The following is a 71,021-nucleotide window of genomic DNA, read 5'->3' on the forward strand; positions in this document are numbered from 1 at the left end:
TAAAAAGATTGACACCTCAAATAATGGGTCAAAGAGGAAATTTGTTCAACGTGTTCCTTCTATAAGGACGGGGTGCGAAGCACGTATGTGTGTAAATTTAATGCCTTCGAATCTATACGAGGTATATTCTTTCAATGAGGCACATAATCACTTTTTTGTTGCTGAGGAAGATAGGCATTTACTCCCCGCTAACCGAGGTATGAACTAGATGCAAGAGCAAGCCGTTAACGCGTTGAGCGCCTTAAACATTGGACCTGTCAAAGCGTTTAATATCATGAGGACATTGTATGGTGGGTTTGACAAGGTTGGGGCAACCAAAAACGATTTTAAAAATTTCAAGCGAGACCTGAACAGGTATATATCTGAGTTTGACGCTAATATGATGATTAAACGGCTTATGAGGAAGAAAGAGTACATGCCAAACTTTTCAATGGAGTATATAACAGACGAACATGGTATTTTAAGGGGTTTGTTTTGGGCAGATGAAGATGCCAAAAGGAATTTTTTGGTGTTTGGTGACGTTGTTTCATTTGATGCCACATATCGTCGTAACAAGTAAGTTTGGTAATTATTATATTTATTTTGAGTTTTACAACTTATTTTCTTAAGTATATGTCATTCAGTTTTATGGTGTTTTTATTCCGTATTTTTTTCAGGTACAACATGATGTTTGTTCCATTTACCGGTATCGACAATCACAATCGCAACGTTACTCTTGGTGCCGCTATAATAGGAAACGAAACTGCTGAAACTTACAGTTGGTTGCTAAATGTGTTTCGTGAAGCATTTGGCCGTGCCCCTCCGGTGATTGTCATCGACCAAGACCCAGCCATGAAGAAGGCTATTGAAAATACATGGCCCGAGAGTAGACATAGGCTATGCATGTGGCACATCATGGACAAGCTTTCTGCTAAGGTGTTTAGTTGTTCATCCTTTTAACCTTTCTTTCTACATTTTACATACTTTTGGGTGATTATGGTGTTATATGCTATTCAATGGTGTTTTAGGTTGGTGCTACAATCTGCAATAATACAGATTTCAAAAAGAGTTGTGTGCCATTGTGTGGACCGATTCAATTCTACCTGTTAAGTTTGAAAGTGAGTGGGCTACCATAATGAACGATTTTAACTTGGTTGATCATGTGTGGCTGCAGTCACTTTATCAAATCAGGGATACTTGGATACCTGCTTATTATCGTGAGGAGGTCATGTCGGGGCTAGTGCGTACCTCTTCTCGTTCAGAGAGTGAGAACCATTTCTTTGGACAGTTCTGTAACCCGGGTTGCACACTTGTCTAATTTCTCGGGCATTTTGATTCTGCTATTGAAGCTCAGAGACATGAGCACAGGAAGAATGACCATGACACCAGAAATACCAACGCTGAAATATGGGCTGAAGACTTTGTTTTGGAGGATCAAGCGTCCATGATATACACACGCACTATATTTTTTGACCAGCAGTTGGAGATACAAAACAGTATACACAGATTTGCTTTCGGAAAGTGGGAAAACATGGCTGACTTCGTTAACTTTTTCGTGAAGGACTGGGAACAACCATGCACTACTTTCTTCGAGGTATACATGTAACGCCCCGCGTTTTCATAACTTTCCATATTTAGAAACCATTGTTCATATTCCTATCTTTGGAAACCTTGTGTCCTTGTATTAGTCGTTTTGTTATAATCGTCGAAAATATTTCTTCAATCTAATTCGTTATAAGAATGGTTATCTATTTATGGTTTAATTAATTAAATTAAATGATTTTACTATTTAAAAGTTTATTTTTATAATAATCTAATTAGGCTCGTTGAACTTTAAAGTTAGAAAATGATACAAATTAACCCAGTTAATTTAACTGTAAAGATTAGTTCTTTTAGAATATACGTATAACCTAGTTAGTTTGGTCAACTATGCTATATAACTTGCAATAAGTTAATTCAGCTAATTTATTTAAAATCTTCAAAGTTTAGGGGTTAGAATGGTGTTTCCTAAAACTAAAATGCAAGAAACCCTAATCCTCTTTTATAACAGTCGTTACTATGTCTTGTCTCTCTCATACATCTAAAAACTCAGAACCAAACAAGCACCGCTCCTTCATCTTCAACATTTCTAAACCCTAATCCACACAATAGAACCCCATCTTCTCCATTCCCCCTCTACCTCTCGATCTATAACCTGCAAGCCCACACAAACTCTTAACCATCCCCTTTAACCTAGTCGACACCCCACCCCCTTGTCTGTTTGTCGCCGGCGAGACCACCATCAGTTGTGGCGACTGCGAGAGCACCGAGAGAGAGAGAGAGGGAGAGAGAGAGGAAGAGATGAGAGAGAGGGAGAGAGATCGGAGGTCAGGGCGACGGCGTCGGACCAGCGGCGTTGGAGGGGTCGGCGGCAGTTCGCTTCGGTTTGGGTATAACCCGTTTCCGTTTTGGGTCACGTTCTTCCCCGGTTCGAGTCCTGGTCGAGTTCCAATTTAATTCAGTCGCGAGTTCGGATCAACACCAGTCAACATCGGGCCTGGTTGTCTCGGTACAGGTACGGGTTTGAGTTATTCGGTTCAGTTCGGTCAGTTTGTTTCAGCTCCGATTGGTTTTCGTTTCAGGTCAGTCGGTTCAGTCCCGGTTCCGTTCAGACTTTGTTTTGACTTTATTCGATTCAAGTTGCGTGCAGATGGTTTCGTTTTGGATTATGACCAGTCTCGGTTCAGCTTTGGGTCTCGATTCGGTTCCCATCTGGTTATCAGTCGACTCGGTTCTTTGTGGTTCGAGTTCCGTTTCCAGATTTGGTCGGGCTTCCGTCGGGTCAACAGAAGTCCACGGCTGGTCAACAGTCATACTTGTCCGGTTCAGTTTCGTGTTCATTCTGGTTCCGTAAACGGACTAGCTCGGTTCAGTTTTGACTCGGGCAAACCGAGTCAATTTGGTCAAGCTGGTCAACTGTCGATCCGATACTCGGTATGATCTTAAACGACGTCAATATTTTTATTATTACTGTTCATGTATGTTTAGTCTCTTGAAACTTGTATAAAACTCGTATAGAACTCGTTTAGTTACGCGAAACTTGTATAAAACTCATGTAAACCCATATATGTTTTCGTTATAAAACTTGTAGTTGATTGTTGAATTTTGACAAATAAATCGACAACATGTGTTGTTGGGATCGTCCAAAAATAGAGGAAACCCTGCCCGTTTTTCGTAAAATTCCGTAAAACAAAACGTGTAAATTTTGTAAAACGAAACCTATCAATTCGGCTAAATTTTATGAAATAGATATAATAGCATAATTATTTTTATTTTTGGACAACCTTTCAATAATACTTTTGAAAGAATTAATTTAGAAATATTACTAAAACTATATAAAATATATACATATATAAATTTAGGGTTGGGCTATATAGAAAACCCTAAATATTTAGGAAACCCGGGAAACTCAAAGCTCCCGACTTTTTTTTTTTTGAAAAAAATAACACATGTAATATACATGTTTTTTTAAGAGTTTTGGGCCAAAAAAATCAAAAAAGCGTCGAAGGGTTTTTTTTAAAAAAAAAAATTTCAGCAACTTTCAGCATTTTTTGTCTAACACATGTTAGTCAACGAAGTTTTTGAAACTTGTTTATTTTTTTTAAAAAAAGTACTCGGCGCTTTTTTGTTTTTTGGCCCAAAACTCTTAAAAACATGTATATTACATGTGTTATTTTTTTCAAAAAAAAAAGTCGGGAGCTTTGAGTTTCCAGAGTTTCCTAAAATTTTTAGGGTTTTTTGTCTAGCATTACCCTATAAATTTATATATATATATATATATATATATATATATATATATATATATATATATATATATATATATATACACACACACACATTTATATCAACTAGATACTTTAATTTCCAATTCAAATCATCTGTCATAATTCCGTTACTCATGCACCATCGTTTACCCATATAGGGTGACCTTGGTGTTCCATCCTCCTGAACTTATACACTCGTCAACACTTGGATAATCGGAAGACTTAGCAATTTGTGACTATACTCGTATTTCGCTTTTTTACTTTTACCACTTTTGGGGTGTAACATGTTTACCTATCAACAAACTTACACTTGAACATTTTGCTTAAACACATGAACATTCCTATAACATGCTTGTATACGTGATTGCTTGATACTTTAAACTTGGGTGAAACTTATGTGTTGAACTTATCATTAACTTCGTACGAGCCAAACCGTGACATATGTAGCGCTATAGGATTAACGACCCGCCCGTAAACTTGTGGTTATGTCATGAGCATGTTGCGTTTCCTTGGTTTGATATGTTAGACATATGCCATATTTATTGTTTATCTTGAATCACATGCTTGCTATGAGGAATTGTTTAAAACTTATCTTTTGCTATGTACGTACCAAACTTGTATACTCGCCTTTGCTTTTGCATTGAATTGTATTTTTAAACATGTTACAGGTTGATGATGACGATGCTATGAAAAGAAGTAGCGTTGATGCCTAGATACACATATAGACGTTTAGGTTTAATATGTTGTATCAATTTTGCTTATGTTGTTATGTATTACTTTTGGAACGTGTTGTTATTTGAGTTTATGAAATGTTGACTATTTGAAGTTATGAAATGAAATTGGGATTATCTAAATATTGTCACAAATAGCGTTATGATGTCTCTAGCAATCTTCACACTTCGTCTCATCCCGATGTTTCCGCCATTGGTTGGGGTGTGACAATACACATGATTTTTGTAGTGTTATTTTTGAAAATTGTATAGCTCTTGCCGATTTCCAGTTGCATATGGTGTTTTGTAGTGTTATTTATGAAAACTTCTAAATTTCTAATGGTGTTTTATAGGTTATGATGCGGGAGGACGACATGACTGTGTATTGTACATGCAAAAGATTCGAACAGTTTGGGTTGTTGTGCTCACACATCTTTTGTGTGCTAAGGATGCTTGACATTAGGGAGTTTCCACAACGCTATATATTACGACGTTGGACTCGGGAGGCTGTTCCAAATAGTGCCCCTGGTGCTATTCTAGGTATCCATCAGACTGAGGATCGTTATAATGAAGTTAACCGTGTTGTATGTGAGATCACATATTCTATGGAGTCGGTTATTAACAAGTTTGTCACCAACTTTGATGCGCTATGCTCGTTCAGGGATCATGTTGTTAATTATTTCAAAACTTCGGATGAGTCGGTCGTCAATGCTCCACCTAAGAGCCGTCGTGAAAGGTTTGCCGAAATTACTGGTAACACAAAACCATCGGATGCAACCGTTCGTGTTCCCATTGGAACAAGATTCAAAGGTATGGGTAAGCCTAAACGGATGAAGTCCAAACGTGAAATTGCATTAAGTCAGTTGGGTAAAAAGAGCCGTCAGTGTCAAAACTGTTTTAGATACGGGCATAACAGACGTACTTGCAAAAACCCTACCCATACTAAAGAACAAGCTATGGCCGAGGATGACGGTGAAGAAGCTGATGAAGTTGACGAGAAGGAAGATGAATGGGAGGAAGTTGAAGAAGATATGGATGAACAAGATGAGGATGCATTAGACGGGGAGGATGGGGAAGAGGAGTAGTAAGTTAGTTAGAGATGTCTAAAAATTTCGTTATTTTTAACGTACTTTCTTCTTGTTTCGTACATTGTTAGGTTTTTTATCGTTTTTCGGATTCGCATACACTCATGGTTTTATTTTGTTTGCTTTTTTTCGAATTTAATATTACCGGTGACAATGTTTTATATATTCTTTCTGTTAAATATGTTTGTTTTTGTTAACCAATGGTGTTATTTGTTGTTTAGGGTGTTTTATTATCTATGTTGCAAGTTGAACAGTGTTATTTGTCCTCCCTCAGAAATTTATTGTTAACCAGTGGTGTTATTTGTAGTTCAGGGTGTTATTTGTTGTTAATGGTGTTATTTGTCTGTACAGAAATTATTATTTTTTATTTTGTTAACCTGTGGTGTTATTTTTTGTTCTGGGTGTTATTAATGGTGTTCATATGTTCATGTTGTTTATTTATGTATGTGTAGCTTTATTGTGTTATTTACTTGCCTATTGTGTCTTAATTGTGCAAAATAGTTGGTATGTTTTTTATACATCATTAACATGAACATCATTTACTTTGTAAAAAACCATCTGCTCAATACGCGTTCTTTTTGTGACGGAAATCGCAATATAAATTCATTAAAACACCAGAATAAAAAGGTGTAAAACAGAAACAACTTAAGATTGTAATCAGGCTTTACATAGTCAAATTACACCATAATCACAACTTTGCCAAAACGCAAACACATCATATAATCTATATTTCCCAAAATGTTTGTCTATTAACAAAAAGTTTAACTTGTTCTGTTGTCCACCTACACGGCAGAGCTCCCAACCTTCCAGCAATCCGATCGATTGCATTGTCTTCCATTCTCACCCTATCATCCTCGTCCAAAAGTGCGTATTCTTGTACTTCTAGTTCCACTTGGCCCCGTTCCACTTGGCCCAGTTCCGTGTTCACGTCGCTTAGGAGCATTTTTGAGAGGTACTTCTTACGCAGATCCTCGATTTCGCGTGCTTGATCAGGCAACACCTCGCCAGTAACGTCCCTCTCATTCGATAAACCACACATCCAATGTCCAACGTGTGTTCCTATTCAATACCAAACCATCAGAATTGTTCATATTTCGTGTACATGTATTTTAATTATTTTTTTAATAAACAGAAATTTAAACGCGATTACCAGTGTAAGTTTCCATATGCCGTATAAGGAAAATACCACAGTCGATGCCATTGTAAAGTGTTTGCCATGGCAACTCCAGTCGAACTGGTTGTGTATTCCTTAGCTGTGAGGCGATTTTTGGATGCATCGGTTTTAGATCCGACAAAATGTACTTATCTGCAGTTATACATTATTGATGTTAAGAAATAATTTTTTTTGTTACGGCAGTCGCATAAATATAAACATTCATAAACTTACCATCTTCTCCACATTTCTGTGGTATCTTTCTAAGCCCGCAGCACCTTCTACGTTGTCAATAATAAAGACATCTCTTGTTTTCAAGTTGAAAAACAACATATAGTAATGTTGCTCGGTCAACATAGGTATAAACACCATCTCGAAGTTGCCTTTAAATATTGTTAGTTCTGTTGAAGCCAGCACAGCATTCATGTTTGTCGTAAATTCTGCTAATCGGTCATCATCAGACAGCGCGAAATCTTTTTCCAGCTGTGGTGTTTTTCAGGTAAACAAAAAAACAAATTATGGTGTTAAGTTAAGAATTCACAAGCATATCATGGTGTTATTTAAGTAATACATAAATAAACAATGGTGTTATTATTTCCAGCCATATGGTGTTATTTAAGCAGTCATAAATAATACATGGTGTTATTAACTATGCTCACACGATACGGTCTACTTTTCGAGCTGTGGTGTTTTTTCAGGTAAACAAAAACCAAGTTGTGAAGGTTTTCAGTAATCAAAAATTCGTAAACTTTTAACAAACTATGGTGTTATTTAAGCAGACACAATTAAACAATGGTCTTATAGTTTCCAGACCTAGCTATGGTGTTATTTATGCAGACACAAATAATACATGGTGTTATTCACTATGCTCACATGATACGGTATGTTTTCACTTAATAATCTCCAGAAATTAAACTTACCAACATTCCTGCGTTGCAGACTAATCTTGGGGCTGTCCCCATCCTCCTCTTTTTTTCTTCATAGTTCAACAATGCGGCCCAGGACTAATGACATTCACGTGCACAGTTACACCAGGCATCATCGACTCAAAAGGCCCCCTCATCACCGACACGTCACCTTTGTCGCTGAACAAAATATCCCTACAAACCGAAACACCATCGACACGAATGTAAAATTCAATATATGTTCAAAACTTATAACGTATAATACACTACATAAACACATTTTTAAGGTCCAATTCAGATTCTTACCATACGTTTCCTACTGCAGAAAATATACATCGAGCCAGTGTGTCTTCAGCCTTATCACGAACGGTTCTCAACATGACAGCCCGCTCGACGTACGGTGACCGCAGTGCTTCCGGAAGCTTGATTGTTCGTTTCGGCCTTGGCGATCCCTGACGCTGAACAGGCTGCGTTACTTCCTTACGTTTTTATCCGTTGATGCGTCTGCCAGTCTTGTTGACAAGTTCACCGCTTCAATTCCTGAAACGTTGAATTTTGTCTCTGGTGTCTTTTCACTTTGAACCCTTTCAACAACTTTGTCCAGTTCTGCGACAAACGAAGACGTCATTGGTGAAAAGGGAGAAGTGTGTTGTGTTATATGATCTTTATTTCGCTCGTTCGTAAGAGTGTTCTATCCGTCTAATGATACACTACCTTTTTGCGGATCAACTGGTTCAACTGCCTCAGCCACATCATCCTTTTCTGCATCAACGTTTTGATCTCCCTTTTCCACTTCATCTCCATCCTTTTTTTTCTCATCATCAACAACAAGGTGCATTTTCATTATCTCCTTCCACTCAAATGCTTTCTGTTTCAGCAGATCACTCTCCGAGAACATCAGACACGATTCTGTTATGGTGTTATTGATCTTGTTAACGCATATCTCAAATTCATTAAACAAGTTATCCAACAAATTCGACCGAACCTGTACGAAACCCCGGTTTAATAACATATCATGAGAAATAACATATACTTTCAAGTCTAGTACGAATCATAAGATGTTTACCAGCTCAAAATCGTCCTGAACTGATGTTCCTGATGCTAATGGAGTGTCACCATACTGTGAGACCATCGGAATGCGGACTTCGCCATCCGGACCTACAAATAATGCACATGTTTGGGTGTTAGTTTGTGACATGAGGTAATCCGCACAGTGTCTGTATATACCCAAGTGCGCATCATCATCTTCGATCTCGATCTCTTCATTTCCTTCATCAATCAGATTCTCCTTTTCCATTCCCTTTTTCTGTCTTTGTTTTTTGCTTCTTGATTTGTTTTCCACCACACTCAACCCCTTCGGCTCGTTTGGGTTTTTTATCTTTCCTCGTCTTTTTCTTCTTATTTTGTTCAGCATGCATCCTTTCCATATCACATTCGAGATTGTTCAGAAGATCATCATCTACAAGTTCAATAATATTTGAACTGTGTGATGAAGGTATCTTCTTTAACACAATTCCGTAAGCAATCTGCGACAATATTTTGCAATAAGTTTCATTCCCAGCATAATTGTCAAAATAATTGTAAACAAGATAAAAATAGTGATGTTATTCGGTTATATAGTGTTATTAAGTAAAATAGGGTGTTATGCAGGTATATAGTGTTATTAAACACTATGTGGTGTCATTTAGATATATAAAGTGTTATTACGTAAAATAGGGTGTTATGCAATTATATAGTGTTATTAAGTTAAACAAGGTGTTATGCAGTTATATAGTGTTATTAAAACATATGTGGTGTCATTTAGATATACAAATATTCATTCTGTTACTTATGGTGTTACTCAGCTAGCCATGGTGTTATTTAAGTTACACATGGTCTAATTACTAATACGTAGCTGCATATCAGTTATTTAACTAACGATGTTACACAATAATTTTTTAATACTAAAAGTTAAATACTTACCGCAAGTAACAACATAGGCCCTCGAAAAGCATCATCGACACCATGCCACGTTCTTTTCGTTCTTTTGAGACACGAGACCATGTACGCACACCAATTGAAGCTTTTGATATCCACGCCCGGCTGAATATTTGAAATGAATCGCACGTTGATGGAATTGTTCATCGCGGTTTCTCCTAGGAGTGAGAAGTAAAGAATCAAGAAGTTCGGTATAAACAGTCTTCCGTCATCATACTGCCAATCCAATATGTAAGTCATCAGCTGAACCGGGGACAAGCAGGTGATATCCATATGCTTAATGATATGCGCAAAATGCAACATATAAATTATATCAAATGTGGCATAAAACTAACCCTTTTTTAGTACTAATGTTGGAAAAAGTGTGTTTTTGTCTTCCTTTTGTATTTTCAGGATTAAATGAGCTCAAATTAACAAAAGAAGCAAAAAGACAGCAAAATCTAACATAAATACAAGAAAAGGAACAAAAGTGGAATGCCCGACCCCTCAACAGCATCTTCCCAAGCAAAACCAAGAAAACAGAAGACTGAACACGCCCCGTGCTCAGCGAGCACGGGGCCGTGCCCAAGAAGCAGCAGAAAAGACAAACCTTTAGAAGCTTCTATTGCCCAACACGGGGCCGTGCCCAGTGGACACGGGGGTGTGGTCAGACTCCTGCAAGCGCATTTATTGTAATTGTGAATTACAATTAATGAGGAGAGAGACAAGGATGGACACGGGGCCGTGCCCAGCGGCACGGGGCCGTGCCCGAGCTTCTGTTCAGCCTATAAATAGGAGTGCTTGGAGACATTTCAACTCATCCCTTGGCACACCACCTCTCTCACACTTCACCCACCACCCACCTCCACCATAACACCATCATCCACCACCATCATCCATTGTCTATCATAGAGTGTGTGAGTCGGCTCGGGATCCAAGATTGATCGTAAGAGTTTTTGACAATCAAAGGCCATGTTTGCTTAAGTCTCTTACATCACTTGGTGAAGACAAGTGTTTAGTGTAATACTTTTTATTTTTAATCTTTTGCACTTTTTAATTGGTTTTGTATTAATGACTTTAATTACTAGGTTCTTATGTTGAAGGTGATTCTTCCTTATCGTTTGTCCGTGGTGTCTTGGCATTATTTTACTGTCTATATAAAATAAAAGATTTTCACCATTCATATCTCCACGGTCTATATGGAGGTATGTTGGCTACCTGGTCGGGGGTTAAGGGAACGGTTTTTTAAGAGTCTTGCCATTGTTCAGCGTTTAGAGATCCTTCAAGGGACCTGGGTCAAATTTAGTAGGACCTCTTTCAATACCCAAAGGTATTGGATGGCGGGGGTCCAAACTCTTTGATCCCCTCATAAGTTAAACTACTATTAAAACTTTAACCCAGCTACTTAGGACTGTATCCCTGCTGACTCAGACTACTTAGCTGAGGGTAACGTCGCCTTCAAAAGAGGGGCCTACCACATTATGCATTAATAACTTAATTAATTATCTTTCAATAATCCGACCCTTTAGGATTGTATCCTTGCTGACTCAAACTACTGGGTTGAGGGTTACGTCGCCTTCAAAAGAGGGGCCTACTACAATAACTAAGATAATCTCTTAAACAAGTGCAAAAGTGAGAAAATAATCAAAGGTTACACTAACACACGAGTCGGATCCAAGTGATTCATCTTGTCTATCTGTTTTTATTTTCAGCATTTTAGTTAGTGTTATTTTCTTAGTTTAAAATCTTTTTCTAACTTTTTGATTTGATTAGACGTTGAGGATAAACCGGTACTAAAAGCTCTTGTGTCCTTGGACGACCTCGGTATCTTACCAACACTATACTACGTCCACGATGGGTGTACTTGCCCATATGTGTGTTTAGTGTTAGTAAATATCGTGTTTTATAAATTTAAAAGTTGGCTAAAAAGTGTAAAAGGGCTTAAAATACATACCTAAAACATATACACACTAACACGCATCAAGTTTTTGGCACCGTTGCCGGGGACACAAGGATTTTAAGAAAAATTAAAATCAACGGCCTAATCTATTTTTCAAAACCTTTTTAAAACGCGCACACATTTTTCTGCATTTTAGTTTAGTTTGCATTTACAGTAGCCTGAACACGGGACCGTGTTCACTGAACACGGGGCCGTGTTCACTGAACACGGGGCCGTGTTGCATATTTTTAGCTAGATACCCAGATACATAGTCTGAACACGGGGCCGTGCTCACTGAACATGCCCCCGTGCTCAACGAGACCAGTAACTTTAATTAAAACGCCCAGATACAGACCCTGAACACGGGGTCGTGTTCACCAAACACGGGGCCGTGTCCAGCTTCTGTTTCCGTCTTTATTTCTGTTTTCTGGTCCCGAGACTCAGTTGTGGTCTGTTGAGTGATTCCTATGGATCAATACTCAGGAGGCTACAACTACACCTATGAGGAGGATGATTATATGAGAGAATATTGCACTAATTGTGGTAACCCGCACTCGGTACAATGTTGTGACTTATTTCAACCATCCAATTCATACAACTATTATGAGGAGCCCAGGTACGAGCCATCAACTTCATACACATCCTATGAAGACCAAAGGTATGAACCTTCTCACTCATACTCATATTTTGATGAACCAAGGTATGAACCTTCATACTCATACTTTGAGGAGTCAAGATATGAGCCACCACCTTCATATACTTATTATGAGGAACCATGGCGTGAACAACCCACCTCATATGAGTACTATGAAGAACAAAATTACGACCCTTATCCATCATATGCTTACAATGAAGAACAATGGTATGAACCATCTACTTCATATGGGTACTATGAGGAACCAAGGATCGAACAACCGGATTCAAGCTTTGAGGATCCCGATCCTTACTCTATCACCGACATAGCCGATAGGATAGTAGAAAAACTTAAAACTATCGAACGTTACATAAAAGAATCTCACGCAAGGGAAGAGGAGTCCCGCACAAGAGGAGAATTAAATAAAGAAACGATAGTTGAAGAGTTAAAAATGGAAGAACAAACAAGTGAAAAACCGACACATGAGTTAAACAACGAAAGAGGTGAGGCCGATAACGTTAAAATCCAAGAAGAGTCTAATTTTAAAAAAATTAATCTCTTGTCACCTTCTTTTGAAAACCTTTGTTTAGTGTCAACTCATGCTAAGTTTTTAAAGGAGCTAAACACTAACGCTAAAATTGGAGAAATGGTAAGTGTTAAGTTAACTAATGATCAAACTTTGCTAATAAAAGAAGATCCTTTTGAAATAAATATTACACCGGTTCCATGTTTTTTTTTCAAAGTTCATTTATTAGTAATGTCACCATTGATAAAAATCTTTGTGTTAACATAATGCCCAATTACATTTTCGAAAAATTAAGTATTAGTGATTTTGCTCCACTTCAAATACCCATTTTTCTATCCAATCGGAAAGTAATAAAGTCAATCGGTGTAGTTGAGGATATCTTGGTTCAAACATATCAATTGGTTATTCCAACCGACTTTGTCATCCTCGATGACGCTCCTCTAGTGTTGGGAAGACCTTTTGTAAAAACTCATGAAGCTTTGAAAAACCGGAAGTTTAATAATCTACCTCTTCAATTAGGGGCATTCAAAAGGAGCATAGATATTGAGCGTTCAATGAAATATCCTTTTGGCAATAATGACCCCCTAATTGAAGATGAAGATGAGCCACTCGATACAAGTGGAAAAGTTGACCACTTTGTTGAAGAAGAGGTCGCCATAGAACAAACCTTTAAAGTTCTTGATTTAGATGAGCCCCAAAATAAGGAGTCTCCTAAAGACCCACCTCTTGAGCTCAAAGAACTTCCAAAAGATGGTGCTTCTCCTGTAATTGTTTCATCTAAATTAAATAGTATAGAAAAAGAAAAATTAATTAAACTCTTGAAAAAACATAAAAATGCAATCGCTTGGAAGCTTGTAGATATAAAAGGAATAAGCCCTTCCATGTGCACGCACAAAATTCTGATGAACGATGACTACAAATCCGTAATACAACCACAAAGGAGAGTAAATCCAAATGTCCAAGAAGTGGTTAAAAACGAGGTCATCAAACTGCTTGACGCCAGACTTATTTATCCTATCTCCGATAGTCCATGGGTAAGTCCAGTCCAAGTAGTCCCAAAGAAGGGAGGTATGACGGTAATAACTAATGAAAATAATGAATTAATACCAACGAGAACCGTCACAGGATAGAGAGTATGTATAGATTACAGACGATTAAATGAAGCATCGGGGAAAGACCACTTTCCTTTGCCCTTCATTGATCAAATGTTAGAACGACTATCCGGTCATAAATTTTACTGTTTCTTGGATGGATTTTCAGGTTACTTTCAAATTCCAATAGCACCTGAAGACCAAGAAAAGACGACTTTCACATGTCCCTACGGAACTTTCGCTTATCGACGCATGCCATTTGGTCTATGTAATGCCCCCGCAACTTTCCAACGTTGCATGGTGGCCATTTTCCATGACATGATAGAAAAGACAATGGAAGTCTTCATGGACGACTTTTCTATCTTTGGAGATTCATACGACCAATGCCTCGATAACCTCGAACGAATGCTATCCCGATGTGAGGAAACTAACCTTACCCTTAACTGGGAAAAATGCCATTTCATGGTAACAGAGGGAATAGTACTCGGTCACAAGATTTCGAGTGAAGGAATGGAAGTTGATCGAGCAAAGATTGACACAATTTCTCGATTACCTCCACCATCCTCCGTTAGAGCAATCAAAAGTTTCTTAGGGCATGCCGGATTTTACAGAAGGTTTATCAAAGACTTTTCAAAAATTTCAAGACCTCTAACAAAATTACTTGAAAAAGATGCGCCTTTCATCTTTGACAAAGATTGCAATCAAGCGTTTCTAACCCTCAAGGAAATGCTAGTCAATGCACCTATCATGATAGCGCCCGATTGGAAATTACCTTTCGAAATCATGTGTGATGCAAGTGACTTTGCTGTTGGAGCAGTCTTGGGACAAAGAAAAGAAAAGCATTTCCACCCAATTTATTATGCTAGTAAAACACTTAATGATGCACAAGAGAATTACACAACTACTGAAAAAGAATTACTAGCCGTGGTATTTGCTTTTGATAAATTCCGTTCTTACCTTGTTCTTTCTAAAACCGTAGTCTATACAGATCATGCAGCTATCCGATACCTCTTCAAGAAACAAGATGCCAAACTCCGTTTGATCAGGTGGATTCTACTCCTCCAAGAATTTGATATCGAAATCAAAGACAAAAGAGGAGCAGAAAACACAGCAGCAGATCATCTTTCGTGCCTAGAAGACCCAGCTTTGGAGGCAACCAAGGACGAACAAATCAACGAAAAATTTCCAATAGAGTCCCTAGAGATGGTGGAATACAGACAAGAACCATGGTATGCCGACTATGCTAATTACTTAGCTAGCGGTATAGTCACCAAGGGATGGCCACATCACCAAAGAAAGAAGTTCTTTGCTGATGTAAAGCATTACTTTTGGGAAGACCCTTATCTTTTCAAAATGTGTGCCAACCAACTCATCCGAAGGTGCGTACATTGGAACGAAGCAAGAAGGATTCTCCGCCATTGTCATGAAGGTCCATACGGAGGACATCATGGTGCCGCCAGTACAGCACGAAAGGTATTTGATTCAGGATTTTATTGGCCGACCATTTACAAAGATGCGAAAAATCTTGTCAAGACATGTGATCCTTGCCAAAGAACAGGTAATATTTCTTCCAAAAATGAAATGCCACAAAATGGCATTCTCGTTTGTGAAATTTTTGATGTGTGGGGACTCGATTTCATAGGACCTTTCCCACCGTCAAAGGGAAACAAATATATACTTGTGGCAGTTGATTACTTGTCTAAATGGGCCGAGGCCGAAGCACTTCCAACAAATGATGGAAGAGTTGTGGTAAATTTTCTGAAAAAATTATTCTCTCGTTTTGGAACGCCTAAAGCATTAATAAGTGATAGAGGTACCCATTTTTGTAACCATCAACTCGAAAAAATCTTAACAAGATATGGGGTCTATCATCGGGTCTCAACAGCATATCACCCTCAAACAAACGGACAAGCTGAAGTGACTAATAGAGGTTTAAAACGAATACTTGAAAAAACCGTAGGATTAAATAAAAAGGAATGGGCCGACAAATTAGATGATGCTTTATGGGCATTTCGTACCGCTTATAAAACCACTATAGGCACAACCCCATATAAGCTTGTCTATGGAAAAAGTTGTCATTTGCCGGTAGAAATAGCTCACAAAGCCTACTGGGCAATAAAAAATGTAAACTTAGATGTGGATATTGCAGGTAAAAATCGATTTTGTCAAATAAATGAATTAGACGAACTAAGGAATTATGCATACTCTAACTCGGAAATTTATAAGGAAAGAATGAAAAACTTACATGACAAGTACATTAAACCTAATGAATTTCGAGTAGGAGATCAGGTTCTATTGTTTAATTCACGACTGCGATTATTTCCGGGTAAACTAAAATCTAGGTGGTCAGGACCTTTTTCCATCACCCATATTTTTCCTCACGATGCAGTAGAAACTAAATCTCGAAATGGAATCCCATTCAAAGTAAATGGCCAACGGCTGAAACTCTATCAAGGATCCATTGAGGTTGAAGAGAAAGAAATCTCGCTCCAAAAGGTTGACAACTAAAGGCATCAACATCATACCTGGTAAGTTACGAACAAGCGGGTAAACATCGAAAACAGTAAGTCTTCGAACCAAGTTTCTGGGAAAACAGGGCACTCACACGTGCACTTAAAAAAAATTAAACTGTGCTCGGCACAGGGCCGTGTCCGCGCAACTGTCGGGATAAAAACCCCCTTTTTCACAAACAGTTTCATTCCACACGCCCCGTTTCCCCGAAAAACGCTCTGATCCAGGCGATTTTCCGCAGATATTCGACGTCTCCTCTCATTCTAACAATATCAAGGTATGATTCTATCATCATTAGTAGTTAGATTAGTTACTTGCATGTAGTTGAAACATCAAAAATTTGGGGAAAAATCTAGGGTTCTTGAAGTTCATCCGGATCAAACCTCAAATTTTTGATATAATCTGTTAGCATTAGTTTAGATTAGTATAATAGGAAGTAAATACACTTATATTGCTGATAGATTTGCCCGATTTCTCATAAAAACCCCAAACCCTTGTTTTTGAACCGAAAAAGATAAAATCAAAGGGGTAACAGAAGCCTGGACACGGGGTCGCTCCTACTTGGCAAAAAATTTTCAGATTTTCGGGACCGGAACAAAAAATGCAAATTTTGAGTAACAGAAGCCTGGACACGGGGTCGTGCCCGCCGAGCATGGGGCCGTGTCCAGCTCACTGTTTGCAGTTTTCTCCGAAAATTCCACTGTTTCGTGCTAACTTTTGGTGTATTCTTTCAGATGTAGAAGAAGTTCACGAGATTCAACGCTAATGAGCTCGATGCTAGGGCCGGATATGATACGCTTCAAACAAGACCCGAGGAATACCCAAGGCAAGCATGCACGGACCTGTTACTCATGGTGAACCAACTTGACCGCTTCAATAACCTCGTTACCGGCCCGCTCAGGGTTGCTTTGACCACTCGACTCCGGTCGGTACACGAATGCACCATGGAGTTCTACAGCACCTTCACTTTTAATTCAAGAACCGACCCTTTTGATGACGATGCGGTTGAATTTCGTTGTGGGGGAACAAGATACTCTATATCAATGGTACAATTCGGGGCAGTAGTGGGGTTGTATACGGAAGAGGATGCAGGAAATGAGGAAAATACCGGGGGAATGCGTGAGATTGATGAGAATGAACGCCAGGCTGCATGGGCTCAGATTGGTGATGGGTTTTACAATCCGAGCAGTACTAAGAGCAATAAGCTAAGGGATCCGCTCTATCGCTACATTCACAGGCTCCTTACTTACTCTCTTAGTCAGAGACATGACAGCAGCGGCGTTGTTGGGTTGAGAGATTTGGTAGTCCTCCACTGCATTCACACCCGAAGATCCCTCGATGTTTCATTTCTCCTACTCCGGAACATGCATCTGAACCGGCTTGCTCATGCCCCAACCCCTATCTTCTACGGGGGATGGGTGTACCGCCTCTTCAAGCACTTCACGAACATCCCTAGGTCCTTCCAGAGAAGCCCATGGTCAGGACGGGTCGATGTGCACATTTGCCATGCTATGAACCTAATCTATGAGGCGGAACATGGGTCGGTAAGCTTTCAGAGGATGCAAGGCTATGCATGGAACCCACAAGAGGCGCTAATCCTTCATGCTCCACCCCAGTACCAGTACCAACCCCATGGTGATCCGGGACAATCCTCCTCACAAGGGGGTGGTTTTCCTAACTTTCAAAGTTTACATGATCTTTTGCAGGAAAACCTTATGTGCACCAGGAACACCTACAACCTTGCCAACAACACATACCACCGGGTCGGGGCCATTGAAAGAAACATCACCGATATCCAAGACGACATCGGGAACATCCGGGAGTATATGGCGGGTCATGGGGGAGGAGGTAATGACAGTGATGAAGACATAGACTAGGAGGGTGAAGAAGGAGTAGGAGTGGACGGTTGGTGAGCCCACAGGTTAATTTCCCTTTCTATCAGACAATTTCCAGCCTGCGTGCCGAAGTGTTGAACAATTTACTTTCTGTCACGGCCCCCGACCCGGTTTGACCCGTTTCAGGAGCCCCGGGACAGAAATCCCGTGATATTTATTTATGTGATTTTAGCAGCGGAATTTTCCCGATTATTTTATTTCACAATTCGGGATAAAACCCCGATAATTTACAATAATAAGGTTTTACTGAGAAATCTTTTATTTTTATAAAACATATTTCTTTATTTTATAATGAGCCACTACTTTAAGCCTGCACTGCTTCCCAGTACTTTTCCTGAATTACAATAGATCACCTGAAACATGTTTGAAAAAGGTTTTGTCAGCGGGGAAATACTGAGTGAATCATTCAGTTTACTAAAATGACTCATTTATTATAATTTACAGTATTAAGAGTTTTTACATATGTTTCTGATATCTACCAACTACCCACAGTATTTGTCACTCGACCGGATCTGTGACTGTGGTCATATCACCATTGGCTGCCCCAATGAATGACGTATATCACTTAATTTTAGGTTCGCTCACCTAATGTGATTAAAACAGTAGTAATGTGCACAATACCCCACATACTGGCTGTAATTTGGTGATTACATAAACTTAATCACTGTAATTATAATTCTGAAAATAATTTGGAGTATTGTAAAACAGTTGATAAAAAGAGAATGACTCACATTGTAGATTTAACACGGACAGAATATGGTTTAGCCTTGTGAACCTAATTTAAATAATAATGCACACAAAACCGGGTTAGTGATCAATACAGCAGTTACGATAACTCACGAGATCAAATTCTCACAACGAACGACAAAGTGCAATACTTAAACATCCATCTATTTAACGACGAACGACAAAGTATAACCCTATGTGGGCGGCACGTAAACATCCATTGGATATATTGATCAGTCGGAAAATGAATCGTAATAGCGATCGAGTGATTACCCTGTTTTGCGGCAGCAATTCAAGACTCGTGTGTGTTTAATTGTAATTCTATTGTGATATTTTGACGTACAGAAGGCTTTTGGCCGTCGTTTTATCTCCAGAAAGCTAGTGCCAATGTCTGCTATTTATAGTGATTTTTGAGACATGCTTACGGATCGTATGACATTTACCCTTACGGTCCGTAAGGGTGCAGTCTAATTACATAGCTAGCTGGGTTCGGGACTAGCTTGCATGACTCAACTCTTTTCTTAATTTCAATTGTGACAACGTATTAAATAGATAAATATCAACTAGGGTTTACCCCCCCCCCTGAGTTTTAGGGGCCCTGATCCTAATTCCGATTATTCTGAAAATTTTAGGGTTAGTGCAAAATTACTTGGGTGTCTCAATTAGGGTTTTCTTATTAACTAATTATCTTTCTAATTATGGATTTTAATGAGAGTTATTACATCCTCCTCACCTTAAGAAAAATCTCGTCCTCGAGATTCACTGAAATAGATGAGGGTATTTCCGCTTCATTTCTGACTCTAGCTCCCAAATATATTCTGGTCCTCTCTTGGATTCCCATTTGACTTTGACTAGCACTAGTCGCTTGTGTTTGAGAAACTTGACCTTCCGGTCTTCTATTTGTAAAGGTTTCTCTATGAATTTCAGCTTTTCATTTACCTCCACATCTTGAAGAGGTACTACCAAGGATTCGTCTGATAGACATTTGTTGAGATTGGATACATGAAATACATCATGTACTCCAGCTAATTCTTCTGGTAGTTGTAAGCGATAGGCTACTGGTCCTATTCGTTGGATTACTGGGAATGGTCCAACATATCTTGGACTCAGTTTTCCTTTCTTACCGAATCGTACTACTCCTTTCCAAGGAGAAAGTTTTAATAGTACTTTGTCTCCTATCTGGAATTCTAGTAGCTTGCGGCGATTATCTGCATAGCTTTTCTGACGATCTCTGGCTGTCTTTAATCTTTCCTTGATTTGAGTTATCTTGTCTATGGTTTCTTGCACGATTTCTGGACCTGATAATTGACTTTCTCCTATTTCTGCCCAACATACTGGAGTTCTGCACTTGCGTCCATACAGTGCTTCGAATGGAGCGGCTTCGATGCTTGAGTGATAACTATTGTTATAGGAGAATTCAATTAATGGTAAATGGTTATCCCAATTACCACCAAAGTCAATTACACATGCTCGGAGCATGTCTTCTAGAGTTTGCCCGTCTGTTTGTGGATGATATGCAGTACTTAGATTGAGTCGGGTTCCCATTGCTTCTTGGAAGCTTGTCCAGAAACGGGAAGTGAAACGACTATCTCTATCCGATACAATGGAGAGTGGGACTCCATGTAAGGATACTACTTCATCTACGTACAACTTGGCTAACCTTTCCATGCTAAAGGTTTCTTTCATAGGTAGAAAATGAGCAGATTTGGTTAATCGATCCACAATTACCCAAATAGCATCATTACCTTTTCTGGTTTTGGGTAACTTAGTAACAAAGTCCATTGTTATGAGTTCCCATTTCCATACAGGCATTTCTAACTGTTGTAGTAGTCCTGAAGGTTTCTGGTGTTCGGCTTTAACTTGTGAACAAGTTAGACATTTAGATACGTATTCGGCTATATCCTTTTTCATTCTTATCCACCAGAAATGCTTTCTTAAATCTTGGTACATCTTATTGTTTCCTGGATGTACAGTATACCTAGATTTATGAGCTTCCTCTAAAATCTTTGATCTTAAATTTCCCTGTTTAGGTACCCAAATTCTGTTTTTGTGGAATTTCCAAATTCCATCATTTCCTTGTTCTAATTCTTTTAGGTAACCTTTCATTCCTTCGGCATCGTCCTTGATTGCCGTTTCCTGAATTTCCTTCAATTGTTCCATTAAATCTATTTGTAGATTTATTCTAAGAGCACGGACTCGCCTTTGCTTCTCATGATCCTTACGACTTAAGGCATCTGCAACTACGTTTGCCTTTCCTTCGTGATATTGAATATCACAGTCGTAATCACTTAGGATTTCCATCCATCTTCTTTCTCTCATATTTAACTCTTTTTGCCCAAATATATACTTTAAACTTTTATGATCTGTATAAACAGTAAACTTACTTCCATACAGATAATGTCTCCATATCTTAAGGGCAAAAACTATAGCTCCTAATTCTAAATCATGAGTCGTATAGTTTTCCTCGTGCTTCTTCAATTGTCTGGAAGCATACGCAATTACCTTCTTGCGTTGCATTAACACACATCCGAATCCTAATTTTGAAGCATCACAATATACTTCAAAGTCTTCTGTTCCTTCTGGTAAGGCTAAGATTGGTGCATTGGTTAATTTCTGCTTTAAAATTCTAAAGGCTTCTTCTTGTTTAGGTCCCCATTCAAACTTAATGGCTTTACAGGTTAGCTTAGTTAATGGTACAGCTATCTTGGAAAAATCCTTAATAAACCGTCTATAATATCCGGCTAAACCTATAAAACTTCTAATTTCCATTGCGGTTTGTGGAACCTTCCAATTGGTAATTGCTTCTATCTTAGCAGGATCTACGTGAATACCTTCATGATTCACCATGTGTCCTAAGAATTGCACTTCTTGTAGCCAAAATTCACACTTCGAAAATTTGGCATACAATTTTTCTCTTCTTAACAAAGTTAAGAGTGCATGCAAGTGCTGACAATGTTCGTCCTGACTTTTTGAATAAATAAGTATATCGTCTATGAAAACAATTACAAATTTATCCAAATATGGTTTACCGATTCTGTTCATCATGTCCATGAATGCTGCAGGTGCATTAGTTAACCCAAAGGGCATGACTGTAAACTCATAGTGTCCATACCTAGTTCTAAAAGCAGTTTTAGGTATGTCTTCTTCTTGAACTTTTAATTGATGATATCCGGAGCGCAAGTCTATCTTAGAAAAGTACCTAGCGCCTTGTAATTGATCGAAAAGATCATCAATTCTAGGTAATGGGTATCGATTCTTAATTGTAACCTTATTTAGCTCTCTATAATCGATACACATTCTCATTGATCCATCTTTCTTTTTCACAAACAACACTGGTGCACCCCAAGGGGATGAACTAGGTTGTATAAATCCTTTGCTTAGTAATTCATCTAATTGCTTCTTCAATTCTAGCATTTCGGTAGGAGCCAATCGATAGGGTGCCTTGGCTATCGGTGTAGTTCCTGGAATTAGATGAATCCTAAATTCTACCTCCCTATCTGGTGGTAACCCAGGTAAATCTTCCGGGAATATATCTGGGTATTCTGAGACTACAGGAATTTCCTTAAGTTCCTTACCTTTAGTACTAATGATTACTGAAATCATATATACTATTCCTTGTTTTCGTTCATAATTAGCAACTTTCATTACTGATATGAACTTTAGTGGCTTTCGAGGTTTATCTCCTGTAATCATGATTACTTCTCCAGTAGGTGATTGAATTTCTATAGAGTTTTTATCACAAATGATTTGAGCATGGTTGGCTATTAACCAATCCATTCCTAACACAACATCAAATTCAGCTAATTTCATGGGTAATAGGTTTGCAGCAAATTTATGACCTGAAAGTTCTATTTCTACTTTTTGCAAAACCTGATTGATTTTTACTGAATTCCCATCTGCGGTTTCGACTGTAAAAATCTTCCTAATGGTAGTTAAGTGTAACTTAAGAGCTTGGCAGAATGAAGTATTTATAAAACTTTGGTTTGCACCAGAGTCAAATAATACTTTTGCATAAACGTCGTGAACTAAAAATGTACCGGCTATCACATCCGGGATGAGCTCTGCTTCTTGAGTGGTTAACTGGAATGCTCTGGCATTCTTCTTAGTAGCTCCTTCGGTCGCTTTGGTTTTGTTGTCCACTGGTTTGACTAACTTAGGACATTCTGTTTTGAAATGTCCGGCTTCTCCACAATTGTAACAAATTATGGATTTCTTTCTGCACTTTTCTTCACGATGTCCTATCGTTTTGCAAAAATTGCAAAGTTTGTTACATTTTCCAAAATGTTTCTTTTTGCAAATTTTGCAGAATGGCAAAGTTGAAGATTGCCCTGCTCCTCTTTTCTTGAAACTACTATTACCCACCCTATATCCTTGGGTAATTTTCTGAGCTAGTTCCTTCTTTCTGTCTTCATCTCTTGTGCGTATCAATTCATCAGTCAGAGTGTTAGCTAATTCTACTGCATCGTCAATAGTGCGAAGTCTCGCAGCCTTAACGATATTTCGAATTTCGCTAATTAATCCCCAAATATAACGAGAAATGAGTACCGGTTCTGGCGAAGCCAGGTTAGGTACCACTCTCGCATATTCGAAGAATGTCGAAGTACAACCACGACAATCCACACCTAACATCCGATGAGTTAGGAACTTATTTGCCATTTGTTCCTTTTCATACTCAGGACAGAATTTTCTTTCTACAAGATTCTTAAATTCTTCCCAAGTCATAGCATAAGCCCTATTTCTTCCTTTAGCTTGTAGCACTGTGTTCCACCAGTCGAGTGCTCCTTCTTTAAACAGATTTGATGCGTACATGACCTGATCATCTTTGGCACACTTACTTATTGCAATTACTGCTTCGGTTTTCTCTAACCAACGCAGTGATGCAGTTGCCCCTTCATTGCCTGCAAATTCGGTGGGTTTACAAGCAAGGAATTCTTTGAAAGTGCAACCAGGTGTTGCAGCTTTCTGTTTCTTAGGGAGCGGCGTGTGCTGGGATTCATTGTTATGATTATTGCCCCCATTTATACTGTTACTGAAGTTATCTTCAGAAGTACGTTTACTAGGAACGATATGTTGCGGTTCGATTGGACTTTTTACAGCAGCAACGAATGCTGGAATAGCATTGGCTATCCCTTGAGCAACAATATTTTCAATATCTTGTCTAGTCATATATTGATCTCCTAGATGTTGCTCCGACTGATTAACCTCATTTACCGGTTCATTACCACTATTTGCCATCTGATAATATATATATAATTTTTTTATTAGTATTTGATAAATAGCAATTATATACAAACAATCAGACAATTTACAATACATGTATAGTCAAAACTATCGATTTCTCGATTTCATTTTATATTGGTTATAGTATGCATCACTACACACAAATATTTTACAGGGTTTTATTCATAGTTATGTTACAGACTGATTTTACTATTTACACAACTATAGTTTTACCACCTTCCTATCTCTCGCCACTTGTCGTTCTTAAAAACGCATTTCCCTTTCATCATATTTCCAGGCAATTTGTCCCCCTATCTCCCTGATTCTATTTCCTGCATCCATCAATTCTTCACCAAAATGACGAAGTTCCGCCATATTTTCGTTACTCATTGGTGGATTAGGTAGGGGTTCTGGATCGAATTGTGGAAAAAAGGAATAAGGGTCGTTGACAATATTTTGAAATTGCCAATCATTTGTCCACCATTCGTCCATTTCTACAGGTTGGGAGTGGACTATTGGTTCTGGGATTGCTGGTTCAAAGTTCATAGGGAGTGGATTTTCACTAGGATAGGTAAAAACATTCGTATTGACAGGCTGAATAGTCTCACAGTTTGCCAATAGAAAATCTATTTCATCCTGAAAAGTTATTCCCTGGTTTTGGTTTTGGTTGGAGCTTTCTCCAATTTCTATCTGAGTTGGTCTAGAACCTTGTCCTACTTCTATTTCTATATCTTTAGAATATTCCTTAAACTGTTTTTCCATTTGCCTAGAATCTTTCTTGACTTCAGGTTCCATCTCTTGCTGTTTAGAACTCTCCTTGATTACAATTTCTTTTCCTTTTCCTAAAGGGTTGTTTATTTTAGGAAGTTTCGGAGCTGGCTTTTTCCTACGGATACGACTACTCCATACATAATTCTTTCTTTTCTTTCGTTTTGGCTTTGTCAAAGGTGGAGCATTGAATTCTACAGGTTGTTCCACATCAGCAAAGTATCCAGTGAAATCTTGGGAAACTTCTACATTCACCGGGTAAAGATCGAGGTTCTGAAAGGCTTCAGATATCTCATTCATGCTGTGTAGCATATATGCAAAATGCACAAAAATACTAAGTTAAAACTTTGGAACAAAGTTTAACAAATAAACATTGAAGTTTTATTGCACACTATTTGTACAAAATAACAGGAAAGAACACACTCGGATTTATTTATTTATTTACTGGGAAGTGCTATTACTAGACTTAGGGTTTTTAAAGATCTGCATGTTCTGCTACTGTGGCTAGCATATATAAATTTGCCCATTTCTCGTCTAGCTTGTCTTCCCAAGGTGATTTATTGATTAATTTCTGGGTTTCCCTTTTAATCCTCTTTTTCTCGGATTTGCTCTTTACTTTTCTTAATAATCATACTCCTTTTTCTAGGAGAAAGCGGTTTTTTCATATTGTGCTTTTCGCACAAATATTCCTTCTTCAGGAATTGTAGGGAGTTTTGAAGATGAACTTCCCTCTTCATAGATTGACCTATCTAATTTAAGATAGATATCTTGCAGCTTTTGCTTACCCATACTGTAACTAACAAATAATCAGTTTAATATAACACATAATCACATAATAGTAATCAGGAAAAATTAAGTATCTCTAAATACTTAATTAGCTTAACTCAGTGGCTCTGATACCACCTCATTTCTGTCACGACCCCCGACCCAGTTTGACCCGTTTCAGGAGCCGCGGGACAGAAATCCCGTGATATTTATTTATGTGATTTTAGCAGCGGAATTTTATCATCAAGATCATTTTAAAGATAAAAACTTTTCCCGGTTATTTTATTTCACAATTCGGGATAAAACCCCGATAATTTACAATAATAAGGTTTTACTGAGAAATCTTTTATTTTTACAAAACATATTTCTTTATTTTATAATGAGCCACTACTTTAAGCCTGCACTGCTTCCCAGTACTTTTCCTGAATTACAATAGATCACCTGAAACATGTTTGAAAAAGGTTTTGTCAGCGGGGAAATACTGAGTGAATCATTCAGTTTACTAAAATGACTCATTTATTATAATTTACAGTATTAAGAGTTTTTACATATGTTTCTGATATCTACCAACTACCCACAGTATTTGTCACTCGACCGGATCTGTGACTGTGGTCATATCACCATTGGCTGCCCCAATGAATGACGTATATCACTTAATTTTAGGTTCGCTCACCTAATGTGATTAAAACAGTAGTAATGTGCACAATACCCCACATACTGGCTGTAATTTGGTGATTACATAAACTTAATCATTGTAATTATAATTCTGAAAATAATTTGGAATATTGTAAAACAGTTGATAAAAAGAGAATGACTCACATTGTAGATCTAACATGGACAGAATATGGTTTAGCCTTGTGAACCTAATTTAAATAATAATGCACACAAAACCGGGTTAGTGATCAATACAGCAGTTACGATAACTCACGAGATCAAATTCTCACAACGAACGACAAAGTGCAATACTTAAACATCCATCGATTTAACGACGAACGACAAAGTATAACCCTATGTGGGCGGCACTTAAACATCCATTGGATATATTGATCAGTCGGAAAATGAATCGTAATAGCGATCGAGTGATTACCCTGTTTTGCGGCAGCAATTCAAGACTCGTGTGTGTTTAATTGTAATTCTATTGTGATATTTCGACGTACAGAAGGCTTTTGGCCGTCGTTTTATCTCCAGAAAGCTAGTGCCAATGTCTGCTATTTATAGTGATTTTTGAGACATGCTTACGGACCGTATGGCATTTACCCTTACGGTCCGTAAGGGTGCAGTCTAATTACTTAGCTAGCTGGGTTCGGGACTAGCTTGCATGACTCAACTCTTTTCTTAATTTCAATTGTGACAACGTATTAAATAGATAAATATCAACTAGGGTTTATCCCCCCCTGAGTTTTAGGGGCCCTGATCCTAATTCCGATTATTCTGAAAATTTTAGGGTTAGTGCAGAATTACTTGGGTGTCTCAATTAGGGTTTTCTTATTGACTAATTATCTTTCTAATTGTGGATTTTAATGAGAGTTATTACACTTTCCCTAACTTATTTTTATTTTTTGCTTTTGTTTTTACTTTTAACTTGATGGTTTGATGTTTAACTTGGTAATTTAGGACGTTTGGTATTGTTTGGTGTGGTGTTTATAGCTAGAACAGGTACAAACAAGGCTTAGAGTACTAAACATTAGTACTACTAAAGCCAGGACAGGAAAACCGGAGAAAGAAACCTGTTTTTCAGCCTTGCAGACTGTCCACACGGGGTCGTGTCCAGCCGACACGCCCCCGTGCCCACCTCCCAGACCTGCTGTTTGTTTAGTTTTCTGCAGGTTTTTACCAAACACGGGGTCGTGCCCAGCCAACACGCCCCCGTGTCCAACTTCTGTAAGTTTTCGTTACTGGCACCTGAACACGGGGCCGTGTCCACCCAACACGGGGTCGTGTCCAGACTGCCAGTAACATAAAATTTTGCTTTAAACACCATTTTACACATTCAATCAACCTAAAAACTTATTTTTGGGACACATTGAGGACAATGTGTAATTTAAGTATGGGGGGATGCTAAAACCTTGAATTTTGCAAATCCTAATAACAAGCCTTATACAAAACTCTATTGGAACCGCTAATCACCCCAAATTTTTTCCAAAAATTTTCATTTTTTTTACTTGTCTAAGTTTAAGTTGGGAATTCAAGTCTTAACAAGGTTATATTTTTACAAATTTACAACCGATAGCGTCGTGATAAAAAGAACCAACATAAGAAAATTATGAAAAGGCATGACAAACTTAGTTAAAATTCGATTATATATACTTGATCACATAAAAACCCTTTTCCCACAAAAGTGAGTTTTGAGCCTTTAACGAGCATACGAATATATATATCTTTACACTAAATGCTCATTTTTCGTTTCTTGTGTGAATAGCCGCTTGGTTCATACGACTCTAGAACTTGCCACAACAATACATTCCCGGTCCTTAACAACTTAAACCCAAGTAAGTAAATGATGGAGGCATTAGGACTAACCCTTTTTCATTCTATACCATTATTTTTCTTTTTTTTTACCACCTACCCAAAATCCCCCTAGTTAACCCCTTTGAGCCTAAACCTTTTCATTTCTTAACCCAAAACAACCTTTTTTACCCACCTAAACCTTTTTATTTAGTTTTTTTAGTAACAACGTTTGGTTCTCTTATGACTTTGAAAAAAAAAATTCGATGAAGCCAAACAAACAAACAAAGTTTATTAAGTATCTTTGTTTGAACAATCCATCGAAATAAAATAACAATATGAAAAATAAAAAGTCTTTCAAACCGACGTTTGTTACACCTTTCGCCCTTTTTACTAACCACTAACCCAACTACCCACCTTTAGCCCAAGCCAAAAAACCCATAAAGTCCTCTTGATATTTACAAAGGTATATAGTTAAAAAGGAGGATGATTGATTGCTTAGCAAGCTTATGGTAGAAGTAAGTTCCATGCCGCTCTCGAGTGATTCACTAAAAAAATACACCTTCGGCCGAGTGTTGAGTGATCTCCCGTGAGGTATGTGAACTTGTATATAAATGAAATTTTAAAAAGGTACGTTATGCCCAAATACATAATTTATCTTAAGGAATGTTCTTAATAAATCATGCCGAATAGGATTGTAAATAAATAAAAATAAAACCTCAATAAAGAATCTTGGAAATCCCGACACTCTATGACAAGCCCAAAAATCTTCTCTTCTACCCATTCCATTTGGGAGTGAATAAAGCCACATTATAAAGAGTTTTGCTTGAGGACAAGCAAAGATTCAACTGTGGGGGTATTTGATATGCGCAAAATGCAACATATAAATTATATCAAATGTGGCGTAAAACTAACCCTTTTTTAGTACTAATGTTGGAAAAAGTGTGTTTTTGTCTTCCTTTTGTATTTTTAGGATTAAATGAGCTCAAATTAACAAAAGAAGCAAAAAGACAGCAAAATCTAACATAAATACAAGAAAAGGAACAAAAGTGGAATGCCCGACCTCTCAACAACATCTTCCCAAGCAAAACCAAGAAAACAGAAGACTGAACACGCCCCGTGCTCAGTGAGCATGGGGCCGTGCCCAAGAAGCAGCAGAAAAGACAAACCTTTAGAAGCTTCTATTGCCCACCACGGGGTCGTGCCCAGTGGACACGGGGGCGTGGTCAGACTCCTGCAGGCGCATTTATTGTAATTGCGAATTACAATTAATGAGGAGAGAGACAAGGATGGACAGGGGCCGTGCCCAGCGGGCACGGGGCCGTGCCCGAGCTTCTGTTCAGCCTATAAATAGGAGTGCTTGGAGACATTTCAACTCATCCCTTGGCACACCACCTCTCTCACACTTCACCCACCACCCACCACCACCATAACACCATCATCCACCACCATCATCCATTGTCCATCATAGAGTGTGTGAGTCGTCTCGGGATCCAAGATTGATCGTACGAGTTTTTGACAATCAAAGGCCATGTTTGCCTAAATCTCTTACATCACTTGGTGAAGACAAGTGTTTAGTGTAATACTTTTTATTTTTAATCTTTTGCACTTTTTAATTGGTTTTGTATTAATGACTTTAAGTACTTATGTTGAAGGTGATTCTTCCTTATCGTTTGTCCGTGGTGTCTTAGCATTATTTTACTGTCTATATAAAATAAAAGATTTTCACCATTCATATCTCCACAGTCTATATGGAGGTATGTTGGCTACCTGGTCGGGGTTAAGGGAACGGTTTGGTAAGAGTCTTGCCATTGTTCAGCGTTTAGAGATCCTGCAAGGGACCTGGGTCAAATTTAGTAGGACCTCCTTCAATACCCAAAGGTATTGGATGGCGGGGGTCCAAACTCTTTGATCCCCTCATAAGTTAAACTACTATTAAAACTTTAACCCAGCTACTTAGGACTGTATCCCTGCTGACTCAGACTACTTAGCTGAGGGTAACGTCGCCTTCAAAAGAGGGGTCTACCACATTATGCATTAATAACTTAATTAATTATCTTTCAATAATCCGACCCTTTAGGATTGTATCCTTGCTGACTCAAACTACTGGTTTGAGGGTGACGTCGCCTTCAAAAGAGGGGCCTACTACAATAACTAAGATAATCTCTTAAACAAGTGCAAAAGTGCGAAAATAATCAAAGGTTACACTAACACACGAGTCGGATCCAAGTGATTCATCTTGTCTATCTGTTTTTATTTTTATTTTTATTTTCAGCATTTTAGTTAGTTTTATTTTCTTAGTTTAAAATCTTTTTCTAACATTTTGATTTGATTAGACGTTGAGGATAAACCGGTACTAAAGCTCTTGTGTCCTTGGACGACCTCGGTATCTTACCAACACTATACTACGTCCACGATGGGTGCACTTGCCCATATGTGTGTTTAGTGTTAGTAAATATCGTGTTTTATAAATTTAAAACTTGGCTAAAAAGTGTAAAAGGGCTTAAAATACGTACCTAAAACATATACACACTAACACGCATCACTTAAACTGATCTCTGAACGCTTGGACAACAACATCCTTCCTTTTACTCGCTATCTTCTTCTCAGCAAGATCTGTTGGACCCATAGGCAGCCCGAAAACACTATTAACAAGCTCCGACGTTATGTTTACAGTGCGCCCGCCGCCCACGTTTAAAACATCATTGTCTGGGTCGTAATTTGTAACCAACCAGTTTGCCAAAGCAGTAGGCACACCTGTTACCTTATAACCAAATATCGACCCAAACCCAATTTCATCCACTTTCTGACGTTGTTCATCATTTAGGCCGGATGCTAGTGTTATCAGATTGCCGATACCTACTTTTGGCCTGATCCGTGCATCCGTGAATTGCTTATATGGCTGTGTCACTCGTTGATGCATTCCACGAGACGGTCCTCTTTTGGCAGCCGATTTCCGTCGCTTACACGGTGGTGGGGCGTCGACGAAATCGTCATCCGGGTCTCGTAGCCGATCTACAACAATTTTTAATATTTGTTTTAGTAAACAAGTACTTCAAAATATAAACACTTCAACATAATACCTTTTGTTGATGTTATATGGATGGATGGGTGTACGACAAGTTGACTATCATTAACATCTTGGTCTGCAAACAAAAATCAATTTTTATCATTTCTTATATGTAAACAAACTATAATCACAACATCATTTTTTTTTCAAAACGTACCTTGTGTGTTTTTTATCGACGGCGGAACATCTTCTCTTGTTTTTGCATTACCCGCATCATTCATTTGGATATCACCATCTGTTTAATTCAAAGCGAACATCGTCAAAAACAACACTCATCAACAAACATAAACACATATGGCTACTAATCATACTTTATTATTTTTTGTTTCATTATTGTAACACCTCGTAAAATCATACCCAATAAAATAAAGACACGTGTCATGTAATACAAACGTGTTATGAACCTGGATCTAGATAAAGATGTACGGTAGGATTTAAAAGCGTCGACATGTTAATTTATACCTCTGAACGACCTATTAATAAATCCCTAACCATGATATACTTAATCAACATCTAAATTGTGTAAATAAATCTGGTTATCCTAAATAATAAAGTGGTTATAACCAAAGACATGGATCTAATGTGAATCTTCGATAATTTTGACATCTAAAACCTCCCATAATAATCCAAAATTATGTAAGTACATGCAAGGCATGCAAAGGCTGAAAACTTGGTCCCCTCTACTGAAAAGAAGCACAAGATTCGGACTAGAAAAGTTGCATGGTCAAAACCTTAAAGTTTGCAAGTTTTTGTTTTCTAGTCATTGGATACAGACCGTATGGCCTTAGGCTTATAGTCCGCAAGCTCTACAACTGGGCGATATAAGCCAGGGTCGGTTACGGACCGTATCCGTTTAAGCATACGGTCCGCAAGAGGTGCATACGGACCGCAAGAACTTTTGCTTACGGTCCGTAAGCCAGTCGCTGGCAGCAGAAATTGGACAGCTGCCTGTTCAGCAGGTTGCACCGCCTTATATGGGTGGTTTTCGAAAACAGGGACCTTGCAAATGGTATTTGGCAACATAGGGACATCTGGGAACATCCCATAACATCAGTAGAGTGGCTCGGCATGATCTTGTGCATTTGGGGTTCCTATATAAAGAAGTGAAGTTGCAACCATTTTTCACATTCATTCAAACTCACTTCAAGCTGGTCTCTGGAGCTCTCTGGTCAGCAACCAACTTCTCTTAGGCTCCACAATCATAATTAGGACTCTTGTAAGTGTCCTTAACCCTTCTTAATTCAGTTTAACTTAGTTAATTAGCTAAAAGTCAAACCGTCGTAATTAAGGTTTGACTTCGAGATTAATCAATAATTATCCACTCAAATCTCGAATTAAAAATACTTATGAGTAGGTAATTATGTGGGTAACAAACCCTTAAAAGGGTACCCTCTGATTCCCACTCTAACTAGGTCAATTGTCGGGTCAAACTTGATCTTAAAAAGTCAACAGAAAGCTTAAGTTCAAATAAATGCATAATTAGCAATGTAGGATCGATGCAACCTGTTTTATCATTAATATAACTTGGTAATTGATGTAAGAACATGTCTAAACATGTTCACCCCGACAATTTTCAGTTTAGGCTCGGTTTGGAACCGAAAGTCGCATAGTTTGACTTCTGCTTTGACTTTCAGTTCTGACCCATTTGAGCATAGTTTAGAAATGCCTTAGAGCTTATTTAGGACCAGGTTTCATATAAGTATATCTCTCTAAGATTATACAACTTGGTTCATTAGTTATCCGATTCACATGCATGTTTCCGTTAATTGCTTAAATGTTGACTATTATGCCCTTTCCACCTTAAAATGTGCTTTTTGAAAATATAAAAGAGTAGACACCTTAGTTACTGATTTATAAACTTGTACCTAAAATTTGACATCAGTTTGAGGTCTAGATTAGGAGTTATGCTCATTAGCGTAAATAAGAAGCTTTTTATTAATTAAACGCCATAATTAGCATATAGCCTATTTAAACCCAAATTTTTATATCAAACTTTTTCCCCACTGATGTAATATAATATTTTGGGATTCTGGGAGATTTTTATTTATTTTTAGGCTGAGCATAACATAGGGTTTTAAGCTTAATTCGGTTATTGTCGATTTTGCCCCTTTGGGCTATAAAATGAGTTTTATAAATACTTTTGATACCAAACCTTTTTCTACTGATCTAATATGATAAGTAAATTATTTTGAGCCTTCTAGAATTATAAAAATATCAGCTTTCCTTTGAAAACCCGGAAATGGCTCCAAATCGCCTTTTTAAGCGTTTTTAACGCATAGTATGGATCAAAACTATTTTTAAACATATAAGGATTAATGCCTACTGATATATAAATTTTTTTTAACAGTAAGCAAAAGTTTTAAACTCAGATTTCCAGTTTTGACCTTTTAGGCTTATGTGAAATTACCAAAATGCCCCTACGGTGCATAGTATGGTTATAATTAATAAATTTCACATATATATGATACCCTACTGTTATAACCTGATAAATTAAGTATATTTACTGAATAAATCAGACCTGTAACTCAGATTACTAATTAAACTCTTTTATAACCTTTTAAATGACCAAAATGCCCTTACGGGGCATAGTTTGTGTTTAAAATCATTTTGGGCATAATAGAAGATATCTTACTGATGTCACAACATATTTAAGGCATATTAACTTAGGAAACCTGTGCGTGACTCTTATGGTTACCCGTTACGCATTATTCGCGTTCGGATCGGCTTATGTAGCTAGTTTGCATATATTAGCCGAAACGGGTAAAACCATATCATTTTTGTCTCAAATCCAGAATGTGGTTGGTTTACCCATATTATACAGGTCTTCAAACTTGTTGGGTCTAAATCACATTCTATTCCGGTTTTCGCTTCTACATGCGTTTAAACCGTATCTTTCTTTATAACTAACCGGTCTAAGCTTAGGTTAAATTAAAGACCCGTTAGAAATCTAATAGGTTATTGTGTTTTGTATTGTATCGAACCACCCCACATGGTAGCGATCCAACTGAAGATTTTGATTCCAGTGGGGACAGCTATGATCATGGTAGCTGCGGTGAAGTAGGCACGGGTATCAACGTCTAAGCCCACAGTAAACATATGATGAGCCCAAACAAGAGATCCAGGAACACCTATACTGAACGCATAAGAAACATGTAATTCTTTTACAAGTTTATATTCAAATAATTATTCAAAGTTATAAAAAAATCTTTTTGTGCCATGTGCATTCAAATCAATTTTAAACCTTTTCAAAATGAGTCAGTTAAATTGTATTTACCAGTGCAAACTGACGTATTTTCCCAAAAAGGTTAAGTGCAGGTACTACTCGTAATAGGCTGGCCTCTCCTTAGCATCAATAAGAGTCTCGCAAGCTTGGATGCATTAAGTCTGTTGAACAAAGTTTCCTCTTTATTTCTGATCCTCCTGTGGATCTGTTTCAACTACTTTGTGATACTTAATATTACAATATATTGGGTTGAAATAAATCTATTTATCTTTTGCTTCCGCTGTGCATTTAAATTTGTGTGGTTTGACTATGATGATATCAACTACGTCACGATACTCCCCACCGGGCCCACCGGTAATACGTGGAAATATCGTGGTGTGACAGGTTGGTATCAGGGCCAACACTGAGTAAATTAAACACTAACCTTTTGTGTTTAATCTCAGTTACACGGATTGCACATTCCTCGATCCTCGAGTCTAGACAAATAAGATAGGACAAATTCCGTTTTGTTTTATTTTTGTCTTTTTTATATATTCTTGTCGTCATCTTTGTTTATAATTGACAGGTTTGACAATGCCGCTACGATTCAGAAGAGGCAGAGGCAAGGCCCCAATGACGGGCCATGATCACGAGGCCGGTCCTTCTCACCGACGCACACCATCTATTACCATGAGCACTAGTCCCCAAGAACCTTGGAGGACATATATTGAACCCGGGAGGCGATCCGTGTCCCTAAGCTCCTCACCATCATACCTTCATTCTTTTGGGCCTCAGTCAGAAAATGAGCCCAACAACCCCCAACCTTCCTTCATACCTCTTCAGGGATCAAATTCGCACCATTCTTTCGGCGACCCCACTCCCGCCTTTCAGAGCCGGTTCAACCCGGCTAACTACATCCAAGAGGATGTCCGTGCGAGGAGGAGTGCGTATCAGCACCCCTCAACCATCAAATGGCAGTCACTACCCGCCACTCCAAGAAGAAGACCCGCAGATGGGGGACCATCAAACCCCGTCTCGGAGGCAAACTCTGCGCCTGTGGCGCCACCTTTGGGTTTTGAAAACCCAATCCCTGCATATGCCGGTTCAGCGGTATATAACCCATTCGAGCTACCGGGCCACAACAACTTCAACTATGCCAATGTGGACCCGTACCAGGAGGCATGGGACTATAATGCTCGTCACCCTGAAGGGCCCTATGGTGGTCCTTGGCCCACTGGGTACCCACCTTATGTGTACCAGCACCCGCCACCTCCTCAACCACTGCATCACCAGCCGCCGCAGCCGCAACTAATCCCGCCAGAACGCCAACAAGAGGTTCTGGATAGATTGGACCGTTGTGAGCGGGATATTCGAACAGAGCGCAGTAACAACCGAGGCTTCTTCAAGGGGTTATCAGACCTGATCAAGGGGAAGTCCAAGAGAAAGGATTACTGAAGACCCTTGTTTATTTATTTTATTTAGATGTAATCAAGTCCCTGCGTGGACTTTTGTTTCTGTACTCAGCCCCTGCATGGGTATGTTTATTTGTTTTGCCCCTGCGAGGGCATGTTATTTTGTAGAAGTCCCGTTTAGGGCAAAATTTGTACTTGTTTAAATTTTCTTAATGGAATGGTTAATTTAAATTTTCATAATTGTTGTTAATTATATGCATAGACATATAAAATAAATGAAAATAACATTCCTATTAAAAGATCTACCATCATAATAAAGTGGCAAAATCTAAAAAGGACAAGACCTATTCATGTGTCATCATAAGACAGGGCCAAGATGGTAGTTCCATAATTAGATTCAGATCCATATTAACATCTCAACTTAGGATTGTTCTGCGTTAAACATTAAAAGAATCTTAAAGGTAAAACCTAGCCTATATGTCGTTGCAGACATGGCCAAGATGGTAAAACCTATACAAAAGATTCCAATTTTTGTTAACATCTGAAAGCATGTTAACATTTTTGGCAAACTGTGATTCGCCAAAATCACACAAGCCATCTTTAAAATGGGTTATTCTAATTTCCCTTATTTATATAACCATCCCTTAAGGATGAAGTGTCTTACGGGTTATAATTAATGTCCTTGGGACTAAAGATAATAGTAGCCTACAACTCCCTGTCTAGAAAAAGGTAATGAACTTTGATTCAAACCTTAATACCTTGATTCTGTAAAATCTTGGTTTATAAATTAAATTTGTCTGTATGACTATGCTTTTTGTGCTATTATTAAATTATGATATAGGATTGTAATTAAGGTCCTGAGAATACATAAATAATTAACAAATTAACCAAAATGGTTATTAAAACCATGGTTAATAAATCATAAAATACTGTAAAAGCTTCTAAATAAACCTTGCCCATTATTTTCTTATATGTAGCAATTTAAGCTACATGGCTGGGTCGGATGAGGTAAACAGTCATCCGGTGGAAAACCACGAGAATGCTAAGATACAGATGACCGGTGCAGAACTGCAAGCACTAGCTGATAATGCTGTTACAAGGGCTATAGAGCGGCAGTATAATGAGTCTAGCGGGACTCAAAGTAGGACCCTATCTACACCGCATTCCAAGCCTAAAACTCATTCTGAGGCTCACAGTAAGCCACCCTCTAAGAAAAATGAGTCAAAGAAAGATGATGATCGACATTCCTCAAACCAAAATAGTGTTCCATCCAAGAGGATAGTGTTTGATAATGAACCACGTGCTAAGTCCTGTACTTATAAATATTTTGTTTCTTGCAAACTCCGAGATTTCACTGGGGAGAAAGGGGCAGTGGATTGCATGACATGGTTAGATGAGATGGACACTTTGGTAGATATCAGCGGGTGTGCTGATAGGGATGTTGTAAAATTTGTATCTCAATCGTTCAAAGGTGAGGCCTTAGCCTGGTGGAGATCGTTGATTCAAGCTACTAGGAAGATTCCATTGTATAATATGACATGGGATCAATTTGTTACCGTCATCAAGGAGAACTATTGCCCTCAGCATGAGGTTGAAAAGATTGAGTCTGATTTTCTGTCATTAGTGATGAAAAACCTGGATTGCCAAGCTTACCTTACGAGCTTTAATACAATGTCAAGATTGGTTCCGTATCTGGTGACCCCGGAACCCAAAAGAATAGCTCGTTTCATTGGGGGTTTAGCCCCAGAGATAAAGGCAAGTGTGAAGGCCTCTTGGCCAGCTACATTCAGGTCTGCAGGTGATATATCCTTGCCCCTTACTTTGGACGCGGTCAGGCAAAGATCGCTGAGGAACACGGATGCCGAGAAAAGAAAGCGTGAGGATGGCAACTCACGACGTTCGAATAAGAAACACAAGGGAAACAATGACCACGAGAAAGGTTCTGGATCTAAGAAAGATGGTCATCAATCTGGAGATAAGCCCAAGTGTAAGGTCTGTAAGAAGCACCATTTGGGAAGTGTAGATATGACTCAAAATCCCAGTCTCAGCCAAGGCCATGTGGGATTTGCAAATCTTCTGAGCACAAGACCCTAGACTGTAAGAAGCTGAAGGATGCAACATGCTACAGTTGCAACGAAAAAGGGCACATTAAGACAAATTGCCCAAAAGCTGCGAAGAAAGCTGAAGAAGGGAAGAAGACCAATGCTAGGGTCTTTCAGATGAACGCACAGGAGGCAATCCAAAATGACAATGTCATAACAGGTACCTTTCTTATTAATGATGTCTACACAAGAGTGTTATTTGATTCTGGAGCAGATAAATCTTTTGTAGATAATAAGTTCTGTGAGTTGTTGAAATTTCCTGTTTGAAAGGAGCCAAAACTTAAAAAGACACTAATGAGCTTCATTCGTAAAGGTACCAAACGGGTCAAATAATTCATAAGCAAAAATTCTGCATTTAACCATAGCATGACTAATTAGTAGATGTTAAAATAGCTTACAACCCAACATTTCATAAACAACTAACATTGTCTTCGACTACGAGTTCGACAACTAACAACAACCAAGTTTTTGTTACTTACAAAAGACCCATTTTTACCAAAAAGTACATTTAACAAAAGTTTTGACCCAAGCTAATATCCTTGCGGAAGCGTGCATCATGGGTGTGTTCGATCCAAGTAACGTCATCTAACAAGTCGCTTTACCTACATACAAGCAAACCGTTAGTCATTCTTATTATAAAATTTATACAACATCAATTTCAAATATGGACCTCAAGTCGACCTCTTAAACCTTCTTTCTAAACATAAGCTTCTCTAATTTCGCACATAACCCTTCTAACTCATTCGACCAATATCTTGATTACATAACGGCTTACAATAACTTGTTACATAATACAACTTCGATCATTAAACAATAGTATACTACAACATTCCAATATAGTGATAATATGTAAGCTAGAACTTACCTTTGCCGTCCTTCGCTTGCGATCCGGATTGACTTGAACTTTCTTCTTTTATTCCTACATTCCGAATTCACATACTTTAATCTCGTGTCATATTTGAAATTCGTTCTTAAGATATGCATTATCATTCAAGGTTGTCTAGGTCCTAATCAATGTAATAATGCTCAATATGAGATTTGTCTCTTTCAAGCATTTTAACAAACACTTGGCGTGCGTACTACCTATCAAGCATAGAGTACAAGCATTATGAGCATAACCTAACCATCTCACATCAACTTCATCAAGAACATCAAATTCTAATAATTTCCTATGTAACTTTCATTCGTAAATTGTTTCTAACTAACAACCCATTGATATGAACACTACCATTTTTAGTCATCATACCAATTAACATAGAACTTTCATAATTCTTTCTATCATCACATTTGCAAATGGGTTTCATATAAATCTCTAACTAAACCAGAAATTAAGCATGATTTGGCCCTCTATAAGGTAAATTCAACATACATTCATATTCAATTTCAAAGAAAGCTTCATACTAGATCAAAACCCACTCATGAAAAATTACCAAATCATGAAATTCGACTTACCATTCATTTGTCTAACTTAGATGAACGTTTTTATGTAAACATGCAATGATTTGGGCCAAGGATTCTTCTTCAATTTGCTGAATTTGTAGAATTTGAGGGCTTGGGGTTTGTTTCCCTTGCTCCAGTCGACACACACACACTGAAGTGTGTGTGGTGTGTGTTAGTATTTTCTTTTAAAAGAAATCACTTTCCCCATTCCCTAATTTGGTCCCTCATGTTTCTACAACTTATTTTTAATTAACCTAACTTTCTCTTTTAGGTTATTCTTTCAAATTACATTCTAACTAGGTTTATATTTTTATTTAACTATATAATGTACATGCTTGTAGGTTTTGGGGTGTTACAAGTCCACCCCCCTTAAAAGAGGTTTCGTCCTCGAAACCCGGTTAACGTACCAAATAAAAACGGGTAGAACTTCTTCATCTCATCCTCCGGCTCCCAAGTGAGATCCGATCCCTTTCTGTGTTGCCATTGGACTAAGACTTGCTTGATTTCCTTGTTACGAAGCGTCTTTACCTTGGAATCCTTTATAGCTACCGGTCTTTCTATATAATTCATTTTCTCATCGATCTCAATATCTTCAATTGGTACATGGGCCGTTTCATCCGCTAAGCATTTTCGTAGTTGTGACACGTGAAAGGTATTATGAATGCCTTTCAATGAAGTAGGTAAATTTAACCGATAGGCCACCTTTCCAACTCGAGCTAGAATTTCGAATGGTCCGATATATCGGGGACCCAACTTTCCTCGCTTACGAAATCGAATTATACCTTTCCACGGAGACACCTTCAAGAATACTCGGTCCCTTACTTGGAACTCAATAGGGCGACTTCTTCTATCCGCATAGGACTTTTGTCGGTCTTGCGCCGCTTTCAACCGAGCCCGTACGACGTCGATCTTTTCATTGGTTATCGCCACCACATCATTCGGTGCGAGTTCCCTTTGCCCTACTTCTCCCCAACAAACCGGGGTTCTACACTTTCTTCCATACAACATTTCATACGGTGCCATTTGTATGCTACTTTGGTAGCTATTATTATATGAAAATTCTACTAATGGCAAATGTTCGTCCCAATTTCCCCCAAAATCCATCACGCATGCTCTCAACATGTCCATGAGAGTTTGAATCGTGCGTTCGGATTGGCCATCCGTTTGTGGGTGGTATGCGGTACTTACATGCAATTGGGTACCCATTCCTTCATGAAATTTCCGCCAGTAGCGGGAGGTGAAGCGCGTATCCCGATCTGAAACAATAGAAACCGGTACACCATGGCGGGAGACGATCTCATTCACATAAACTTCCGCTAACCTCTCCGAGGAATAGGTCTCTCGAATGGGTAGAAAGTGGGCGCTTTTGGTAAGGCGGTCAACAATGACCCATATTGCATCATGCCCTCTCTTGGTTTTTGGAAGTTTGGTCACAAGATCCATAGTCACATTCTCCCATTTCCACACCGGAATTTCTAGGGGTTGTAGTTTCCCGTAAGGTTTTTGATGTTCCGCCTTTACTTGGGAACATGTCAAGCATTTAGATACATACTTAACAATATCACGTTTCATTCCCGGCCACCAATAATTTTCCTTCAAATCGCGATACATTTTAGTGGCTCCCAGATGGACCGAGTAACGGGACTTGTGTGCTTCTTTCAATAACAAGGTCTTCGCTTCACAGTGTCGCGGTATCCAAACTCGCCCAAACCTTGTCCTTAACCCGCTCGTGTTTGTTTCAAGTTCACTTTCAAACCCTTTCGTTCTTTCACCTTTCGGATCGCCTTTATTCAAAGATTCGTCTTGTTCCTTTCGTATCGTTTCAAGGAGGGTTGGTGTAACTATCATTCTCCTCGATTTCACTCGAATGGGTGGTGGGTATTCCTTCCGGCTTAGCGCATCCGCCACAACATTAGCTTTTCCCGGGTGGTAAAGAATGTCGCAGTCGTAATCTTTGATCAACTCTAGCCACCTTCGTTGCCTCATATTGAGATCTTTCTGCTCGAAGAAGTATTTAAGGCTTTTGTGGTCCGAATAAATGGTGAATTTCGTTCCATACAAATAATGCCTCCATATTTTTAAGGCAAACACTACCGCCGCCAGTTCGAGATCGTGGGTTGGATAGTTAATTTCATGTTGCTTTAGTTGTCTTGAAGCATAGGCAATGACCTTGCCCCGTTGCATCAAGACACAACCCAACCCTTGATGAGATGCGTCTGCATAAACCACTAAGTCTTCCGTTCCTTCTGGCAGCGTTAGAACGGGGGAACTTGACAATTTCTCCTTTAACATTCGAAAAGCTTTCTGCTGATCATCATTCCATTCGAACCTTTCTTCTTTCTTTGTTAGTTTAGTTAAAGGGAGGGCTATTTTGGAGAAGTCTTGAATAAATCTCCGATAATAGCCGGCTAAACCTAGGAAACTTCTCACTTCACCTACATTCTTCGGGGGTACCCATTTCATCACGGCTTCTACCTTAGAGGGATCCACTAAAATCCCCTTTTCGTTAATTACGTGTCCTAAAAACTGCACTTCCCTAAGCCAAAACGCACACTTAGAAAACTTAGCATATAATCTTTCCTTTCGAAGCGTTTCAAGTACCTGACGTAAATGATTTGCATGTTCAGACTCGCTACGAGAGTATACTAAAATGTCATCAATAAACACTATGACAAACCGGTCTAACATATTTCGGCATACCCTATTCATTAAATCCATAAAAGCGGCCGGAGCGTTAGTTAACCCGAATGACATTACCAGGAATTCGTAATGTCCATAGCGAGTTCTGAACGTAGTCTTAGGTACATCCTCTTCCTTTACTCGTACTTGATGGTAGCCCGATCGCAAGTCGATTTTTGAGAACCAACTTGCCCCTTGTAGTTGATCAAAGAGATCATCTATTCTCGGAAGTGGGTATCGGTTCTTTACCGTGAGTTTGTTAAGTTCACGGTAGTCGATGCACATTCTCATCGACCCATCTTTCTTTTTAACAAACAAAACAGGCGCTCCCCACGGGGATACGCTAGGGCGTATGAAACCCTTGTCAAGAAGTTCTTGTAATTGGACCATTAATTCCCGTACTTCCGCGGGTGCCAACCGGTAAGGGGCTTTGGCTACCGGTTTGGCATTTGGTTCTAATTCGATACGAAACTCGACTTCCCGCTCGGGTGGAAGTCCCGGCAATTCGTCCGGAAATACATCCGGGTATTCATTCACTACCTTAGTATCTTCAATTTTTAAAGCTCCTAATTTGGTATCGACAACATAGGCTAAAAATGCTTTACTTCCATTCCTCGCGTGCTTAATTGCTTCTAAAATGGTACAAAATTTTGCCCCTACTTCCCTCTCCCCATGAATGGTTACCCGTTTCCCTTTAGGGGATGTCACATGAATAATTTTGTTTTCGCATAAAATTTCCGCGTGATAACGGGATAACCAGTCCATTCCTACCACTACTTTAAATTCTCCCAAAACCATAGGAATCAAATCAATAATAAAATCTTCATCATCTATAGTGATTCTACACCCTTTACATTTTACGCCCAAATTACACATTCCAAAATGTAATATTATCATACTATTATTTAACAAAATTCGGGCATGACTCGTTCGTAATAAGAACAATTCCCTGTAAAGCTAACGTGTAATAACTTAAAATACGACGCAGCGGAAAACAAGAGCCCAAAAATTTCGTTCTTTAATAGACATATCAAACACATGAAGGTTCAAATGCGAAATGCCATATATTCATTAAAACGGATTTATAACGTTTTATAACATTAATACTTCAAAACCTATATGAGTTACACTATGTGACCATTCTCCCCGTACAATCCTTGCTCTAAACTCGAACTAAGTCCGCATTCACTTCAATAAATGTAGAGAAAACCCAAGCGATACCTGTGGACACCACGTACAACCAAACCATTAGTCATTAACATACCATACAACATTAAACTATATAATAGAATTTCGTAGAGCATTCTATAAAGTAGTCGTGGAATTGTCCAGGCGCTTTCTTAAATACTCTTATCCAAATCCAGCTCCATTTCTTCATGAAGCCAACGATCCCATACCTACATTACATTCCAACTCAACGCACATCATTAGTAACCATAAATACTCGAACACTTTGATAACGTTCATGCATATGTCTTAAGCATTGAACATTCATTCATACATACATTCACACCTACATACTTATTATCATACATACATACATATATATATATACACTTATATATATACACGCGTACCTTCATACATGCCAATGTTCCTTCCTACGCACAATCAGTTAATCACGAATATATACACAAGCTTCGTTTACATGTAGGTTTATGCCGGAATGACACGTTCACAACCTTACATAGTATAGACAATCTATGATTCAACCCACGTGCCTTTTTGGATTCCCATACACATATACTTATAAAATTTCCTACACTAACACGAAACAATCCGTTCATTCACCAACCGACAACCGAATCGTATAAAACTTGTTCCTAAAGGTCCGGGAAATGTTCCCCTTACATAAATGACTAAAAATTCTTACCCAAGGTCATAACCATAACGAATTTCATTACATTACGCAACATATGCACATAAAATTCGACCCGTTTAAACCCACCAATTTACTTTCGGCTTAAATACAACCTTCTTCAATAATGAGGCATTATTGGCTTTGTACTTCTGATTATTACATGTTCTTTCATGATGTTTCGTAAACATAAGTATTAAAATCTATTAAACTTACTAAAAAGTGAATCGAAATTCACTTACCTCGAGTACTCCAATATACATTTTCAAGATGGGGGAATAGTGCCAGGCAGCTGCCTGGCACTCCCCCATTGGACCAACGCGTTTTTTTGTTTTATATTTATTTTAAAATTACGTTTTTGCCCCCAGCTCAAAATAAAAGTGTATTTGTCACCTTGCCTTATCTTGACCCGTTATCCTCCTATGCTTGACCTCTCCTTGACACGTTCCTATTATCTCATTCCATTACATCCATTCAATAGTTAGTATACATAATCATACGCATCACTAATCACACTTCTATTCACGTGTCAATCGCTTAACGAGTTCAACATGTATCATAATACTACAATGCTAATCAATCTAACAATTTATCATTCCATCATCACAACAGTCATACACGAGCTTCTAGCATGCATAATTATGTATTTACATCATGTTCGTTATCCTTTCAAAATTCCATACTTAGAATGATAACATTTTCTAAGTTAGGCAACTTGCTTCATATGTTAAACATTTCATACCATTTCTTAACACCTTGGTTTTTTACACATCCATTCTACTATTTTCTATCAACAACCCGTTTCGACCCGTTGGTGCAATTATATGCATAAACTAGTTGGTAAGTGTTTTAGACACTTAAAACAATCAAATAACTTACTAATAATTTATTAAAATCAGTAGTTCATGATTCATACAAGTGTGCATAACAATACAACTATTTTTACTGAATATTTATACTAAAATTTGTGCAGCAACTTTCTGCGCAGCAGCTGTTCACGACACATTTTAACCCATTTATCTTCTGATTCAGTTCTTTATGTTCAAATATGAAATGATCTACACTCAGAGGTCTTTCTAAGCATATAAAGATCGTAACAATCGGACATTCCTATGATTTTATATGATTTTTACAAAATCAGCACAGAAGCTGAAATGCTTCCAAACAGCTTGCTGTCAAAACGAATTTACTAACTTTTCATACTGTTTTGACCCACTAAATCTCATAACCAGCCTCTTATGACCAAATATGAAATGTAATATGCGAAACAACCTTTTCAACGATATAAGGCTCGTTGTCTAACTCCTAATAACGAATGAGATACGGCCTTTACAAGATGACTATCTAAGGCTGTCAAAAGTGACGAATTTACTAACTATTTTACACAAACTTTGTAGGCATTTTATCAAACACTTGGCGGGTTTCGCATTTAAAGCATAATGTACAAATATTCTCATGTTCATCTTCCTAATTCACCCATTGATTCACATAAGCAATCCCAACTCCACAATTTGCCACCCTAGCCATATGCATATTGTTCTAAATCACCTATTAATCATAATATCATCAACATTTATCTAAATTGCAAGTAGAACTTCACAACTTTTTAACCATCTTTTAACATACAAGTGGGTTTTGCCTAATCCATGCTCATATTCAAAATTTAACATCTCTTGATGTTTTAGCAACCATAGCAACCATTATTCATACCAATTTTTGCATTACATACCCGAATTATACTAGACCCACAAAATCAAACATCACAAAATTGCAAATTTCGACTTACTTGATGTTGGGTATGCTTAGAGGATCATCATTCTTAGTTCATGCATTCAACTAGGCTTCAATTCCCCTTTCAATTTGAAGGTCTGCTCATGAATTAGGGTTTCACCCCTTTCTTTCTCCTCTCTGTTCGATCGTTCCACGCCCAGATATGGGTAGTTGGGTTTTTTTTTTTTTATATATAATCTTTCTATTTATTCAAAAACCACCCCTCATGTTTGTAACCTATTCATTATATAACTAGATTTCTTATCCTTATTTATTTTAACCAAACTTTTAACTAGGTTTAATAACCTAGTTATTCTGTTTCTTTTTTTCTTTTTTTTTTTTAAACGTGCTAACATATTAACAACTAGATAATTTGAATTTTGGGGCGTTACAATTCTACCCCCCTTAAAGAAGGTTTCGTCCCGAAACCTCTTTCTTTTCTTCTACAACCCGTCTAATCTTATTCTTCGTTCGTCCACTCATTCAAGTTACATTGGACGACTTACGTAAATATGTTATGAGGAATTGGCTAATCACACATCCCATAGTCCATAATTTAAAACTAGCATCTTGACATATTATTTATACTTATCAAGATTTTAAATTTCTTTGCGAAAGCCAATCCCTAATCATCATTAATTTATTCATTTCCGCATACAATCTCGTTCATTCGTACACATTAAACATACCATACCTATTCATATGGAGGTACTTTTTCAATGATAGTGTAAAATTTTTATAAACTTACCCGATCTTTCTTTATAAACATTCTAGATGTATTACTTATTTCATTCGTTCGCATACATAACTTCCCACACATTCATCATTAAAACACGATAGTTGTCTTGAATTTCCTAGATTCGTAATCAATCTGGGGTGTTCTTAGTGTTTAATGAATGCTAGAACTGAATTAAGGACCTTAGCCTAATAAACAAACAATTTCAGCATAAGCAGATAAGGGCCGTCGCCGACGGGCTCGGGAAGGTCCCGTCGCTGAACATTGCCCGTAGACAGACAGTTAGCGCGTCGGGTGGATGGGTGCCGTCGCCGACGGCATAAAGGCCGTCGCCGACGGGCTCTCTGGTGTGCAGACGCTGTTTGACCAAAATTTTTTGTTCCCGGGTCCTTTTTCCAACCTGAAATGGTCTCGGGCAGTCCCGAAACCTTCCATAACATCCCATAACGTCCCAACCCAGGTTATAATAGTAATTTATCCATAACCCATTTCCGTTTTCATCTAAAAGCATAGCTCGAAATCCTTAAATCACTTACTTGCGTGGCGCTTAGAACACACTTTCACGAGAGCGTAGGTTTGAGGGATTCGAGCATCGTACATTCATATATTAAATAATTTGCTAACCTTACTACCTTGGTGCGGTACTTGAACATGCAGCAACGAGTCGGTCCTCTTCGTCACCATCCATACCATGTTTCGTATTGACCTCATTCATCCGTGTGACGAGCTTTCGCTTATGAACATTCTTCCACTGACCTTGATAGGTTTATCACACTATGATATCTGCCATACTCATTATAAGATTGGGGATTATCACATTTCATTCAAGTTCATTTAAACATGATGTTTATTACTTCTCCTTGTTTACATATTACTACTTCCAAGATTCTTTTTAAAGCACTAGTGTGTTAAACCTATTCATAACGGGTCAATACATGACCATTTCTTAATATATATATATATATCATTCTTATTGTTTGACCCATTCTTGACGGGTAAACACATAATCATTATTTCGTAATTCTTTAACTCATTTGGTGTACTACCCTACACATTTCCTTTCTTCTCTAGCACTCCCTTGGTTTGAAACCAAATTATTTCTCAGCTTCTGCAGTTTGACTTTTCAAGGTCAACTGCCACTTATTTCTTATTATATACATGCGTATCGAAGTACACGTTTGTACTCTTTTTCAATTCAAACATGCTTATGGCCTCATAGCTTCACTGTTCCAGTGTTTTCTTGCAAATACTTACCCTTCCCGTTTTAAAGGTTAGTCATAATACTTATTTCGCTTACAATACCAACATTTTAGTTCCATTCGCTTATATACTTTCATTTCTTTTACGCACTCGAGTATCTAATTAAATGGGTAATGGCATATATTCTCATAATGAGATTCAAGCATACCACTTACGCCTCGGTAAAATCGAGTTAATTGTGTTCAACATAAATATTTCGTTCTATCCGTATAACGGGTTGAGCTTCATACATTTATTATTGCATTCACGACCAACCGTTCTAAACGGATGGTACCCTATCCTTACTCGACTTGTTCAACTTGAACCGGTCGATTTGCATAGATTATCATAACCTTCTTTAGCATAACCAAATCCGCAAGGGATTTGCATCATTCGTATCTTTCATTCTTTGAATCCGTTTCGCGGATTCAAGCATTGCATTCACATCTTTCATCCTTGAATCCGTCTTGCGGACTCAAGCATTGCATTCATATCTTTCATCCTTGAATCCGTCTTGCGGACTCAAGCATTGCATTCATATCTTTCATCCTTGAATCCGTCTGGCGGACTCAAGCATTGCATTCATATCTTTCATCCTTGAATCCGTCTTGCGGACTCAGGCATTGCATTCATATCTTTCATCCTTGAATCCGCCTCACGGATTCAAACATTGCATTCATACATTGTTAATCCATACTTTCTTATGGACTCAATATTTCATTCTTATCACTTATACCTTTCACCCTTACATAGTACTCTCAACCTCCCGAGAGTCTTACTACCCATTTCACCCACACACCCAACCGCTACCAAATCCTATCGGACATACCTGTAACAATCATTACGGTCTCACGAACGTCTTATGTTTCTTGTGTACTGGCCAGGTACACAATCCACATACTAGTTTCGTGTCTTCGTGTAATCGTCACCTTATGTCCGAAGAATTAGGTTTCGGCACGTGTAACATTTTCATAACTTCGTTTCCATTATATTATTATATTTCATTAAAATTTTCCTTCACTCGATAACTTTTAGCATTACATGCACCCTTATGCAAAATTTACGTACCTGGGCAATGGTCTTATTACATGCCTTGGTGTCGGTCCGAGACCACAGTCGTGGATCATCCTCATCCAAACAACTATGCTTATCTTACACACAACATAATGTTAGTTTCTTCATAAACATACTTAAATTCATAGTTACATTTGCTTCTACCTTTAGATCTTGATCGAGTCTTGGATTGTACGGGTTCCTCGTCACAAGAGCACACAGGTTTGAGTTCAAGTATTTGCCTCCTCATACTTGATTTCCCTCAAACCAGGGCTCTGATACCAACTTTTTACGCCCAAATTACACATTCCAAAATGTAATATTATCATACTATTATTTAACAAAATTCGGGCATGACTCGTTCGTAATAAGAACAATTCCCTGTAAAGCTAACGTGTAATAACTTAAAATACGACGCAGCGGAAAACAAGAGCCCAAAAATTTCGTTCTTTAATAGACATATCAAACACATGAAGGTTCAAATGCGAAATGCCATATATTTATTAAAACGGATTTATAACGTTTTATAACATTAATACTTCAAAACCTATATGAGTTACACTATGTGACCATTCTCCCCGTACAATCCTTGCTCTAAACTCGAACTAAGTCCGCATTCACTTCAATAAATGTAGAGAAAACCCAAGCGATACCTGTGGACACCACGTACAACCAAACCATTAGTCATTAACATACCATACAACATTAAAATATATAATAGAATTTCGTAGAGCATTCTATAAAGTAGTCGTGGAATTGTCCAAGCGCTTTCTTAAATACTCTTATCCAAATCCAGCTCCATTTCTTCATGAAGCCAACGATCCCATACCTACATTACATTCCAACTCAACGCACATCATTAGTAACCATAAATACTCGAACACTTTGATAACGTTCATGCATATGTCTTAAGCATTGAACATTCATTCATACATACATTCACACCTACATACTTATTATCATACATACATACATACATACATACATACATACATATATATATATACACTTATATATATACACGCGTACCTTCATACATGCCAATGTTCCTTCCTACGCACAATCAATTAATCACGAATATATACACAAGCTTCGTTTACATGTAGGTTTATGCCGGAATGACACGTTCACAACCTTACATAGTATAGACAATCTATGATTCAACCCACGTGCCTTTTTGGATTCCCATACACATATACTTATAAAATTTCCTACACTAACACGAAACAATCCGTTCATTCACCAACCGACAACCGAATCGTATAAAACTTGTTCCTAAAGGTCCGGGAAATGTTTCCCTTACATAAATGACTAAAAATTCTTACCCAAGGTCATAACCATAACGAATTTCATTACATTACGCAACATATGCACATAAAATTCGACCCGTTTAAACCCACCAATTTACTTTCGGCTTAAATACAACCTTCTTCAATAATGAGGCATTATTGGCTTTGTACTTCTGATTATTACATGTTCTTTCATGATGTTTCGTAAACATAAGTATTAAAATCTATTAAACTTACTAAAAAGTGAATCGAAATTCACTTACCTCGAGTACTCCAATAAGTGTATTTGTCACCTTGCCTTATCTTGACCCGTTATCCTCCTATGCTTGACCTCTCCTTGACACGTTCCTATTATCTCATTCCATTACATCCATTCAATAGTTAGTACACATAATCATACGCATCACTAATCACACTTCTATTCACGTGTCAATCGCTTAACGAGTTCAACATGTATCATAATACTACAATGCTAATCAATCTAACAATTTATCATTCCATCATCACAACAGTCATACACGAGCTTCTAGCATGCATAATTATGTATTTACATCATGTTCGTTATCCTTTCAAAATTCCATACTTAGAATGATAACATTTTCTAAGTTAGGCGACTTGCTTCATATGTTAAACATTTCATACCATTTCTTAACACCTTGGTTTTTTACACATCCATTCTACTATTTTCTATCAACAACCCGTTTCGACCCGTTGGTGCAATTATATGCATAAACTAGTTGGTAAGTGTTTTAGACACTTAAAACAATCAAATAACTTACTAATAATTTATTAAAATCAGTTGTTCATGATTCATACAAGTGTGCATAACAATACAACTATTTTTACTGAATATTTATACTAAAATTTGTGCAGCAACTTTCTGCGCAGCAGCTGTTCACGACACATTTTAACCCATTTATCTTCTGATTCAGTTCTTTATGTTCAAATATGAAATGATCTACACTCAGAGATCTTTCTAAGCATATAAAGATCGTAACAATCGGACATTCCTATGATTTTATATGATTTTTACAAAATCAGCACAGAAGCTGAAATGCTTCCAAACAGCTTGCTGTCAAAACGAATTTACTAACTTTTCATGCTGTTTTGACCCATTAAATCTCATAACCAGCCTCTTATGACCAAATATGAAATGTAATATGCGAAACAACCTTTTCAACGATATAAGGCTCGTTGTCTAACTCCTAATAACGAATGAGATACGGCCTTTACAAGATGACTATCTAAGGCTGTCAAAAGTGACGAATTTACTAACTATTTTACACAAACTTTGTAGGCATTTTATCAAACACTTGGCGGGTTTCGCATTTAAAGCATAATGTACAAATATTCTCATGTTCATCTTCCTAATTCACCCATTGATTCACATAAGCAATCCCAACTCCACAATTTGCCACCCTAGCCATATGCATATTGTTCTAAATCACCTATTAATCATAATATCATCAACATTTATCTAAATTGCAAGTAGAACTTCACAACTTTTTAACCATCTTTTAACATACAAGTGGGTTTTGCCTAATCCATGCTCATATTCAAAATTTAACATCTCTTGATGTTTTAGCAACCATAGCAACCATTATTCATACCAATTTTTGCATTACATACCCGAATTATACTAGACCCACAAAATCAAACATCACAAAATTGCAAATTTCGACTTACTTGATGTTGGGTATGCTTAGAGGATCATCATTCTTAGTTCATGCATTCAACTAGGCTTCAATTCCCCTTTCAATTTGAAGGTCTGCTCATGAATTAGGGTTTCACCCCTTTCTTTCTCCTCTCTGTTCGATCGTTCCACGCCCAGATATGGGTAGTTGGGTTTTTTTTTTTTTTTATATAATCTTTCTATTTATTCAAAAACCACCCCTCATGTTTGTAACCTATTCATTATATAACTATATTTCTTATCCTTATTTATTTTAACCAAACTTTTAACTAGGTTTAATAACCTAGTTATTCTGTTTCTTTTTTTCTTTTTTTTTTAAACGTGCTAACATATTAACAACTAGATAATTTGAATTTTGGGGCGTTACATTACATATTTCATGCAGTAGGTAACTCTTACAATCGGCAATTTCTACCTCGAGTGGTGTACACATTCTTTCTATCGTGAATAAAGGGGAACGTACAAGCTCACTAGAAATGAATGACCTACTAGCTCCGGTATCAAATAATATATAAGTGGGTATAGAGTTTATCATGTAGATACCTGAGACCACATTCGGGTGAGCTCTTGCTTCTTCCGCGGAGATTTGAAACATTCTTCCTTTCGCTTTCGCGGTTTCTTCTTTCTTTCCTTCTTTCTTCGGCCCTTGTTTGAGCTTTGGGCAATCGGCTTTCACATGGCCCGATTCATTACAATTGTAGCACACCCTTTTGGGATTCGGACAGTTATAGTACGGATGCCCTTCTTGCCCGCAATTGTAACACCCCTTCCTTCCCAATAAGCACTCACCGGAATGGGGTTTTCCACATGTTTTGCATCGTGGGAACCCGCCTTTGGAAGCTTCCTTCTTTCCTTGATCATGCGTTTTGGGTTTCTTAGATGAGCCTTGAGTTGACCCCTTCTCGGCTTGCCTTTTCTCCCCACGTTCATCTTGCCTCTTTATCTCGATTTCTCTATCCCTTGCTAAATCAATGATCTCGTCCAAAGTTTCACATTTTGAAGGAGTTATGAACTCCCGAATTTCAGCTTTGAGCATGCCATGATAACGAATAATCTTCTTCCTTTCTGTTCCAACTATTTCTTCACAAAACTTCAGTTGGTCGAGGAAAGTGTTCGTGATTTCGTTAACTGATTCATCCCTTTGTCGCAACCGGAGAAAATCTTCTTGAATTCGATCCACAGCTGATTGTGGACAATGGTACTTGATAAAAGGCTGTTTGAATTCTTGCCAAGTCAAGGTTTGAACTCGATTTTCTCCAATCTCCTTACTATACGAGTCCCACCAATCTTTAGCCCTTCGCATGAGTTGCCCCGTGGCAAACATGACTTGGTCTTCCTTGTCACAATGACTCCGAATGAACACCCCTTCCATGTTAGCTATCCATCTTTGGCATTCTATGGGGTCAATTTCCCCGTTAAAGGTCGTAGGCTTACATGCCATAAAATCCTTGTAGGTGCACCGTCTTGCCTCTTTCTTGCCTTGAATTCCGGCTATCATTTCCTTCAATTCATCCACCTTGCCCGTGATCATATTTTCTACCGTACTTAGTACTTGGCCCTCCACCTCTTGTGCTAGCTTGGAAACGTTTGCATCAATTACCCTCGTTACTTCATCCGAGATCATCTTGTTTAACTCGTTCCGAGTTATACGTTCTGTGTTATCCGTGTTTCCTCCACTTGCCATCTACAATTTAAACATTCATGTTAATCATTGTCACTTTCATCCTCCTCATTCTTCTATATATACATCATTTTGTTTTCAATAGTTCGTTTTCACAAATCGTGAACCATCCAATCCTTCTTTACAAACATTCTTAATGTGTCACTTACTTTATCCATTCGCATGTCAGAACTCCTCATTCTTTTGCACGTTCATTATTAAAGCATACTAGCTATCATGAATTTCTTAGTTTCATAGTTGATTCGGGGTATTCTTTATGTTAAACGAATGCCATAATCGAATTAAGGCCTTAACAAGAATAACAACAAATTCAGCAAAATCAATCAGGGGGGGACCCGTCGCCGACGGCATTGTGGGCGTCGCCGACGGGCTCGGAAAAACCCCGTCGCCACCCTTTGCCCGTAGGCAGGTGGTTAAGCCGTCGGGTGGGAGGGTGCCGTCGCCGACGGGCTTCCTAATGTGCAAACGCTGATTAGCCAAAATTTCATTTCCAGCCCCTTTCTTCCAACTCGAAACGGTCCTGGGTAGCCCCGAAGCCTTCCATAGCACCCATTATCATCTAAACCCATGCCATACTAGTAACTAAACCATAACCCATTCCCATTCCTAACTAAAAAAAAATGAAATTCTTAAAGTACTTACTCGCGTGGCGCTTTGGAACGAACACACTTTCACAAGAGCTTTCGGTTTGAGTTCGAGCACCATTACTTACTCGAATCTCTCAAACCTTGGCTCTGATACCAACTTGAAAGGAGCCAAAACTTAAAAAGACACTAATGAGCTTCATTCGTAAAGGTACCAAATGGGTCAAATAATTCATAAGCAAAAATTCTGCATTTAACCATAGCATGACTAATTAGTAGATGTTAAAATAGCTTACAACCCAACATTTCATAAACAACTAACATTGTCTTCGACTACGAGTTCGACAACTAACAACAACCAAGTTTTTGTTACTTACAAAAGACCCATTTTTACCAAAAAGTACATTTAACAAAAGTTTTGACCCAAGCTAATATCCTTGCGGAAGCGTGCATCATGGGTGTGTTCGATCCAAGTAACGTCATCTAACAAGTCGCTTTACCTACATACAAGCAAACCGTTAGTCATTCTTATTATAAAATTTATACAACATCAATTTCAAATATGGACCTCAAGTCGACCTCTTAAACCTTCTTTCTAAACATAAGCTTCTCTAATTTCGCACATAACCCTTCTAACTCATTCGACCAATATCTTGATTACATAACGGCTTACAATAACTTGTTACATAATACAACTTCGATCATTAAACAATAGTATACTACAACATTCCAACATAGTGATAATATGTAAGCTAGAACTTACCTTTGCCGTCCTTCGCTTGCGATCCGGATTGACTTGAACTTTCTTCTTTTATTCCTACATTCCGAATTCACATACTTTAATCTCGTGTCATATTTGAAATTCGTTCTTAAGATATGCATTATCATTCAAGGTTGTCTAGGTCCTAATCAATGTAATAATGCTCAATATGAGATTTATCTCTTTCAAGCATTTTAACAAACACTTGGTGTGCGTACTACCTATCAAGCATAGAGTACAAGCATTATGAGCATAACCTAACCATCTCACATCAACTTCATCAAGAACATCAAATTCTAATAATTTCCTATGTAACTTTCATTCGTAAATTGTTTCTAACTAACAACCCATTGATATGAACACTACCATTTTTAGTCATCATACCAATTAACATAGAACTTTCATAATTCTTTCTATCATCACATTTGCAAATGGGTTTCATATAAATCTCTAACTAAACCAGAAATTAAGCATGATTTGGCCCTCTATAAGGTAAATTCAACATACATTCATATTCAATTTCAAAGAAAGCTTCATACTAGATCAAAACCCACTCATGAAAAATTACCAAATCATGAAATTCGACTTACCATTTGTTTGTCTAACTTAGATGAACGTTTTTATGTAAACATGCAATGATTTGGGCCAAGGATTCTTCTTCAATTTGCTGAATTTGTAGAATTTGAGGGCTTGGGGTTTGTTTCCCTTGCTCCAGTCGACACACACACACACTGAAGTGTGTGTGGTGTGTGTTAGTATTTTCTTTTAAAAGAAATCACTTTCCCCATTCCCTAATTTGGTCCCTCATGTTTCTACAACTTATTTTTAATTAACCTAACTTTCTCTTTTAGGTTATTCTTTCAAATTACATTCTAACTAGGTTTATATTTTTATTTAACTATATAATGTACATGCTTGTAGGTTTTGGGGTGTTACACTGTTAAAGCCCTAAGTGTGAAGTATGAGGTTGAATTAGCTGATGGCACCTTAGAGACAGCCTCAACCGTGTTAGATGGGTGTTTCATATCCATTAGGAACCACTCTTTTCCTTTGTCCCTACTTCCCTTTAAGCTAGCCGGTTTTGATATAGTGATAGGCATGGATTGGTTATCGCATAACCAAGCCCAGATTGTGTGCAACAAGAAGCAAGTAGTAGTCAAGACCCCGTCTGGTGAGCCACTTACCATTCAGGGAGATACCCAGTATGGACTGCCTGAGCAAGTGTCTATGCTCAAGGCATCTAGATGCTTGAAGAAGGGTTGTGTCATTTATATGGCACAAGTGACCATTGATGAGCAGAAGCCCAAGATTGAAGATATCCCAGTCATTTCTGAATACCTTGAAGTTTTCCCTGAAGAACTACCTGGTTTACCACCAGATAGGCAAGTAGAATTTAGAATTGACATCATCCCTGGAGCAGCACCTGTTGCGAGAGCGCCTTATAGGTTGGCACCAACAGAGATGAAGGAATTAAGGACGCAGTTAGATGATTTGTTAGCTAAAGGTTTCATTAGGCCTAGTTCGTCTCCTTGGGGAGCGCCAATCTTGTTTGTCAAGAAAAAGGATGGATCAATGCATCTTTGCATTGATTACTGTGAGCTTAACAAGGTTACTATCAAGAATAGGTATCCTTTGCCCAGGATCGACGATCTGTTCGATCGGTTACAAGGGGCAAGCTACTTCTCTAAGATCTATTTGAGGTCAGGCTACCATCAATTGAAGGTCAAAGATGAAGATGTACACAAGACTGCATTTAGGACTCGTTATGGCCATTACGAGTTCCTAGTGATGCCTTTTGGGCTCACTAATGCACCTACCGCATTCATGGATCTCATGAATCGCGTCTGCAAGCCTTATCTGGATAAATTTGTCATCGTCTTCATTGATGACATTCTCATTTACTTGAAGAATCAAGCTGACCACGAGAAGCATCTTCGTTGCATTCTGAAACTGCTTCATCAAGAAAAGCTCTATGCCAAATTTTCAAAGTGTGAATTTTGGCTTCGTGAAGTCCAATTCCTTGGACATGTTGTTAGTGAGCGTGGTATCCAAGTAGATCCCGCTAAGATTGAAGCCATTATGAACTGGCAAGAGCCAAAGACGCCTACAGAGATTCACAGTTTTCTAGGACTGGAAGGATACTACAGGCGATTTATTGAAAACTTCTCAAGAATTGCAGCACCTCTGACCTTACTCACTCGCAAGAATAGCAAGTTTGATTGGGGGCCTAAGCAGAAAGAATCCTTCAATATTTTGAAGCAGAAGTTGAGCAATGCTCCTGTACTGACGTTACCTGAAGGAGTTGATGAGTTTGTAGTGTATTGTGATGCATCACACACCGGGATGGGATGTGTGCTTATGCAAAAAGGCAAGGTCATTGCCTATGCTTCACGACAGTTAAAGGTGCATGAGAAGAACTACACCACCCATGACTTGGAGCTGGGTATCGTTGTATTTGCACTAAAACTATGGAGGCATTACTTGTATGGAACCAAGTGTGTGATCTACTCCGATCATAAAAGCCTTCAACACTTGTTCAATCAGAAGGACTTGAACATGAGGCAGCGACGCTGGATGGAAACTTTGAATGATTATGATTGTGAAATAAGATACCATCCAGGCAAGGAAAATGTGGTTGCTGAAGCCTTAAGTAGAAAGGAAAGAGTAAAGCCGATAAGAATCAATGCCAAGAGCATTGAGATAAAGAACAGTTTGAACGAAAGGTTGTTAGTTGTGCAGAAGGAAGCTGTTTTGGAAGCTAACTATCCTAACGAAAAGCTAGGAGTAACTGAAGAACAGTTATCCTATGGCAAGGACGGAATCCTAAGGTTAAATGGACGAATTTGGGTTCCAGTTTATGGAGGACTTCGGGAAGTTATCCTCCAGGAAGCCCATAGTTCCAAATATTCTGTTCATCCGGGAGCTGATAAGATGTACCAGGATTTGAAAGCAAACGATTGGTGGATAGGCTTGAAGAAGTCTATAGCTGCCTACGTAGCTAAATGTTTGACATGCGCACAAGTCAAAGTGGAACATCAAAAGCCGTCAGGTTTGCTACAACAGCCTGAAATTCCCACTTGGAAATGGGAAATGGTGACAATGGATTTTATCACCAAGTTTCCAAAGACAAAGAAAGGGAATGATACTATATGGGTGATAGTAGATAGACTGACTAAGTCAGCACATTTCCTACCCATTAAGTCGACTTATAGCTCCGACATGTTAGCCCAATTGTACGTAGATAAGATCGCATCTTTGCATGGCGTACCAGTGGCTATTATCTCTGACAGGGATACTAGGTACACATCGCATTTTTGGAAACGTTTCCAACAGTCTTTGGGCACGCGCTTAAATTTCAGTACAGCTTACCATCCTCAGACGGACGGGCAGAGTGAGCGTACCATTCAAACTCTGGAAGACATGCTACGTGCATGTGTGATTGATTTAGGTGGTAGTTGGGATAACCATCTGCTGTTGGTCGAGTTCTCCTACAACAATAGCTACCATACAAACATTCAGGTTGCGCCTTTTGAGGCATTATATGGTAGGAAATGCAGAACGCCTATTTGTTGGGTAGAAGTAGGAGAAGCTCAGTTATCAGGTCCTGACATAGTATTTGAAACGACGGACAAGATTGTCCAGATTCGTGATCGCCTGAAAGCTGCCAGAGATAGGCAGAAGAGTTATGTTGATAAAAGGCGAAAACCTCTAAAGTTTGAGGTTGGTGACAAAGTCTTGCTTAAAGTATCACCCTGGAAGGGGGTGATGCGATTTGGTAAGAAAGGTAAGTTGAGCCCAAGGTACATAGGACCATTCGAGGTCATCGAATGTGTCGGATCAGTGGCCTATAAGTTGAACTTGCCTGAAGAGCTAAGTGGTATTCACAATGTATTCCACATCTGCAATCTGAAGAAATGTCTAGCTGATGAATCACTAGTCATACCACATACGGATGTGCACATAGATGAGAGCTTGAAATTTGTGGAAAAACCTTTGTCGATTGAGGATCGACAGGTTAAGAAGCTTCGAAGGAAGCATGTGCCTATTGTCAAGGTAAAATGGGGCAGAGGTCCTGAATATACCTGGGAGTTAGAGTCCACCATGAAGGAAAAATACCCTCATTTGTTTTAGCAAATCTCGAGGTCGAGATTTCTTTTAAGGGGGTGAGGATGTAACACCTCGTAAAATCATGCCCGATAAAACAAAGACACGTGTCATGTAATACAAACGTGTTATGAACCTGGATCCAGATAAAGATGTACGGTAGGATTTAAAAGCGACGACATGTTAATTTATACCTCTGAACGACATATTAATAAATCCCTAACCATGATATACTTAATCAACATCTAAATTGTGTAAATAAATCTGGTTATCCTAAATAATAAAGTTGTTATAACCAAAGACATGGATCCAATGTGAAATTTTCGATAATTTTGACATCTAAAACCTCCCACAATAATCCAAAGTTATGTAAGTACATGCAAGGCATGCAAAGGCTGAAAACTTGGTCCCCTCTACTGAAAAGAAGCACATGATTCGGACTAGAAAAGTTGCATGGTCAAAACCTTAAAGTTTGCAAGTTTTTGTTTTCTGGTCATCGAATACGGACCGTATGGCCTTAGGCTTACGGTCTGCAAGCTCTGAAACTGGGCGATATAAGCCAGGGTCGGTTACGGACCGCATCCGTTTGAGCATACGGTCCGCAAGAGGTGCATACGGACCGCAAGGACTTTTGCTTACGGTCCGTAAGCCAGTCGCTGGCAGCATAAATTGGACAGCTGCCTGTTCAGCAGGTTGCACGGCCTTATATGGGTGGTTTTTGAAAACAGGGACCTTGCAACTGGTATTTGGCAACATAGGGACACCTAGGAACATCCCATAACATCAGTAGAGTGGCTTTGCATGATCTAGTGCATTTGGGGTACCTATATAAAGAAGTGAAGTTGCAACCATTTTTCACATTCATTCAAACTCACTTCAAGCTGGTCTCTGGAGCTCTCTGGTCAGCAACCAACTTCTCTTAGGCTCCATAATCATAATTAGGACTCTTGTAAGTGTCCTTAACCCTTCTTAATTCAGTTTAACTTAGTTAATTAGCTAAAAGTCAAACCGTCGTAATTAAGGTTTGACTTCGAAATTAATCAATAATTATCCAGTCAAATCTCGAATTAAAAATACCTATGAGTAGGTAATTATGTGGGTAACAAACCCTTAAAAGGGTACCCTCTGATTCCCACTCTAACTAGGTCAATTGTCGGGTCAAACTTGATCTTAAAAAGTCAACAGAAAGCTTAAGTTCAAATAAATGCATAATTAGCAATGTAGGATCCATGCAACCTGTTTTATCATTAATATAACTTGGTAATTGATGTAAGAACATGTCTAAACATGTTCACCCCGACAATTTTCAGTTTAGGCTCGGTTTGGAACCGAAAGTCGCATAGTTTCACTTCTGCTTTGACTTTCAGTTCTGACCCATTTGAGCATAGTTTAGAAATGCCTTAGAGCTTATTTAGGACCAGGTTTCATATAAGTATATCTCTCTAAGATTATACAACTTGGTTCATTAGTTATCCGATTCACATGCATGTTTCTGTTAATTGCTTAAATGTTGACTATTATGCCCTTTCCACCTTAAAATGTGATTTTTGAAAATATAAAAGAGTAGACACCTTAGTTACTGATTTATAAACTTGTGCCAAAAGTTTGACATCAGTTTGAGGTCTAGATTAGGAGTTATGCTCATTAGCGTAAATAAGAAGCTTTTTATTAATTAAACGCCATAATTAGCATATAGCCTATTTAAACCCAAATTTTTATATCAAACTTTTTACCCACTGATGTAATATAATATTTTGGGATTCTGGGAGATTTTTATTTATTTTTAGGCTGAGCATAACATAGGGTTTTAAGCTTAATTCGGTTATTGTCGGTTTTGCCCCTTTGGGCTATAAAATGAGTTTTACAAATACTTTTGATACCAAACCTTTTTCTACTGATCTAATATGATAAGTAAATTATTTTGAGCCTTTTGGAATTATAAAAATATCAGCTTTCCTTTGAAAACCCGGAAATGGCTCCAAATCACCTTTTTAAGCGTTTTTAACGCATAGTATGGATCAAAACTATTTTTAAACATATAAGGATTAATGCCTACTGATATATAAATTTTATTTTAACAGTAAGCAAAAGTTTTAAACTCAGATTTCCAGTTTTGACCTTTTAGGCTTATGTGAAATTACCAAAATGCCCCTACGGTGCATAGTATGGTTATAATTAATAAATTTCACATATAGATGACACCCTACTGTTATAACTTGATAAATTAAGTATATTTACTGAATAAATCAGACCTGTAACTCAGATTACTAATTAAACTCTTTTATAACCTTTTAAATGACCAAAATGCCCTTACGGGGCATAGTTTGTGTTTAAAATCATTTTGGGCATAATAGAAGATATCTTACTGATGTCACAACATATTTAAGGCATATTAACTTAGGAAACATGTGTGTGACTCTTATGGTTACCCGTTACGCATTATTCGCGTTCGGATCGGCTTATGTAGCTAGTTTGCATATATTAGCCGAAACGGGTAAAACCATATCATTTTTGTCTCAAATCCAGAATGTGGTTGGTTTACCCATATTATACAGGTCTTCAAACTTGTTGGGTCTAAATCACATTCTATTCCGGTTTTCGCTTCTACATGCGTTTAAACCGTATCTTTCTTTATAACTAACCGGTCTATGCTTAGGCTAAATTAAAGACCCGTTAGAAATCTAATAGGTTATTGTGTTTTGTATTGTATCGAACCCCCCCAGATGGTAGCGATCCAACTAAATATTTTGATTCCAGTGGGGACAGCTATGATCATGGTAGCTGTGGTGAAGTAGGCACGGGTATCAACGTCTAAGCCCACAGTAAACATATGATGAGCCCAAACAAGAGATCCAGGAACACCTATACTCTCCTCTTTGTCTTTGATTTCTTGTCTATCTTGTACTTCGTTCTAGAATAGGAGACCCGGTAAAAGCTACGTGCACTTGCTTATTGTGATTTTTACTTGCAAAGGTAGATACTTTTAACTTATTTTCCCTATACGGGCTTGGGGTACGGTATATAAAATACCGCTTGGTCGGGCATTGAATCTTTAATCTAATGAAGGTTAAATCATTGAAATGACCTGTTAAAATTGTTTTGTTTGCTTAAAGCCTTTGGGTGGTTAATGACCATGTCCCGGATATCCTTGGCATCATTTTAAGGAATGGCCACGACCTAAGCACGCGGGTGTAGGCGTACACCCGTTGGTGCATATATATAAATAATAAGGTATAACCGCCGGTTCGGGAATAACCGCTGCGGGATTATATCACGTGGTGTGTCTATTGATCTTTAACCCGGTGTAAACCCAGGCTACTGAATGCATGAGAAACAAGTAATTCTTTTACAAGTTTATATTCAAATAATTATCCCAAGTTATAAAAAAATCTTTTTGTGCCATGTGCATTCAAATCAATTTTAAACCTTTTCAAAATGAGTTAGTTAAATTGTATTTACCAGTGCAAACTGACGTATTTTCCCAAAAAGTTTAAGTGCAGGTACTACTCGTAATAGGCTGGCCTCTCCTTAGCATCAATAAGAGTCTCGCAAGCTTGGATGCATTAAGTCTGTTGAACAAAGTTTCCTCTTTATTTTTGATCCTCCTGTGGATCTGTTTCAACTACTTTGTGATACTTAATATTACAATATATTTGGTTGAAATAAATCTATTTATCTTTTGCTTCCGCTGTGCATTTAAATTTGTGGTGTTTGACTATGATGATATCAACTACGTCACGATACTCCCCATCGGGCCCACCGGTAATACGTGGAAATATCGGGGTGTGACAATTATACTTTAAACTACATTTGGATTACCTTTGTCATCGTTATTTGATGTTTCTGAGTCACTACATACCAATGGTCTGTCAATTGTATTTTTGAAACGTGATTTGTACATTTTGCCCTAAGCCGATGGCTTGACCTGACTATAGAAGAAATTAAAATCTATATTTAGAATACTTCATCACCTACTTCATCTAATACATCTTATCCTAAATCAGCTTGAGATGCATATACATAACACCATTCTTGCAATGATCATAATAACACTTTTCTTATAGATCAGCATGATAAATAACACCCTTCATATAAGTCCAGGATAAATAACCCACTTCCTATAAATCAACATGTAAAATAACACCCTTGATAAATAACACCTTTCATGTAAGTCCAGGATATATAACACCCTACATAACACCATAGTTGCAATCAATAGAATAGATAACACCCTTCATATAAATCAACAAGATAAATAACACCCTACATGAAAGTGCAGGATAAATAACACCATTCAAATGCAGATAATGATAAATAACACCATACATATCTAGATGTTTATAACACCATTTAAAAAACACCAACAAAAAATCCATAAAACACCAAATAGAACTATACAACAGGTTTATAACACCATTTAAAAAAACACCCTTAACGAATACCAAAACTACCCAAACTAAACACCTTAAACCGATATAACACCAAATAAAACTAAACATGAACTACATAACACCATTATAACTCCCTTATTCAATTAAACACTAGTTTTAACACCATGATAAATAACACCATACATATCATTATGTTTAAAAACACCATAAACTACCATATTATGTATAAAAACACCACAAAACACCAAATAGAACTAAACATGAGGTTTATAACACCATTTGAAAAAAAAACACCCTGAACGAATACCAAAACCAACCAAACTAAACACCTTAAACTGATATAACACCAAAATCAAACTAAACATGAACTACATAACACCATGGAAAAACACACTTATTTAATGAAACCCTAGTTTTAATACCATTCGACAATCGATCAGTCCCTTTTAGGTCTTGGTTAACATAAATTACCTTATACTATAAAAAACACCATTAATCTTCAAAAATACCAAAGAAGACAGACGAACCTTTTTTAAAATCAGAGGTTGTTTTCTTGATTTTTGGTAGTATAAGCCGCTGGTTTGTAGTGTCTTTTACAGTTGAATGATCCATCTTCTTCTTCGTCCTTCGTTCCATTGTCTCAGACGATGACCTTCGCCTCTTTCGCTTGTATACGATTTCAATTTTAGGGCTCATTGGATCTGATTAAGGTTATAATCTTTGGTGGGAAGTAACACCCTGTTTTTTCGAGCGTAAGAATCGCAATGGAGAGAGAAATCAGGTACAATAGATACGGTTATTGATTTGAAAGTATATGAATGCCCTATTTTACCCCTATGAAATCAAATCAATATTTAAAAAACACTATTTTAATTACAATATTGTCATTCTAATCTTAACCATTAGATCAATGATCTAATGGTTTATATTCTTTCCTACCTTTCTTACAAAAACTACCTTTTTTACAATAACCTTACCCTATATATATATATATATTATTCACCTTTTTACCTATATGAACGTCACTTTTCACTTTCTATTTATAAAACTTCCAATCGACGTGTGTATCTGATGCGTCACACATCCCTTGTTGTAGGGTATTATCTTTGTTTCTTGTCACTATACACCCTTATACTATATCATAATATCTAATTACATAATAAACATACTTTATACTATATACACTAAGACCCTTGTAGTTTAATGTGAGAGATTAACATCATCATTGATATCTTGTAATGGAAATAAATGTTCCATATAAACTATTGTAATAAAAAGGTGATTAATAATCAAAATTTATGATAGATTTAAAATATGTTTATACTATTTATACAATAAGAAGAATATGGCTAAGTAGAGGGAGGGTTTGGGGGTGGTAGCACTCCTGCGAGTTAGTCATGGCAAATAGTCTTGAGATGCGGTTACAAATAGAAGTGTTGAACTGCTCATGTAGCCGATCGTCGGTACGCTTTCACTCACTATAATTCATTTTAAGTTCATTTTTCATACAACTTTAATTATCCATGTAGATTCTATGCATTTCAAATAAACCATCTTTCCTGCACGGTCTCAGTTGGTGGCGTTGCCCATTGGACCCGAGAAAAAGACACCCAAAGACCCCACTAGGGCCCTGCCCCTTTGGGACTTCGTATGGTTAATGGGTTTCGCCCCATAAGAACCGTGGAGGTTCCATAGTATTCAGAATCATAATAGTTTTGATCAAGTGTGTACAGTGTACTCCACACTTTCTAACTCATATCAATGTTTATTATGGTTGCTTCATTTAATCTTTTAGTAAATTGACTAACCAAAATAGATTGATGACACTAAAATCATCAACAGGTTGTCTACATCTCGATCATCCAGAAGCCAATAGAGTCACAATGGTATCTGTTTTGGCGTTTGATACATGCATAACCGAATAATCACAAAAGTTCAAATGACAGTTGCTTGATGGTACCGGGTCAATGTCAAATCAAACTAGTCTGAAGGGCTTGTGTCTCCAACTCTCTAAGCCTATCATATAAAATACATGCCCTCCTTCATTTTCAGAATCTAAACAAATAAAAAAACACATTATTGCCCTTTTATATACAAGAAATACATTAACATGTTTATCATGTAAAAGCAAAGCAAATGAATCTAGAAATCTCTACATCACTAACTAATTCAACCGGGTATCACCTTCACACGTATAGTTGATTAACAAACCTACATGCGTTGGTTCATTGTATCTTTGGAGACGATTTACTAATTGTGCACATCACGCAATTAGTAGGGGCGAAATTGCTTTAAAAACAGTGATTACTCACTTTAAAGCAACAACCATATAGGTTTTAATGTTTTATATATATGCATACACAACTGTTGTACAGAGGTATAAGAATGGTATACGGGTGTATAAGTGCTTTGAAAAGATGGTATGCAGTGGCGGACTCATCTTAAGGGGTGGGTGGGCAGCCGCACCCCTTGAAAAAAAAATTAGTGGTATTTTTCGCGAAAAATCCCGACCGCACCCCTTGGAAGTTTTCGTCCGCACCACTTGAAAAATTCCAACCGCACCCCTTGGAAAATTCCGACCGCACCCATTGGAAATTTTCGTCCGCACCCCTTTGGAATTTATATAAAAAAATTTGTTAACACTGATTGAAATCCTATCAAATTATATAAACAAGTTAGCCCACTAACCCCTTTAATAAAACTTAAATTCAATCAATCAAGCCCAATAACTTAATACTCATTCAAGCCCAATCCAACTACTAGTTTTGTTAAACAAAATCAGTCCACATAATTAAAAAAAAACCCAAATCGTTGCCACTTACCAGCGACTCCCGCCCTCCCTCTGTCTCACTACTAGTTTTGTTGATTATATGACTGTTAGTTGGTAAATAACAATTACTAGGGCTTAAAATTCAAATTTTTAAATTGAAAATTAAGGAACATGGGCTATGGTTGAACACTTGAAGATCCTTGTTTATTTTGTATATGATAGGATTAGGAAGGAACAATGAATAGGGAAGTTATGTCGCGATTTCTCAAGAGGAAAGGGGTTGACCACTTTTTTTCGCTGGATTCTTCTAATTAAAGACCAATGGAAATGTATGTTTTAGATAAGTTTTTTGTTCTTTTATTTAATGATTAAGAGAAACAGAAGTAGGGATGGTTTGAACTTTGATGCTTTTTTGTTTGTTAATGTGATAGGAAGTTACGAACTAGGGTTTGATTGTTTGAAAATTGAAATGGACCCGATCCGATCTAATTTGACCCGCTATGAAACTTCGTTTGTTTGTGTTTACTTGTTTTACATGACCCGACCCGATCCGACCCGCTATGAACCGATTTTTTTTTTTTTTGTATAGCTAGGGGTCTAAAATCTTTAAAAAATTTCCCACACTCAGGAAAAAAAAATCCTGAGTCCGCCACTGATGATATGGATGATGCAATAAGGTTAGTGGTACACAGACTAAAAAAACGTATGGTGGGTGGGCTAGGTATAGCACAACCCTTACGAATATAAGTGGTGTGCTTGTATGTGCAAGTGAAAAAGTCGACTAAAAGGAGAGACCATAAAATGGAGTAATAACAACTCGACTTAGGCAAAGTTGTATTGTAGTGTGTGTATGTTAATTTGGAAATTTGCTATTCCCCTCCATGTGGTTCGGCCACTTGCGCCACTTTCATCCAAAGTGTCTTTTTTTTTTTTTTTTTTTTTTTTTTTTTTTTTTTTTTTTTTTTTTTTTGCACCTGGCCACTCTTATGGTTTCATAAACTTGCTATTTTCATCCGCTTCATTAATGTTATCCAAAATTTATGTTAACTTTTTTTTTATTAAAAGATCAAATTACCTTGTTGAGTGATAAATCTTTGTTTAGAAAAGAGTAAAATCTTTATGAAACCCATAGCAAACATATCACATGGACGAAAATTACACAGTACTAAAAAAATAACACTTGAGAGGGTTAAAGATTATTCATTATTCATCTCACTAATAGTTTCATATCGACTACTTAATCATTATAATATCTTGAAATACATATTCTTTTAATTTATACATGACTCACGACCAATCATGTAACTTGGTCGGGCCGCCTTCAGGAAACTGCTCAGGATGTCTTGTCACATAAAACCCATCTTCTGTGACCATCCAATAACACCTTTGTTCTCTTATAAATTCCTTTCCGTTTGTGCAATAAGACTCACCTAGACCATAGTTATAAACATCAAAAAAAGCTGTCTTTGAGTTCCAGTAGAAATGAGCATAATATCGTGTCTTTAATAGGATATTCAAACAAAAGCTCCAATGTGTATATGCACGAGATGCAACTGTACGGTTTCCAAGATCATCATCAGCTGATTGTGGATGAACTATGAAAGGATTTTGCATTAGGTTGGTGATATAAACGCTCCAATAAGGCATCATACAAAACTTGTCTGGACCGATCATTGGAGCTGGAGATGCATCTATTATCGCAAAAAGATAGAGCATGTAAATTAAGATCTTCATGGTACAAATGATAAAGAAATGAACATACAACCTTACATATATGTGTGAGAGAGAGTGAGAGTTGGTTATTGCATTTAGTAAATATTAATATTGCATTAATGGTAAAGAGGACAAATCCTAAAATCACTATTCTTAGTAAGCTAACTAAAAACATTAATTTCATAATATCCTATTTGATATATTGTATTGTATTCTATTATATTAGGGTGAAGGGGGTGCTCACCTAATAGGTGAGTCCCCTCTCTTACGCCAAACCAATCCCCGTGTGCCACGTCAACTCCCCTCTTAAACTCCCCTAACACCCCCATTTGATGGCGCCACTCCCCTCTTAACTCCCCTTATTTTTTTATTCAAAAAAAAAAAAAAACAAAGAAAATCTTTGATTGGTTGAAAGTGGGCTGGCCCCACACCTTTCCCCTCTCCTCCATCGGTGAACCCACACCCAATATACGCCCCGAATCGGGACCCCGCTTTGATGGCGGCGGTGTTCCCGATCGGTGGAGGTGGTCACCGCAAGGCCTCCCCGAGAACGCCCCGTCCACCCTTACAAGTCATTGTTGATTTTTCATTGCATTGTTGGTATTAATCTAAGAGCACACGTGGCGAGGGTTTATAAAGCCATCTGATGGACCCATGAATTTTTCCATAGGAGTGCTAAAAATTTTTGAAAATTTTAGGCGCTTAGATATATACATAAAAAAGTCAGTTCGGGTCGGTTCGGATCGGGTCACGTAAAACAAAATAACCTCAAACTAATTGTTATACCTGTTCAAAACAAATGTGTCTCTATGATCACCAAATTCGGACCTAAACAAATAACATAAGCAAAACACACGATCCGATTTTATACTATACTCTAACCATCCCTTGTATTCCTTTCGGTCATACCATTCTTCCTTGAATTTTCTCAATTCTTTACCTTGAAACGTTGATTGTGGGTATTTAATACTCGTTGGTTGACATGGTCCTCTTAGCAGGTATGCCCTTCTAACATCATCTCGTTGATTCACATTGTATGATGCAATCGCCTTGCGATCATGAGGATCCGAGGGAAGATCATTCACATCAACAAAATCGGAAGATGATCCAATTTCAACCGCTTTCCTCTTGTTAAGAAATCGCGCCATAGCTTCCTTACTCATTGTGCCTATAACATTGATACAAAATAAACAATATTCCATAATTTTCAAATTCAAAACACAATGGAACACAACCTTATTTTCAAGATCATTCTGTTTTTAAGATTCCTGCTTTAATTTTAATTTCCCACATGTTGATGTATATATACATTTCTGCTTTAATTTAAAGATCTTTCGTTTTCACTTCAGCAGCTAATTATCAGGTCATTCTGTTCCAGAATCATTTAACACTTGCGAGAACTTATAAAAAAAATTAACCTATCATTTTTTTCCATCTTAAAAATTTAATAATGAAATAAACAATAGAGTAAATTACAAGTTTTGTCCTTTATCTTTACATCAAATTTCAGGCGCTGTCCTTTAGGCAAAAAATTGACAGGCGGTGTCCTTTATGTTTCAAAATCTTGCAAGTTTTGTCCTTTAGGCCAAACCAGGTTAGAATTCTCAATTAAAATACCTCATGTGCAAGGCACTTGAGGGCTTGCACATGAGGGTAAAATGATCATTCCCCATCACCCCTTTCAATTCCCTCTTAATTTCATATTGCTTCACCACCTGCTGTCGTCACTACCACCAACCCACACCATTTTCAATTTTTTATTTGAATTTCAATTTCAATCTCAAATTCAACTGTTATGCTGTAACTTCTAGAATCATGAACATCTATATCCATAAAAATATATACTGTTTAATTTCTTGTTTTAAATTGCTTCTCAATCTACTATCTAGCCTTTCTTTGACTTCTCTAGCAGCCCTTTCTAACTTGTGTTCATCTAATCAGATCGATCACCACATTTCTCTACTACAAAAAATCAAAATTATTCAGATATACACACCAATTTTGACACCCATGTTCAGAGACTTTATGATTCTTACTAGGAACGAAGTGTGTATGATATAGGTATCATGGAGAAGCCTAATCCTTGCAGATTCCAAACAGAACCAATGACAGACGGCAGATCGGACCACCCACGACAGATTCGATAGAGACGGAGCCGGATTTGAACACCGAGTGTGAAGCGGAATAGACAAAATCATTTCAAATGAACACAGATCTGTTTCTACTTCGTCTCCGGTTCCGGAAATCCGTTGAAATCCCAAACACCGTCTCAGATCTGAGTCGATTACCCAGTTAAAACCCACCATCACTACCACATCCATTGTATCAAGGTAGGAATGCCGTGGTGGTGGTGGTGGTGAGAGGTGAAGGTTGTTTTCCGGTGTTGGTAGTTAACGCTGATGGCAGGTGAGAGCTGGTGGTGGCGGAGATCGGCGGCAGGTGGGCGGTGTTGGTGGCGACCGGAAATTATGTTTATCTTGGAGAGAGAACAGAGGGAGGGATTGTTTTTTAAATTTAATATATATATATAGGGCAAAAGACTAAATTACCCTCATATGCATTGCATATGACTTAACATAACTGTAAAATTTAACTGGGTTAGGTCTAAAGGGCATAACGTGCAAGATTTTGAAACATAAAGTACAAAACTTGTCCACTTTTGCGCAAAAGGACACCGCCTCAAAAATGGGATATAGGTAAAGGACAAAACTTGTAATTTACTCTAAACAATAAATATATATATTGTTTGACAACCCAAAAATACATCAAAACACGTAAAATTTTAAACTTTTTTAACAAATATATATGTCTATTATCTCTTGAAAAAACCACACGAACATCAAAATAACTAAAACAAATCAAGGTACCTCTATAAATTCAAGAGTGTGGTACTGTTGTGGCCGGAATTTTTGCGATTTCCGGCGAGATTTGTGGCTGATCAGTTCGAAGTCTGCAGGTTGTTCTTCTGTTTATTGTTCGCTGGCAGCAGAGAGCGGAGTGCGGGAGGATATGAATAGACAATTGGGTTATTTGGGTTATGTTTTTTTAATTGATTTAGTTATTTGGGTTGGGCTTTAACATAAACTTATATAACTGGGCTTGATGGTGGGTTATAGGAATACAAGTTTTATTTAAAGAGATTAGTTGGCTAACTTGTTTACATAATTGGGTCGGGTTTAAATCTGTGTTCACAAATTTTTTTATATAAATTCTTAACATTTTTTTTTCTAAGAGGTGCGGTCAAAATTTTCCAAGGGGTGCGGTCGAAATTTTCCAAGAGGTGTGGTCGGGATTTTTCGCGAAAAATAACACTAAATTTTTTTTTCAATGGGTGCAGCCGCCCACCCACGAGCTAAGGTGGGTC

General features: G+C 37.8%; 2 protein-coding genes and 3 long non-coding RNA genes across 7 annotated transcripts; 1 reads left to right on the plus strand and 4 right to left on the minus strand.

The window, feature by feature from the left end:
• The first annotated feature begins 208 nt into the window (after positions 1 to 208).
• Positions 209 to 5,577, plus strand: LOC110892400 (protein FAR1-RELATED SEQUENCE 5-like). Its single transcript, XM_022139566.1, has 6 exons — positions 209 to 555; positions 657 to 915; positions 1,008 to 1,097; positions 1,154 to 1,244; positions 1,329 to 1,573; positions 4,846 to 5,577. The coding sequence occupies exons 1-6, from the start codon at positions 209 to 211 to the stop codon at positions 5,575 to 5,577; spliced, it is 1,764 nt and encodes a 587-aa protein (XP_021995258.1).
• A 32,680-nt stretch (positions 5,578 to 38,257) lies between these two features.
• LOC110896367 lies at positions 38,258 to 39,473 on the minus strand. The gene is made up of 3 exons (XR_002567862.1): positions 39,350 to 39,473; positions 38,763 to 38,816; positions 38,258 to 38,499 (listed from the first exon to the last, which is right to left on the minus strand). It is a non-coding gene; the product is annotated as an uncharacterized LOC110896367 (long non-coding RNA).
• A 4,780-nt stretch (positions 39,474 to 44,253) lies between these two features.
• LOC110894024 lies at positions 44,254 to 51,808 on the minus strand. Of its 3 annotated transcripts, XR_002566073.2 has the most exons (4): positions 51,648 to 51,808; positions 50,225 to 50,309; positions 45,661 to 49,501; positions 44,254 to 44,322 (listed from the first exon to the last, which is right to left on the minus strand). It is a non-coding gene; the product is annotated as an uncharacterized LOC110894024 (long non-coding RNA). The 3 variants fall into 3 exon arrangements; XR_004874429.1 differs by having other exon boundaries at positions 45,661 to 50,309; XR_004874430.1 differs by having other exon boundaries at positions 44,270 to 44,329; positions 45,661 to 50,309.
• Positions 51,809 to 51,833: 25 nt separating this feature from the next.
• On the minus strand, positions 51,834 to 53,514 carry LOC110892401. Its single transcript, XM_022139567.1, has 3 exons — positions 53,485 to 53,514; positions 52,198 to 53,338; positions 51,834 to 51,868 (listed from the first exon to the last, which is right to left on the minus strand). Exons 1-3 carry the CDS (start codon positions 53,512 to 53,514, stop codon positions 51,834 to 51,836), a joined length of 1,206 nt encoding a protein of 401 aa, XP_021995259.1.
• Positions 53,515 to 54,177: 663 nt separating this feature from the next.
• LOC110896368 lies at positions 54,178 to 55,393 on the minus strand. Its single transcript, XR_002567863.1, has 3 exons — positions 55,270 to 55,393; positions 54,683 to 54,736; positions 54,178 to 54,419 (listed from the first exon to the last, which is right to left on the minus strand). It is a non-coding gene; the product is annotated as an uncharacterized LOC110896368 (long non-coding RNA).
• Between the last annotated feature and the right edge of the window lie 15,628 nt (positions 55,394 to 71,021).

The sequence above is a fragment of the Helianthus annuus genome, chromosome 12, assembly GCF_002127325.2.
Source record: "Helianthus annuus cultivar XRQ/B chromosome 12, HanXRQr2.0-SUNRISE, whole genome shotgun sequence".
Taxonomy (NCBI): domain Eukaryota; kingdom Viridiplantae; phylum Streptophyta; class Magnoliopsida; order Asterales; family Asteraceae; genus Helianthus; species Helianthus annuus.

Excerpts from the sequence above, each read along its gene's own strand:
- LOC110892400 (XM_022139566.1), top strand. The coding sequence starts at position 209 with ATGCAAGAGCAAGCCGTTAACGCGTTGAGCGCCTTAAACATTGGACCT. Across the intron at positions 1,098-1,153 it reads TCTACCTGTTAAGTTTGAAA|TCACTTTATCAAATCAGGGA; the intron begins GTGAGTGGGCTA and ends GTGTGGCTGCAG. Across the intron at positions 1,245-1,328 it reads TACCTCTTCTCGTTCAGAGA|CTCAGAGACATGAGCACAGG; the intron begins GTGAGAACCATT and ends CTGCTATTGAAG.
- LOC110892401 (XM_022139567.1), bottom strand. The coding sequence starts at position 53,514 with ATGAGGAGTTCTGACATGCGAATGGATAAA. Across the intron at positions 53,339-53,484 it reads CTGACATGCGAATGGATAAA|ATGGCAAGTGGAGGAAACAC; the intron begins GTAAGTGACACA and ends TTTAAATTGTAG. Across the intron at positions 51,869-52,197 it reads TCACCCGAATGTGGTCTCAG|GTTACAAACATGAGGGGTGG; the intron begins GTATCTACATGA and ends TATAATGAATAG.